Source organism: Takifugu flavidus, chromosome 7 (assembly GCF_003711565.1).
Source record: "Takifugu flavidus isolate HTHZ2018 chromosome 7, ASM371156v2, whole genome shotgun sequence".
In the NCBI taxonomy this organism is placed as follows: Eukaryota; Metazoa; Chordata; class Actinopteri; order Tetraodontiformes; family Tetraodontidae; genus Takifugu; species Takifugu flavidus.
This window is the reverse complement of record NC_079526.1, coordinates 10865535-10933947: the sequence shown is the minus strand read 5'-3', so window position 1 is coordinate 10933947 and position 68413 is coordinate 10865535. Positions and strand designations below refer to the sequence as shown.

Sequence of the window (68413 nt, the reverse complement as noted above, 5' to 3'; positions counted from 1 at the left end):
CCAAGTTATTCTCTGGTTTTATCGGCACCCAACACGTTGCATTCTCTGACTTATCAGGGGTCTGGAGACACCAATGCCCTGTCACAGTGTCTGTCAATCACTCTTGGTTTATTGAAAGAAGGCTAATGAGGCTTTTAAAGGGATTGTCAGGAAAAAAATAACTTGCCACACAAAACAAGTAACAAGGGATTTGTTTTTTCCCCTCACAAACACATTTTGTGTTTGTGTGCTTGTGTTTTGTTATCATCCGACTTTTCTGTAGCTCAGTTTCACACTATTTATATAAGCTTTGTTTTAAGGGCCTCTTTGCCACACAAGCTTCCAACATTCTCACAACAATCAGCTTTTTCCATGTGTTGCGCTCAAATTTCCGACACACTTTATGGTCACCCTTAATGACCTGATTATTTGTCTTCACATATCAAAAACAGATTTCAGCCCAACAAATTCTTTCCCTTGGAAGCCAAAGGGTGATTCCATTAAAGCTGCTTCTGAACTCAGTTGGGTTATTAAGAAAAGAAAAAAAAAGTGCTGGAATCAATTAAAACGTCCAACAGACTTCACACCGAGGGGAATTCACTTTGATGTAGCTACTTATCAAGAGTAACTTGTAAAACTCGCTCATTATTTATTGTGTTAAAATATCTGACGCTTATGTTGGACTATCAAAGTCTGAAAGCAACAGAATTTTCTGATGTTCTTCATTAAATTTAAAGCATATAAAGACAAATCAGATCAGAAATTATGCAATTTTCACGAATAGCATTCATTAACTCAATAAACAACACAGATTTGACAGATTTCAACACAGAACTCTGGTTAACAGAACAGACTAGCTAGCATGCTGGTAGCCGATGAAACCAAAATACTAACATGGCCATACACTGTATGTGTAACTGATTGGCAAACTGAGAGGATTTCATGAGAACAGCCATGCCCGGTGCATCAGAATGATACCCTCTGGAGCAAAAACTCTCATTATCAAATCAAATTATTTGCTAAGAGAGCGATCAACTAGAGCAGGGTGCCCATGTCACCATTTTTAAATTGGACAAGGCCGATACCAGGTGGAAAGATGAGGGGGGACAGTGCAGCAAGTTTCAAGGGCAAAGCAAGAAGTCTTAAGAAGTCACTCAGTTTCTGTTTGGAGCATTTTCTGCTCAGAGTAAGTGGAAAACACCAAGGGGCTTCAGTTATGGACACTTATTTTCAGATCTTGTGAGCACATTTTGGGGAAAACCCTTCCTGGACCCAATTTTTTTTAAAAACTGTCCATGAAGTAAACAATGTCAAACAGAGACCATTTGCAGTGGAACAACGGAATCCCCTGTTAAATGAGAAGTCCATGATAAATAAACACCAGGTAAGGGCCAAACATTGCACGAACGTGCCTGTGAAAAAAAACACTCTAAAATTTACACAACATGGAGCATTTGTGTGTGTTTTTGTGTGCACACCCACCACTGGAACATCTTAACACAGAACACTGGAAGCCTCTTACATGCCACCGGATCTGGATCTACATTCCTCCATTTATTCAAAGCATCATACCGGTTATAAGACGGGGTTGTTTTTAGGCACCAGCAGTGGAAACTCCAGCAACCCCCCCCTTCCTCAAGCACTTAATGAGAATAGAGGAGTTGCTGTTATTTAGGGGGCTCCTGGAAGGGTGCAGTGAGGTGAGGGAATCCCCAATGCTTTCAGCGAGAAAATACTTTCTAAGATGCTATTTTAAGGAAAGAATCCTTAAAGGCCAATTTACCAAACCTGGTAAAGTCATGGACAACGTTCTAAATGTTTGCATATTTTACAATTAGGGGTTGTGTGGATGGGCCCCCGAAGAAAGGAGCCATTCATAAGCACCAAGACCTACTGTAACCTACATCGGTGACGTGACAGGGCCCTAATAATTCTGCATCTTTCCCCAGCAGGAACCTGATATCTTTACATCACCTAGACATGTCATCACCTGTTAGGATCTATATCTAAAACACACATTAGCTGTAATTTAGTCTCCTTTTTCCAGTGTCATTAGTTAGATCATGTTCAGTCACGTTAGAAAGGTGGATGCTGAGGAGAAGAGGTAACAAAGAAAGTCTGGGTGTGATTATGAATGAGCTTTCAATTGACCTGTTACCTATGAATGAAACACAAACCGAAAAATATGGTATGTTCATTCCATATGGAGGGGAAATGGATTTCACATACGTGCCATGTTGGTTTAGGATATATCAGAAACTCCACCTGAGGGTCAAAAGTAACTGATGCACACTGCTAGGTATGAAGATGGACACTCTAAGGAAGGACGCAGTGTAATATTGCTTATTTATGCAGTTACGGTTGATAAAAAGTGTAAATTAGAAATACTTCTGATCCGGGGACTTAGATGACCTCGAGCTGAAAGAATTTCATGCAAAATCATTCGCTATGAAAAGATAACGCTACAGCAGTGTTTATTATTAGCTGTTGTGTAAATGTGGACTAAATTTTGGACTACGGTAATGTTCACAGAAGAAGTGTTAATTTAGAATTAATAGAATTAATTTAGATGACATTAATTACGTATTTGACAGCTCTTTTACCTACAGCTGTTGATAACATTACAAAGCTTGAAAGGAGATTTTGCTTGTGCTAGCAGCAGTGCTTGCTGCTCAAACAACAATACCTTACAACAAATGAGTTGGACAGCTCACAGAATGGCTGTTCCACTCATACAAAGGTTGTTTGTTTGATCCCAGGTGTCATGGGGCAGGAGTAATTTTTCTTTTAATATTTCTCCTTTTTGCATTAAAGTGTTTCCTTATTGTTCATTCATCCGTAGCGGTACCATGTTGTGAAAAACTGATGTTTTTCAGAAAGCTAACGTTTAGCTGGGAAGCTTGCTGGTTGAATCTATTTTCACATCAATGGGCAGAAATCAGGTTATAAATCAGAAATTTTCCATCTAATGCAAAAAAAAGAAAAGACAAAGACCAATTTTACACACTTCTTACATGAATTTTAAATTTTCTTTCCCCTCTACATTCACTCACCTAACTTGTAGTTCCTCAAAAATGGCAAACAGGAAGTGATAGGGTTCAAACCCATTTAAAGCCATTTAACGTAAATGAATCTCACAGTGTGAATCTATCCCTGGTCATCAGATTTAAACTGTTAAACTCAGGTTATTGATGTAATTTGTATGAGTTTGGGAGAAGTTTCTGATATACAAACTGGACTGGAAAAAGGTTTCCTGTTTTTCCTTTCTCCACCCCAAACTCAGCAACACATTTAAATCAGAGGATGTTTTACTATGTGTTCGATCACCATAGAGCTCACAAAACTCTAGCCATCTGTGATACGTTGTAAGCTGAACATCAGCAGCAGGTGGAGGACATTAAATCCTGAGACTCCGTTGAAGACCACGCAAGCCCAGGTCAAGCTCCGTTGTCATGGTGAAGAATAAAGATGCCACAAATGATTGTTTGTACATTTAAAAATCTGAACTCTGTTGCTATAAGTGATGCTCATCCTGTGTTAGTGTTTGTTTATAGTTTGGCAGTATTTATCTGGCTCACAACATACAGAATCAAAACAACCTTTTAAGCAGGTGCTTGTCAGTTCAAGGTGATGTATGGACGTATGGAAACATTCCCTGGGTGTTCCATAGAATTATGGCGCTTGTTTGTCTCCACTGGAGATGTGTTGTTTACTTTGGTGACATTTGTATAGGAAAGAGCTTTACTATGATGATCAAGAAGATCAAAAATGATGATCAAAAATCATTTTTGCCATGAGTCAGTCAATTTGGTCACGGAGCACGTGTCTAACTCCTGGCTGCAGCTTCATCCCAACGCTGGCCGACCTATGTAAGGACGTAGAGATGTGCTGTTTGGTTTTAAAGTGTCAAACACTGCCATGAATCCCCAGTTTCAACACTGGAAAGTAATTTTATGAAGGGTCGTAACTGCATGGAGGTGACTGTTGAGTTCAGGTGGAAAGAGAATTAAGTGAAGGTGACATGGAAGCTTGATGGGAAATTCTTCAAAGCTTCTTTTCAACATATTCCTGTGTCCTGCGGATGCTTTATTTGGTCTGACGAGGTTCTGGCATCACAAATGTGATGCCATGAAGCGTGATGAGCTGACCACTGTACCAGTCTCCTTTCTACTTGTGGTAATTAGATGCAAAAATGGAAGGCACACAGATCACACAGAGGCAGCCTGTTTTAGGATGAGTCATCACTAGCGGAGCCCATGGGGAACTCTCCAAGATTCAGCACTCATTTTCCTATCATATGCTCACCACTAACGGTCCGGTTTGTCTGAAGTCGTAAGTGGCTCAACATGCCCCTGATATTTTGGTGACTGAGGTCACATCCTTAAAGGAATTAAAGGCAAGAAGAGGCCCCTGACTCCGCGCTGAAGTTTCACTATTATGTGACCAAAGGCCACAGTTAAAAGTCTTTGCCAGAGATTGAGGCTAAAAAGAGACTCTGATAAAACAGTGTTGTTCAAAAGCTTTGTCTCCCTTAATAATATGAATGCATCTATACCAGGGCCTCAGTATGATAGGGTCCCTTTTCTACCCTGGTGCATCAACACAGCTTCCTCATCTCCTCTCATCTCTTCTCATCTCATCTCATCTCATCTTATCTCATCTCAGAGGGTGATTCAGTGCTGGTGAATTTTTGGTTTTTCATGCATCCTAAGCAAACATGGCACTAAAAGAAGTTTCCCTTTCAGCCCTTGTGAGTGTTTCTCTCTTAATACTTTTCAAAGCTTGGATATGGGATTACCGTGTCTTGTGAATGAGTCGTAAAAACGCTCTTTCGGTGCCTGCACTTCTCTGGCTGAATTAAAAATAAATATACTTGTTGATGTTCGCATTTATCCTCTGGGGATTTGTCACAAGACATCCCAGGCTTTCCTACATTTCCACCCATCTCATGGCTCCATGTGCGTACAGCAGACGCTAATTTAGTTGAATTACGCTCTAATTAGGGCTTCCTCCTCCTCCTCCTTCCCCAGAATGGTTGACAGTTGTATCTTGTTCCAAAGGTGCACACCATCATGCCCGTATGAGATCTCCCTTGTTTTTTTCTTTTTTAACTCAGGTAATTACTGCAATTAGACACATTGTACCGAATTACCTGCTGTCATTTAACTTAATCATATTACCTACGAGCACTATTTGAAAGAAGAGCCACTGAGTTTAGCGTCTCAGCCAATAAATGAACTCATACCAGCTGCTCAGCACATTTTGGTGCTGATGGTTTTAAAATACCTCTGCCGGTTTCTTGATTTATGATGGCATCATAGGTGGATTTATTGTACGCCGCATTGTATGTCACACTGACCGCCACAGGAAAAGAAAGATTGCTCAAATAGGTGATTTTTTTCCTATTCAGTCAGTTGCTCATTTCCTTTGATGAACTGCCTGTTGTGATGACAGCAGAGAAACACCAGCGGCTGTTTATTGTATTATATTTTATCTGTCAGTTTGTTTGTTCACTTATTGCTTTGTGCAAGCATACAGAAGTCCTACTCATTGACAATTGAGAGGAATTTATCTTTCAGTAGCAAGGAGTGTTTGTTCCTCTCTGACCATATTTAAAAATGACAAGTGTTAAAGAGCAGAAAACAAATGGAATTCAGACTTGAGCGCAACCCAGAGAGCTGCCCAGTAGAAATATAGGTCATAAACACGATTTACCAGTCAAGCTGCTGTGGAGCAGCTGACTAAGGCTGCAAGATATATGCCAGGCTACATTTGCAGCCTCTTTCCAAATTTGTCTAAACAGTAAACACCGAACACTGTGGAAAATCTTTGGACGTGATCGATAGCAGTGTCTCTTTCCATCCAACTGGTGAACACAATCAAAGGAAACTTCTGCTTAATTGCAGAAAAAGAATGTAATTAACTGCTCAATAGCTGCACATGTAGTTTAGTAATAGGGTGGCAGTCACCGTCCTTACAGCCGTAAATACTGCCTTGTGTTGGGATTTTAAATTTTCTCTTTAATGAACTATCCCTCTGCAAGTGGCTTCAAATGCCTTTGATCTATTCCACTTTTGATTTTCTTAAGCTTCGCTTCTTCTCCCCCTCACTCGTTGAAAGCGTTGCTGTGCAGGATTTTCACCTCAAAGACTGTGCAGGTTTCAATCACGTAGGTCCCTTTTCCCTGTGAGCGGCCCCGCTGCACGCTGGGTTTAGCGATAGCTCCATGCAATCCTCTCCACTGTTGAACACTAATTGTCTGAGAAGTGCAGAGTCAGTATCAAAACACAACTACTGTCAGCCTTTTGAACGGGCCCAGAGAAGTCTCTCATAACAGGTCGAGGTTCTGGGCCTGCTGCCAGCTCGGGAGGAGGGCAGTTTTGTTTCAGATCAGTCTTTAATCTCACTAGTAAAGAGCTGGGGAATTACCACGATCTAATGAGAAATGACCCAGCCAGCCCCTCTGTTTACCTTTTATTCCTTTTTTATCAAAAGTGTAATTTACTCTGAACTTTTGGCACTTGGCGCTCCTTAGCTCACAAGCACGTGTGTTTTCCTTGAGAGATCCTCTTTGGAAGGACGTCACCAAATAGCAGAATATTCTACATTTGTGATTTAGGATTCTGGGACCTCTTGGCGGTTCCCTTTCAGCAAACCTAGTTGAATCATCGACTTTTGGAGTGCATGTTACTCACAGTCTCCGATGAAAATGGGGGAAGGTATGGGAACAATTATCGAGTGTTTTTGTTTTTCTTATTTCAAAGTCTCGTTACTCACTATCACAACTCTTTGAAAAGCTCCGTCATTAAGGGGCTGAAGATTGTTGTAAGATTTCAACAATTCCCTCCACTACAGTTTAGCTCCATTCAGTTGAAATGTATTTATATATCATATGTTACATCAGGGATGTCTGTTGGTGCTTCACAGAAACACAGAGCCTGACCCCAACCCTGAAACTCCATTTTATCAGGAAGAAACCTTGAGCATAGGGAACTTTCCTGCTGATGGTTGGATGGAGATAGAAGTGGAGGGGGAGATAGGCCAGGGGGACGACTCAAGGGAAGGGAAGCAATACTGGCTGTGCAAAATAAGCAACATTCACCATATTGAATATGAGGGCATTTATTTTGACAGCAACAGCAACAGCAGCAGCAGCAACAGAGCAGCAGCAGCAAGAGTGCTCAGCTTATTTTGCAGGTCTATTAGCTACCACAACAGGACAGCTAAGGCTAAAACTGTAGGCATCATCTTGTCTAACAAGATCGATTGTTTTGAAACAGACAGGAAGTTTGAGGTGGATCCATCTCCACCCATTTCGAAAGAAACCCAATAAGCGGGCTGAAACACCAAACACCTCACGTCCATTTATTACCATTATCTAATTACTCCGTTATTGGATTATTTCAGTCATGTAAATGGGCCCACTGAATAAACTGTGGAATGATTAAATTAGGTCCAATAGTGTCAATATTAAGTTTGGGCTGGTGGGATAACGCCTCTACATTTAGTGTGCTAGTGAAGTTTCCTGTCCCCCAGATGTAACTGGTTGAAACTGGATGATGTAACAGCATCTCAATATGGGATACAACTGCTATTCTGCACAAAGAGACCAGTGTTAAATCCTGGCATGGTCCAATCCCCCCCACACCTACTGTTTTTGAACATTATCACACAATTATTCTGCTGCACATTATAACAGCCTTTGAAGCTAAAATGGATTCTCGTTAATTGTTGGAGGGGACGCAAATTGCAAGAATTAGTACGTCTCATCAATTTTAATTCCCAGTTGTTTGACATCCTTCTTTAAATGTGTCTTCAGACAGAAAAACAACGCTGCCGACTGACTGGCCGTGAATTGTGAGTATAACAATGTTTTAATAAGGGGGCAATTAATTCTTCTAATGTACTTAGTAGTATGTAAGGTTTTAAAAGCAATATAAGAATATCTAGCGTCGTTTTAGAATTTTGGCCATTAGCAATAGTCATTTCACTTACATATACTTAAAGCTTCTGCTGAAAATAAGTCTCTTCTGTTAGACATCGAATGGGGAAATAATATGATTTGTTAATCTGGCATGTCCCTTTTAACCACTTGTCATCACTTTATTGTGTCATGTTTTAAAATATGACCGACACACTTTTTTTTAACACTCAGCAGTGCCAGTTTTTATAAATGCTAAATCGTAAAGCATGCACAGAACCAGTTTTTGGATCCATGCGAGTGGAAATTCTAGAACCGTTCCAAACTTTACGAAGCAGAAATGAAACGTGGTTTTTGCTCCAGTCCGATACAAACGGGTCTCAGACTTTTTAGGTTGACAGCTGGCCATCGCTGTGATTCATTTTCAGAGCCATTCTGGGGTCACGGAGTCGACGCTGGATGTACCAGGGCTGGGTTTATTGACCATCATACCCACCACTGAATAAGCTGTGATAAAGTCCCAACCACAGACTCTCACACACTTCCTTTTTTAATGACTCAGGGTCACTGAAAGATGTGGCCCTCTCAGCGTTAAACTCCACTCGGGCTTGAAGCAAAAATAGAACATTAACCTTTCTTCCATTTATGCGGGGAAGGAAACAGGCTGTGTTCACCTAATGGCAAGTGCAGAGACTGTCGTCATGGGAATATGAACAGGGAATTTGTGTCACCATTCCCTTCCTGTTGGCCGGGCCAAGAGCAGGCCCTAAACCCCAAGATAAGAACTTTAAGCAGCTCGATTTTATTACTGCAGCCTAATGCAAAAACCAAAGCACTTCATAAGTTGGAACGGGGCTTGCTTGTGGTACCCAGGCAGCTAGCCATTTCTACTCTACCCATCACATAAACAGCAAGTGACAGGAACAGAAGCATTCCTGGAAGGGTCGCCCAGGGTGTCTTGGTCTGGTTTGCATTACGAACGCCTGCCATGTTTTGGCAGTTGATAACAACAAAGGAAAGATGAGACAAATATCAATTGGGCATTCCAAAACAAAGCAGGTCTATCCAAAGCGCCCGCACATCTCCAGGATCCAGAGTAAGTCAAGCGCTGGGTCGTCTCATAACGTTATCCGCTCTCGAAGTGCGACGCATCTTTAGCCACATTGGTAATTCTCATTAGTTACCAAGAATATAGCAAGAATCAGTGTTTCCGCTGGTAACATTTTAGCGTGGCAGACTGCCATGCCAAAATCTCTGCTGCCATAACAACCAGAAGAAAAATCACACAACACTTGCATGACTTACAGGAATAAAAAAAAAAAGCAAACACATAATCGCGCATTACCGAATGAGACGAGCCACCACAGGCCAGTTTGTGTTTCGTGTGTGGTCAGTTGCTAATGCTAATGTTGTGCAGAGGAGATGTTATTTAGGTAACTGTAGAGGTAGCATCGCTGTTTTCTGAATTAGCTTCTCAGGAGTTCAACTTGAGTAGCAACTGGGAATTTTGAACCTCAAGTGCAGTGAAACATCCAGTTAAGGGTGAGAATTGTACTGAGGCAGGAAACTGAGGTACGTGATGTGCAGACAGAAGGCTAAAGCACACAACAGTGACATTTAAAGCCAGATACACTGGTGTCGGTTGTTGGAGCTTGGGTGTTTTCTTGACCAGGCTATTTACCGGAGACCAGAAAATTTATTTCGCTTTCAAAGTGAGGTCACTTTTGGGACCTCTTTGCTGGTCCCCACAATTTTAAAGGGCTGGTTTTAACATTACCTTAAAACACTTGGTTTCTGAGGTAAAAACACTTGGTTAAAACACCTGATTTTAGGGTGAAGTTAGTGTAAGGATTAAACATTGAATTTATGGTGACAGTGTAAGGGTTAACACACTTATTTTAAGTTGAAGTTAAGGGTTGCAGCATTTAGTTTTACGGTGAAGCTAGTTTAAGTGTTAATACACAGTTTTAGGTTGAAGTTAGTGGAAGGGTTAAACACTTAATTTTAAGTTGACCTAAGTGTCAGAGTTAGGGTTAAACCTTTAGTAATGATGGTTCTTGGGTGGTATCATAACATGAAAGGTCTAGATTTGAATCCCCAGATGGGGGGCAGGGGCTTTTCTGTGTGGAGTTTACAGATTCTCACAGCATCTGCCTTGGGTCTCTCCACGGAAGGTACTCCAGCTTCCTCCCTAGGCCTAATGATGTGTATTTGGTGAATTGGTAGAGGCTACTTTAATTTACCCTTATGTGTAAATGTAATATAATTTCAATTTTATAAGAAGTAGCCACAAAAAAAAATCATTTGGAGACAAAAACAGTAATGTCAAGGATGACTAATCTGATTGTAAGAAGAAAATAAATTGAAAGCAATAATACAAATTGAGTGTGTCCCTATACCTTGTATTTCTGCATTAATTAGTCTCCAGAGGGTTGTCTTCCACTCTGTATGCTCAACATTATCAGACCTTGATTTTTGTGAGTTTTTAGAAGACTATGAAAGTTTCCAATCAGCATTTATTTCTGGACAACAGTGCAAAATGCAAATGAACACCCAGTAAAAAGAACCAGTCACAGCTGTCCTTGCTGGAGACTTTCTGTAACAAGTTCCAGAACCAAAATGGACACGTTCAATTTCATCTTTAATCACTGGTACCATTTTTTCTTCCATGTCACAGATCTGCCATGAATAATTGTACCAAACCTCAATATGTAAATGTCGCTCAAGAGCCAGAGAAGGAAACAAGTCTGTTGGTGATGGAGCCATCCTTTCTTAAAGATTAAAGCTATCTTTAATTCGCATTTCAACCATGGATTTAGAATTTAACAGACACATTTTAGGTTATTGATAATATTTATTTATTTACTGCACGAGTGTCCAGCAACAACTTTCTCTTTCACACTGTTTCTTGTGACTTCCTACGATTTACATTGACAGGTTTTTGATCTTAACGGAATAGGGCTGCTGCCAGTGAACTTCCCCTCTGTAAAATGGAAATCTGGATTAGGGATTGCAAGGGGGGTGTGTATGAGGGGATGCGGGATCCATGACGACTATGTCATGTCTCTAAGTCCCTGACGGGAGAATAAACTCCCTGAGCCAGCGCACACGTCTTCCAAACGGAAAAATCTGATCAGATGTTAAATTTTTATGGGTTGCATAATGACTATTTATCTTCATATTAATTTCTGATGCTGGAAGCAATCACATGTATGTATATACTGTGTGTTGTGTTGCAAATTGTTGCCCAAAGTAAGTGTTTTACTCAAAGTTGGCTCCTAAAAATGTGCAAATAAAGCAATGTGTTGTGCTTGATTTTCATATATTATTAATAATCATTTAAATACATGAAAGAATATATCGAATTACAATTGTTTTTCTGTCTCTATTGTTATTTCTTTTGTCTTAAGTCAGGAGAAAGACAAACTTATCATTTCTTTGTTTATATCAAGATTGTACATAATTAAATTGAATTTTTTTCTGTGTTACATATGCGTGCTGCTAAACGTTTGAATCTTTAAATATTCATGATCTTTGGAATGCAGCTGTGTTTGATTTTAATCTCTCTTCATGTAATGCTGGTCAGCTCCAACCAAGTAAAAGTGCAGCAAACAAAGGGAATCAGCATTCAGGTGTTGTAACAGCTAAATGTATTGGGAATTATCCAAATGAACATCATCAGTGAGGGGAAAAACCAAAACGCAATGAGCAAAGATTGAAGTGGTCGGCGACTGTTGCCCAGTGCGGTCTGCCGCATGTGTTTTAATACGGAGATCTGAGGTCGAGAACAGCACACCTGGGACGCAGCACACACACTGCTGGAGGAAGTGGTTCTCTGCCAAAGAAAGCAATAGAAAATTCCAGCTAATTCACCAGTCTGTCGAGACCCCACTCCAAACCCTTTTTTAAACTCCTTCCCTTGTAAAGGACAAAAACAATATCCCTAATTGTATAGTCTGAAATAGCAGGACAACGCAGAAGTAACATCTCGATGATATAGTTCCTGGCTTAGAACGAGCTGCCCGTGGCCAGACAAGTTACGCATATTGAGGGATGTTTTGTTTCACTCACACCACATATATTGAATCTTCAGTGGCATGGCTTTTAAAGTTCTGCTAAAACCATTTATTGCAATTGCCCAGCATAGTTGCAGCCTGTCAGGCTGAGGCATAAAACAGTTTCATTATTCCAGGCAAGTTTTCTCACAGTTTTCCATCTCTTGATTCACTTGCTCATGTTGTCACAATGCATTTAATTAGGGGTGAAATGGGAGATGGGGGCTCTTGCAGTTCTAGCATCCACCAGCAGGGGTGCTATAATCAAGGTCCTAAATTTAAAAAACACTCGGTTCACTAATTGGATCGAAACCCATTTCCATTGGTTACCTGCCACCATCAACATGTGCCCATTTATGACTTTTATTGTACTATTATTGAGGCAAAAAAGCAGTCCTAGTAGGAAATACTACCCTAGCTCATATTAAAAGACTGTAACAACCTATTTGGAGTAAATGGTACTCAACACCATCCAAGGACATTAAGAAAATGCATCAGCTCTTAAGTCAAAGTGTTATGTTTGCTTATAATTATGGTCACAACATAAGGTTTTTTAAAAAGCAGGATTCTACTGTGATTGCAAATAAAATAAATCAAATATATTCCAATGTCCTTCTTGTAATGTAAAGATTATAACTGTGTACTGTAACAGCAGAATAGGTTAAAGGAAACCATAATGTCTGAATTCGACATCAAATGGATGGTATGATGTGTTTTGCAAAGCCTCCATTTCTACTTTTCCAATATTCGGTGTCAAGCTGCGGGAGGATTGCCTCCAAGTAAATATTGGCTATTACGCTGCACTCGCGGGAAGTGGAGGAAAAACATTATGTTTCCATGGCTTATCTCAAAGAAAAAAAAAATACCACGGGCAGGTTATTGTGAGCTGCACCCTCCCCCTGATTCCATTAAAATATGTCATCATCAGACAGTTTCTGTCCTGAATGGATTCCACTTCAGCATGCAATAACTTTACTGTTTGGATTTTATAGACTGGATCTGCACAGGTCATTTGTTCTAATGACTCGTGCTTTGTTTTTATGGTTTGGTAGCTTTTGAAGCCTGTAATACTTTAGCGTGTCATGTCGTACTGTACTGCAAATGTGTACTTTTTTCCCCCCTGAGGTTTAGCCAATTTAACAGCATTTCAGCTTCAATTCTCCCTGCAAAACTCTGTAATGGAGAAAGTGTTGATGTGGACTTTATTTCTCCTCAAATGTGGTTTGGTGTGCCTGACAATTTGTATTACTTTGCAGTGTTTGACATGTAAACATGCGGACCAGCTTGTGCGACGGTTCAATGGCGACAATTAAACCGTCATGTGGAATGACTCTGGTTGCTTCAGGTTAACGTGGAAGCAGGAGTGCATTTTCTTAATGAAGTTTTGTTGTGCTGTGCCGGTAGATCTTGGTTTAAAAGCAAAATTGCATCACTATATGAAAACAGGGCTCTGTGTTTGATGAACTGACCTAACCACTGCAATCTGAGGAGGTGAAAATTAAATAATGCAAGGTGGAGCAGGGTGAGCGTTATCACAGCAGCCTATTGTTCCCCTCCTCCCCTCCATTGTTGGGGATTTTGATGTGTTATGATTTGGCGGGGCCCTTCCTGTCCTGTATCTTTTCAGGGAGGAAACCCTGATGATTCACTCTTACTCAGCCATCGGACGGTTGTGCTTCATCTCGAGAGCTCAAGTGCCCAATAATATATAGTAACTTGGTTACCACGTATCTAAATAAATATCAGCTTGAAGTCCAAAAATGTTGTAGCTTAAAATATCCCCCAAGTTGATGAATAGTCAGTAAGTACTTATTGTGTTTGAAACAATGTTGTTTCCACTCAAACTAATGACTTAGAATCCTTGAACTAAAGGGAAGAATCATCAAGTGTTTTTACTGTAGCGGAAGCTACCCAATTGTACTTTATTTAGCTCAGGAGTCAACTTATTACCAGAAATCACCCATTGACCAAGTACCAGTGGGACCATAATCCAAGAGGGTAGGTGACAGAGGTTGTATGTTTTATTGCAATATTGATATTTAGAGTTGTTGCAGGTACCGCAGCTTCATTTCAGTGTCATTTTAACCTTTGGTTAAGACGTTCCGGACTGAATTTAGCCTTGCCCAAATAACATCACGTCTGCTGCGACGGGTCCCCCACTGTGCTTCGTATTCATTTGTATGCACGGAAAAATTACAGCTTGATTTGCTGCCCATGGAAACGTCAGTCATTGTGGAATTGCTGTCGCCCCAACACCAATCTTGAGGCAACTGTGGAACAAATAGAATAAGCGAAGGAAAAAGACTGGCGAAGAAGGCAGAGGAAGACCAAGATAAAGCGAGAGTGGACTGTGTTCGCAACAGTGGTGACAAGAAAGCAAATATTACTCAGTAAAGGTTTCAAGATTGGTGCTTGTGGAACTTTAAAAGGAAAATTACGATTAATGTTACACCATCTAAAAATAAGCAGGTTACTGCTATACCAGACAGGGACATTAAAACTCTTAGATAAAGATAGGTGTCATCAACATAAGACATAATTTTTAGAATTAGAAGCACTTTAAATGAACATATTGAAGGTCCTTTTAGTCCAACCAGATCTCAATATGAATTAAGTTATATTTGGCTCTGTCATGGGGTCAAATCCCTTTCATCTATGCAGGGATCCCCTCCTGCCTTGTTGGTGGGTTGTAAAGGGGCTTGGGAAGGAAGGAGAGATGGCTGCAGCCCAGATCTGCTCCAAAAGCAACATCTGGAAACTGAAATAATGGAGTGGATATTTTGTGATATCACTGGTCTAGTCCGACCGTCTTCAACCCAAGATTGACTTTTAAATAATGTTCAAAATGAATGTGACTAATTATGCTGATAAGTGGAAAGACACACAAACAACCTGCACCGATGTTTCCCACCATCGCCGGAAACATGTCCATGTGTTTACGTGGGGGGGGGGTGAGCACGATTGCAGCTGAACACAGTTCTCCGAAGCACATTAGCACAGAGCGAACAGTGTACCAGGTTCCACAGAAGGAAACACAGCTGGGCAGAAACAGGTATGGAAAACCGGGCTGATAGAAAACAGAGACCTCTCAAGTGAACAACAAGGCGGGGGTGATGGGTGGGAACGGGTTCTGAAAGTACGGCCGGGGACCACCTCAGAAAAGCGGAAAGCTCCAAATATTCAAAGGTTTAAAAAAGACACATATGTGTGTCTCCCGACCCCAAAAAGGCATCACGTGCTATTTTTTGAGGACATGTGGACTCTGGAAAGGGCAGTGTTGAAACCCTGCTTTACACCAGAGATGCTTCCATAATAACTTATGTGGATTACCGGTTAAACTTTAAACCAGATGCTATGAATGCATGTGAAAATAAAATTACATGTCTTCCTTTCAATATATTATAAGGTCTTTTCTGCCATAACCATATGAAACCAAAGTGCAACTACACATTTCTTGTTTACACACATATGGTAGCAATTAGGCTCATGCCAATCGGACTAGCTCCTTGTGGCTAGACATTGTGGTAGTCACACCAGCTTCACTTAAGTCGTGTTGCCAAGAATGGTTAGTGTCACTGCGTCTTCGTCGAACTGTTGCTGAAGCTGCCGGCTAAAGCCGCGTGACGGTCAAATTAGTCTAATATCATTGTCTGAGTAACACTTTCCAAAGATGCTGAGAGCCGTTGATATTTTCCTCGCTGTCCCTTCAGCTGTCTAAAGGTTGTGGTTCACCGAGGTGGGTGGGGCCAGAGAGTTTGATTTCTTTGTGACAGGGAATGAGTCAAGTGAAGTAATACAGGCTGGCATGTTCATCCGAGGGTGCAGTGGCTGAAAGTGTCCGAAAAATTTCTCGAAACCCCGCAGATGTTTGTAGTGCCCCTCTACAAACTGAAACACCATGGATACATATCTGCTTCATCCAAAAACTTTTGGGTTTAATGGTAAAATCCATCAGACGACAGTTTCCAAAGGCGGCACGATGGATGCATTTAAGATTAACAAGACATTTGACAACTAGAGACTTAGAAAATGTTTTACACTTATTTCCATTCCACGAGGAGCTTTATGTTTTATTATGACACAGTACAGGCCGGTTTCTGAGGAAAGACGGTAGGGCTGCTCATGAACTGCACCGCTCCGTCATTCGAACTCGCTGCAGTTAAAGAATATTCCATGATTTAGTTTGTGTCTTTCAGCCTCACAGGCCATCTTTTGGATCTGTTACATATGTTTATACATTTGGCTCTTCCAAGATAAAATCCTGATTTCCAGTGTGTGGGGTAACACTGCTGCTTTTAATGGATGAATCCATCCCAGAACAGATTTTACCATTCCTAACTATTGAATTTGGATTAAGTAGCAACTGGGAATTCATTATTTAAAATTTTAGAAAAAAAGAATTGAAATCCTCCCATTTGTTAGATTACAAAGGTGCACATGTTTAAACAGTTGAAAAAAGAAGAATGAAATCAAAAATGACGACTGGAGATTAATTTTCTTTTGCTGCGGTTTGTGCTTGCTGGACTCAGTTGTCCTCAGGGTGTTTCTTCCTCCTGGAAGCGTCACTATTAGGTTTCCATCCCTTAATTTAGTTCAAATCAACATCCCCACCCGGAACAAATGGTCTTACCTCGGATGACTCTGAAAACAGAACACACAGGATGAATTCGGGTTTCAAACTGTGTTTCCTCTGACCTCTGAAAGCTCCCCAAAAAGCCTCTCCTCGCTGAGAAATTCAACAGATCAAAGGTGCATGAAAGCTTCAGATGTTTTCCTTTGCTCTGTCTTTCCTATACAATCAACCAATCGACCATGTTTAGCTGAAAGTCGGCAAAACGTGCAAAATAATAACATGCTGGGCACAAGAGCACAGGAAGGCTGCCGGCTGACACAGCCACGGTCCCCCAAAATATTTACTATCATTAGTGATGTTTCTAGAGGGAACTTTAAAGGGAATTTGATATCAGTGGTTCATATCTTATGAATTAGATTAACATTTATGTTTGATCGGTAGATTATTTTCACTGAACAGATGGAACAGTAGAAGGATGAGTTGAAAAATATTTCTCTGAATCTTGCATAATCTCATATCAGAGCCAAAGCAGGTGGGAACAAATGCTCATTTGGCCTATAGAGAGGTGACATTAAAGGACTGACAAACCCAACAAAGATCTATTCTCACAGCCGAGAAGTGACTGAGCACATGTGACGGGGCTGCAGGAGGTGACGATTCACTTCCAGGCAATGACAGGACAGGACAGGAACTAGACTGTTGAAGTAGGAAGCTGAATAATGTTCTGGGTAAAGGGGCAGAAGGGCAGGCAACTACATGGGAAAGGGAACAGGAACACTTGAAGAACGTGGCTAATTGCCAAGAGCAGTTTGGCAGAGCTCGGCTGACACAGCGCTTCATTCCTGCAGAGGGATTTCAACCAGACGTGCTCTCCCTGTGGCTCGTGTGCACGTGAGAGTGTCTGCAGATCCAACTAGACACCATTATGAGACGTCTGCATTATAAACTCCATAACACCCAAAGGAAAACAGACAAAACAAGCCATGTAAGACACACAACACACCCCGACACTGTGCTCGTGGTCATGTAGTATGTTTGCCTATTGCTAACAGCAAGTCACTATAAAGTGATGTGGCTGATTTGTCTGTGAGGTAATGTAAGCTAAAATTAGCTCAGAAGGAAAAGCAATGTCGTCATTAAACTGCCTAATGGCTAATTACATTCTAATTACATCCTAAGGAAAGGAGGGTGTCAAATTAATGCTCTTTCCTAGCTAGTTCCCTGACAACTGATGCCAATAATTTGGGATTAAGCTCCTCCCACATCTGAGGGTCTTAAAAAGGAAAGACGTATTGGCTTAAAACCACCCACTCATCATCGACCCTAAGGTTTCACTTCAGTTCCACAAGTATATTACTTATTTAGAGCACGTAATAATGAGTCTTCAGGGTGGCAGTTTGGTTTAGTGGTTAATGTGACCAGCCCATCATGTAAAGGACAAGAGTTCAATTGCAGTAACAGCTGTACATTCTGGCAGAAAATCTCCAGGAAAAGTCTGACAAAAACGACTCCAGTCGGTCATTCAACAAACTATAGCTCCTGTCAGTCCGCTGAAAATACAGAACATGTGTAAGTGTTTCACTCATTGAGAATTCATGGTCCCACAAACAATTGGAACCCAAAGGGGAGGGATTCAAATGAATTTTTTAATCAAAATTAATAGCCCGTAATTGTGAACTGGTTGTTCTATCAAGAAGACTCTTGACAGGAGGTTGATGTGTTTTATTTAAGCTGTGGAACAAATCTGGCGTTATCAGGCCGGATCAACCAGAGAAATCTCTATTGTTGATTAGTACTAGAAGCTGAAGTGCTTTACTGAAGCCAAAACTCCCTCCTGAAGCGTTTGCAAATGACTTTATGTTGGCCAATTGGTCCATCTTGGGTGTTTTGTATTCAAACATCCCATTCAAGGCAAATAAGTAGCTCATCACATCTTGATTGAATTGGTTCACACAGACGACGTCCAAAATAAAATGAACGATTCTGCATTATAGCGTAAATTTAGACAGCCCTAACTTTTGAAACACAATCTCTGTGATTATGTTCTGACTCCATGGAGAGCCCAAATGTAACCATGATCCCAGCTTGAATTTGAGAGATGCTCCTGACAAGATGTGTATGTGATCTGTATGAGTTTATTGTGTGCTCGCCTCAAAATTACCCTGAAACTATGTTTTCACAACTGCAGTTGAAGACTTATGACCTAGATTTTTGCTACAAACTGTCACTAATTTCTAAAATTACAAATACTTGAACTCATTTATTGACTAAAAAGACTCTGCAAGTCACTGGATCAGTGTCTTCTTGCTTTTAGCCAACAGAGTAACCACTCCACTACAGTCTGACCTCAGCTCATAATGACTTACAGGAATGATGATTAAAAATTTATTCATTGCTTTCAGTTGGTAATTAGTTTATTAGCACATCAATGACCTACTTTGGTGATTCTGCATTTACGTCACACTGAAATGACACCACATATACTGTAGAAAATCCTTTCATTATAGATCTGGAGGACTATATCTTCCACCATGTTAACTCTGGTGCTTGTGGCCAAAAAGACACAAAAAAAGTCAAAAGATGTGAAATTCCAGACTAGATTAAAGGGCTTGGAGCAACGCAATAGATGCACCCCAGAAAATGTGGTTAAAAATGGTTTTTAAAAAAAGCCATATTGATATTTACCTGATATCACCACACCTGCAAAACTCAGGAATCCCACCTGCAAGTAGGAAAGAATAGAAGGAATAGAAAAGAACACTTCCTGGTTCATGGAGGATAAAGCTTTTCGGATAACCCAAGTGTCACAGTTAATTTTGCTTTTTAAAATAAAAAGAAATCATGATTTTATCCCAAAGATTGGCTGCCAGTAAAAAGAAGCTGATAATCCTGTTCATAAATGGTCTGAAGGATGTAGGGATGGCAAATGTGAGGTGGCCGTGCACAGCCGTTAATCTTCCTTATTTTGTCTCCGTTGTACAATCAAAAACAATCATGGTCAGGCTTGTCTTTGAGGATTGCTGGAAAGAACACACAGCCAGTGGAAAAGTCACTCTGCATAGCAACAGGCATTTTCAAATCAAGCCTATTTATGAAATAGCAGCCAGTTGAATATAAACAGGCAAATAAACACTATGAACCACTACTAAGAACAGGAGTAAACCTACCACATTACAGTTACAGCTGTCATACAGCGCAGGAGTCCCTGGCAGCGCAGTGTGTTGTAGCTAGTTAGCGCAGGGTGGAAACTTGTTCCTCATCCTCACTACGGTAGCCAGTTTCACAGCCTTTCCATGGGAACTCCGTGCTTGTGCACCCCAGCTGTCGGAATGGAGCCAATAGATGCTGGATTTGAAAGTGGGTTAGGGTGAGCCTTCATTAAGCTGGTGATCCTAGCATGGCGGTAAACCTCTGTGTGCTTCACTCCTTCCTACTGTAAAACCTGGTTTAGGCATCAGGCGGAGGCAGTGACACACCCCTGCCCCTCCCTGGCTAAATGGTTCATCTCCAACGTGATACTCATCTCCAACGAGATGCTTTTAATCCAATGCCGATGATATCCTACTTCCATCTGATCGTTTCCTTTCAAAATAAAACAAAAATCACATGATCTTTTCATCTGGACGTATGAAATTATACATGAACAGCTTCTTCAGAATGTAGCTGACTCATATAGATGCCCATATTATCATTTATTTCTGTTTAAATCCATCTGGTGCGTTCAGATAGTGCTGTAATCCGATGGCAGATGCTGAAAGATGATTGTGTTACTATACTGTACGTGCATGTAAACACGTCAGCTCAACTGGAATCAAACTTTCAAAGGTCGTGTTATCACACCGAGATACTGCGAGTGAAGCTCAGACTCCTGGAATGAGATGAGATGTTCTGCACATGTACTGGAGCTACGTGCCAAGCTCTCACCGGGAAGTGGGATGACAAAAACGTAAAGGGAGGAACTTTAACTGAAGAAACCAAGTGATCGGGGCAAAAACTGGAGGTTGTTTTCAGACATAACTTGGCTAATCTGTTAGCTCACTATTGACCACTGGGGCCTGTGATGAGGCCTGGTGTTAACAAGCTGAAAGTGTGCAAATCTGCACCTGTCATGGTGGAGGCAGCAGGATTTTAACAATAACTCAATTACACTCGTGTGCACGTGTACTGGGACAAAGACAATTGTCCATTTAAACAACTTATGTATCCAAACCCATCAATCCTTCAGTATTATACCAGCTATTTTCAGGTCCCTGCAGTCCAAAAAGATGCAATTATCTGGTCCGTGATGTAATATGATTATGAGACTTTGAGGAGGTGTCCATAGAGGACTGCAGACCTCTACCCAAAACTGCCTTTGACCTATTTGACCTTGAAAGAACTATAGACCCAAAAAGAGCTTTTGCTTCATTTATTCAGACCATTGACGGTATTTAACGGGAGTTTAAAACAGTGCTCGACGCTGCTTGATGGCCCCCAGAGCTGGTTTGTAATTTGGCGAGTCAGCCCTCGCCCACAGTACTTGGGTTACTGTCTCCGACCCCCCTGCCCCTTTAGGCTCAGCTGTGGAGGCATAATTGGTGAAAAGAGATCTTTATTGAATTAGCCCCTCACATTAACCGCCGTCATGCTACAAAGGTTGGGTGCATCCGTATGGACGCAGGGTAAACAAGACTAAACTTTTCGTCCACAAAACTGTGCACAATTAAATCCGAGCAAGCGTAGCTTTGAATGCAAATCTGTTGCATTCATCGAGGCGAACGCTCCTCTGATTTGCAAACACTCCATACACACAAGTACGAACATATACTGCAGCCTAAATATGAGAGGTCTGTATTTTATTTGCTGTCGACTTGTTCATTGTAGACATACTGTATGTGGCCCTTGCGCAGGTCCACCTAACTTGACGTCAGAAATTGCCCACTAGAAAGGAGGCACATGGGACTCAGAAGGGAAGATTATGTTGAAATTGCCCACCAACACATCCACTTGGTTTATAACATTTGGATTTCACGTGCTACCTCTTGGAAGCTTCCTCCAGCTTGATGTCACTCAGATGCAGAGGAAGAACTTATTGGCATGTCTGATATGAATACCAATAAGATAAATGGAGACATGGGATGAGGAAAATGGAACAAAGCATAAGCAAAAGTGACAACAACCCAGAGTTCTTTCCTTGATGATAAAGAGGAGAACTGATGTTGATGACATGCAGCCAGGAGCATTTACACTGCTGGAGATAGTGAAAGCGAAACCATTCAGCCCCAGCTTGTACAGTTATCCCCTCTTCAACATGTGATTCGAGCACTTCAGATGCAGCCAAAGGACTTGAACAAAGGATTGAATGTGGACTTTAGGTGAAGCTAAGGGTATGCGAAGAACCAAAGTGGAAATCTCATTGGAATAAAAGTCCACAGAAGACAAGCTTCTGCTACATGTCAAGGACCTCGGAGCACTCTGTGTGAAAACCATTAAAATTCCCCACACAATAAAACTGTTATTTATAGGACTGTGGCAGCCTTGTAGACTCACAAAGAGGAGAGAATCCAAGTCACTCAGTCATCTCATAGACTCTGATTGCTATGGATACTCGTAACACACGTCCTCTCTGGTCTGCACGGCTTCCTGATGCTAAGCAGTTCAGGTTCTTTTCAATTAGACAGGTCAGAAATTTTTCAGGGGGGGGGGGGGAGAAATGTGAGAAGAGGGGAACAAAGGGACAAAAGGAAAGAGGTACTTTCAGTGACCCAACTGATGTCATCGGGAATAGCGTGCAATACTATTAAAGTGTCCAAAAAAGACACGTTGCTGACACAGCACTCGCCGCATTGAGAAGGAATGTGCCTCCAACACCGGCATTTCCACACACAATCAATGTCGTCATAAATAACACATTTATGATTAAATTCTTTTTATATAGTGTTTTAATTCTCGTTCCTGTTTTTTGAGGCGATAAGGTCAGCCCCAAACACCAGCGCAAAGTATTAAAAAAGAAGCCAAAATCTGCCATTAAACAGAATTAAAGTTACAGAGAACATACTGAAAATGTCAATAAAATGTGTTTTTAGTTGCCAGAATCACTCCCTGATGAAATGTTATCACATACCAGGGATACAATGAAACTGTCTCCGCTGCTCAGGAGGACAGTCCTGCTGCTGGCCTGGCTGGACTTCAGAGCAAAACTCAACCGTCAAATATTTGAATTCTTGTATGCGACCACTCAGGATGCAGTTCAAGCCATCTAAATATTTATACTCTGCTTTTTTTTTATACAGTTGATTTCTTTATCAGGTAGCTGTAGATTCCAGCGCAGGTTCTCCATCTGTGGGCTGACTGTAGCGGAAAACCAATCTGTTCCCGTTGGTGTTTTTTTTTTATTTTTAATGAAGCACATTTGTGTTTCTTCCATTGTGAAACACCTGTTTTCAAAAGCGTCAGAGAATCTACGGTGGCTGCCAGGGAACAAAATGGATGTTTTCCATCACTGCATCCACGAGTTTGTGCGTTTTTTTTTCCAATCTTGAGGGTTGTTCTTGCAGCAGTGTTTAGAAATTAGAGTTTGAAATGCAGCTTTGAAGCTTCAAAAGTGAGAGTCGACACGCATAAGTACCAAAGTTTGTTTTTCTGTTGTGGGCTACTGTAAAAATGGCACCAGACCATGACATTGACATCTATATTTAATCAAGGAAAGTGTTTTTTAATCTTAAATTGTCAATGCACAAGGTCCCAAAACAAATGTGTAATTAATCACCACATTTTAATGTGACTGCTTCATTTCTCCACCCTTTACTTGATTGTACAAACTCTTATCAGGATATAGCATGTAAACCCAAATGGATGCTGCTGAATCCAAACCCAGATCATCCGTATGTCAGGTTAAAATTCTACACCCAGGCCTTAAATCTTCCAGGCTGTAATTCTTTAGCCCTGCAGAGGACCGCATCACGCCTCACATCAGGAGTTTGGTGTGTCTGAGCAGTTTTCCTCTCATCCTGATGGACCCAGTTCATCAACCAGGTCGTAAAACCTGGTTCTCCTCGCATTTAATCCTTTCACTCCATCAGTAGAGTTAAGGAAAATGATCACAGCTTTTTCTCGCAGGTTACATGAGGTCTTTGGGTTGCTTTGAGTGTGTCTGGTTGCTTTTTCCCCCCTTGTTCCTGTACAAAAGTGAGAAATTGTTCAAGGATTGAGACTCGCCGTGGCTGAACGGAAGGAGCAGAAGACCAATAAATCGAAGTGAATGGAATACGAGGCCACGGTGCCATTCGTATGTGAACAAAGAAAAGAAAAAATTCAGTCACAAGCCAAGTTTTGGAGATAATGATACAGCTAATACATCTCACACAAAACAGATGATTATGAAGCTGAAATCCACCTTTTTATGAGTGGGTGGGAAGTAATGAGAGGCATCTGGAAGTTTAAGGATTAAGCAGCTCTTATTGATCCTTTTTAAATGTGGTCCTGCTGAGAGAATGGTGGAACAGAAGTGGCTGACATAAATGTTCATCCGGGTCTCTGAACAATGCAGAGCAAAACGGGAGGATCCAGCTGGATCCTTCACTGAGAGCAGCAGCGCATCTCCTCAGAATGGGTTTGATGCAGTCAACCCATGGCTCTGAGGTGTGTTCGCTTCTCGCCACAGCAAATACTGCCACTCTGTGTTCCAAAATAAATGGTGCTGCTTAAAAAAAGCAACTGAAAAAAGAAGGGGAAAAATCTGCTTCGGAATCATTCCACACTGTAAAAAATGCTGCGGCCGTCATTACAGTCATAGACACCCTCGCAATTTAACTCATTTTTATTTCTTTTTTATTAAAGGAACATTTAAAGTGGTACAATACGTCCCAGAAGATGACAAACAACCGTTGCTTTAGTTCTAATAGAACATGAAAGTCAAGCTGGGCTGGAAGGTGACACTGGTGTCCAACAGCTGATGACTCGGCTGATTCTCTTATGTCAAACATCAAAATGGCTGACGTTTTACGTTTAGACGCACCTTCTGTTTGTGTTGGTTCTGGACTCATTGCCATTCCTCATTGATGCTGCTTGTCTGTGCTGATGTTATTCCGTGGCAGCAGGGGAGGGCTGCTTCCACCCCAATAAAGGCTTTTCATGGAAGGCTGTGGAGTGACAGAGAGCTATTTAAGGTTTGACTGTAAAATGCAGCACTTACATAATCATCAATGTTTACAGGGAAATGTATTAAATATTTCTATAGTGTCTGTCCTGTATATTTTTGCATTTGTGGGAATGGACCTTAACTCTTCACACTTGACATATAAGTTAGTGTGTCAGGTGATGCTCTGCTGTATGCCTTCGTTTATCATCGGTTTAACATCTTTAAGAGATGATCCCATGACTATAGATCATGATACAATATGCCATAGAGTAGCTAGATTGGATTTAATTTACATGAAACATAGAAGGGGGTGTGTGTTTACTGTATAAACCATTTCATTTATTGACATGATTGAATGTCTTTGGTTTTTATGGAGATGATCTTAGCTTAATAAATGACGATCGCGGTGAAATTTAACTTTGCGCATTTGGATCAGCAGTATGCATCCCATCCAGACAATAACATCCTCATTATAATAAAAAAAGAGGCTCTAAGGTGAATGTGAAGTATCTCTGTCATAATTTGTAAATTAAAACAACTATAGAGCTATTAGACTTGAAGATGTGATCCTGGCAGCCCGACGCTCTGCGTAAAATCAAGGAAACCGCGTCGTGCGTAACTTGAACTTGCCATTCAGGTCGTGGGTGTTAGCGTGACAGATGGGATTAGATGCTCATTAAACGTGTTTAATAACTGACAAACTGACAATCGGTGATACTTGATCACAGAGGGCATCACCGTTCGGAAATAGAGTTTGTCTCCATCCAACGGTAGGCTACATTTTGGATCCCTGCTGTTAGTAAAAATAGGTGTCGCTCTCTGCCAGCAAACGCACAGACCGACTTGTTGAGATGTCTCGCAGGGCAGACCGCTGGCTGGTTTGAGGTCACGTCTCTGCCAAAGTCGCTCTTCGGCTCTTAAAGTGCGTCTTTGAAACTCGCCTTTGATTTCAGTCGCTGCGTCTCAGCCAGAGGGTTAAAAGTTTGAAAAACGAAGTGCACATTTTGCTGCTCATTGCCTATCTAATTTCCTCAAAAGCCCCGACGACCGCTTTTATCATTTAATTAATCCCTGGCGTAACGTGCGCTGAGGCAGGTAGAGAAAACAGGGAGTTGGCGCGGAAGCATGGAGCATTACGCAGGTTGGCATGACATCACCAGGGGCTGGCTATAAAGCGCAGAGGACTAATGCGCAGAGTTAGAGGGGCACTTGAGGAGCTTTGGAGTAGAGGACGGACTGAAGCTTCTTATGTTTGATAGTTGATTGGCTGCTCCGGTTCATCGTTGAGGAATCCTGAAAGAGTTCCAGAGGTGTCAAGATGAACTTGTCGTATTTAGTAGCGTGTGGACTTATGATCACTCTGCTTTCAGTAAGGATGGGAGCAAAACCTTTATCTCAAGCGCAGCAGAAGGTAAGAAGAACACGTGAATCTCTATTCGTGAGACGGGTGCGGTGTTTATTGATGCACTTTTACAGAAGATGAACCTAGTCATGGACAGCTCAGTGGCGCAGCAATGAGTTTTTTCTCTTTTTATACGTAATGTAAAACATTTTAGGAAAAACATTTCCTTTATTGGAAAGAAAACGTGCTCTAACGGTGTCATGATTGCTGTTTTTGTCGGTGTTTTTGTTGTTTTTTGCAAGAAAAATTGAGCATCTACAGTCAGAAATCCCACAATATAAATCATGATAAAATGCATTTTAACCCAACAGGCCGAAATAAAAAGCGGATGAATTAATTTACAAGCGCCAAAAATAAACCAAGACAAATTGACTGCGCCTGTGCGTAAAGTCACAATTACGCACAGACTGTAGTCTGGACTAATTGGCTGAACACCGCTAGATTTCAGGCACTTTAAACAAAGAGTTTTAGGTGTACACTCAGACTGACAGGAGTCCGTGTTCAGAGCAGTGCTGAGCTTCAGGCACCTGCCAGAACCCCCAAGAGTTGGGACTGTGTTTTTAATAGCACAATCTCACGGACATTCTCTGCAAACGACTTTGATTAGGCGGGGCTACCATCCATCACAACGCAATGCAATTATACAATTTTTCCTCCTGGTCAATGCACAATGTGCACGAAAACGTTGTTGCAAGTTGAGCTGTCGACTTGAGATCGAGTGTTACGCGAGCTTAAGTTCGAAGGCGCAGGAAAATATAGGTTCTACCCAAAGCATTTCTCTGCGCACCGTATTTACCTTGGACGCGTTTATCGGGACTTATTTTGTCCAATCTCTGTTTCAGTCTTTTAGAAGTTTGCTGGGCGAGGAGTTGGCGGAGTTTCTAGAGTCGGAGGAGAAGGAGAGGAGGCTGGACGCTGTGCGCTCTCGTTTGCGGTTACTGCGAGATTTACGCATGGACACCCGGGCCAGGGGTGTGTGGGCTCGTCTCCTTAACGACCAGCCCGTACCCAGGAAACACAAAACCGGGATCAAGAAAGGGGGATCGTCACGGAGTGGCTGCTTCGGACACAAGATGGACAGGATAGGGACCATAAGCGGCATGGGTTGCTAGGATTGGAGCGGCGCTCCGATGGTAAGTTCTTCAGTAGTGTGAGGTTGTGCTCTGCACACAGAAAGACTACAGCATGTCTAAGACTAAATTCACAGACTTGTAGATATAATTGGAGTTTTGTGTAAGAAATCCAAACAAGCTCTTTGTCTGTACTGCCTTCGTGTAATATCATAAACCTTGACCTATCAAGTAGCGTCCCTTCCTCTAAGATGACCCTTCTTAATACAACAGGAAAGCCCACCTATAAAATGGTGGTGTATGGAAACATTTAGGAAGCTGCATTCATGCACATCACTATGTGAATGATTGCATCTGCTTCTCTGAAGTCACAAATGGGGACAGGGCGATATGGAGGAGCGAAGGCAGGCTATAAACATGTGGCATCCCAGGGTGGACAGTGTTATTGGGAATGCTGTGGCTTTTTCAACTGAGTGGTTATTAACAAAAACAACAAGGACTAAATTAAGTACCGAGGAACCTCAGTGACGCACAATTAGTCCTCAGGCTTGAGGGCTCTTTGTGGTTGGGGTTAGCTGTGAAACGTACATGGAGGAGTGTTTTTTTGTGTGACTAACTGGTGAGTTTGATCAAGCGTGTGTTTCTCATCAACCAACACGCCTCTTTCCTGTCACATAAAGTAAATGGTAGTGTGACACATGCAGTGAAGCGGAACTCAAAAGTCATGCAAACTAGCTTTGCAATATCAAAACTGAGGATTTTCCATGAAATTGTGTGAACTAATTTGAACCTGGATGCTTGTTCTTACCTCATTCTCCTCATCTCCCTTGTGCTCCAGGTCTTTGGACGAAGGGTTCGGACAACACTTTCAGTTTGTTCTCACCCGAGGAAAAGAAGAAAAAAGAAACAGTGACAGATTTTCGGTACGAAAGTCACCACGACCAGCATATATAAAAAATAAAAATAAAAACAGAGACAATGCTACAAATCCTTCCTATAAATATATAGATATGCAGCTATAACGTGTATAAGATACAACAGATACACACATACTAAAAAGATTGTGGACAATGGTGTAAAAACCACAAACCGCAAAGCTGTATATTGTTGCTGCTGCTGTACATTCATGTACTTCATGTTCCCTTGCATAAATGTATTTATGTTTAAGAAAAAACTATTTATATGTTTATAAAAAAGAGATATTTATAAATATGAGTTTTATTTATGTAACATTTTTGAAATGGATGCAAACTGCAGGTCAATTCTGTTTGTAACATTTTTTCCCCTTTTGTTTCAAATAGTTGTAAATGTAAAAAAAAAAAAAACATTAAAAAACATTCCATGTGCACTTTGCATGTATTCTCCTATGTTTTATCTATCAATTAATTTGTCACACATTATTTAACATTTTCTGGGGGTTAAAAGGGCACGGGCCCAGCTTCTCACCGCTGAGATAGGCTCCAACATGAGGGAAGAGCTGTCAAAGGTGGATGGATGGAAAGCAGGTGATCTGAGTGCAGACGTGCACTTAAGGCCTCTCACAGATAAAGATGCTCTGATGGCCAATATGTGTCTGTCATACCATGAGAAAATGCGGCTTGTCATAGTATACTAGACACTAGACTAGACACTAGACTAGTTTTCTGGGGGAAAGGCTCTAGATATGATTTAGCATGAGTATTTTAGATGTATGGAAACATCTCAGAACAAACACACAAGATAGCAATAATTTGCTGAGTTGCAATAATATGTACTCACACTAGATGGCGGAATGGAGCTGGGAGAACACAAATACACCTGTTGCAGAAGCTGTGGAGGCTGGAACATGTGACATCTCAGATATGTTGGCATAGGTGTGATAGTCAGGTCAAACAGAGAAATATGAGCTATTGGCGGGTTTTTCCCACCTGAACATGAAGGTTCATGGTCAAATGTCATCTGCAAAAATGTGCTAGAAGAGTGATGGATGGGTTGTAGTCTCCTCTCCTTTCCTCCCCTCCCCTTCTCTTCTCTCCTCTCCTCTCCTCTCTTCTCTTCTCTCTCCTCTCCTCTCTCCTCTCCTCTCCTCTCCTCTCCTCTCCTCTCCTCTCCTCTCCTCTCCTCCCTCTCCTCTCCTCTCCCCTCCTCTCCTCTCCCCTCTCCACCTCTCCTCTCCTCTCCTCTCCTCTCCTCTCCTCTCCTCTCCTCCTCCCTCTCCTCTCCTCCTCTCCTCTCCTTTCCTCCCCTCCCCTCCCCTCCTCTCCTCTCTCCTCTCCTCTCCTCTCCTCTCCTCTCCTCTCCTCTCCTCCTTTCCTCTCCCCTCTCCACCTCTCCTCTCCTCTCCTCCCCTCTCCCCTCCTCTCTCCTCTCCTCTCCTCTCCTCTCCCCTCCTCTCTTCTCTTCTCCTCTCCTCTCGTCTACTCCTCTCCTCTCGTCTACTCCTCTCCTCTCTCCCCTCCTCTCCTCTCCTCTCCTCCTCTCCTCCTCTCTCCTCTCCTCTCCTCTCCCTCTCCCCTCTCCTCTCCTCTCCTCTACTGCTCTCCCCTCCTCTCTCTCCTCTCCTCTCCCCCTCTCCCCTCCTCTCTCTCTCCTCTCCTCTCCTCTCCCCTCCTCTCCTCTCCTCTTCTAATGTCTTCCAACCTCGTCGACCTCTTACCATTATTGAATTTTCAACATGAATGAATAGAGCCACTATTCACTTAATCTAATGATGGAAAGTTCAGATTTGGTAGCTCTAAATATCAACAGATTGACTGTGTAGCTTTTTTCTTGCATTGCACAAGATGCAAAACAATAATTTTAATAAGTAGCCCAGGTAATTCCGCTTATGTATTTCCATGCGTGCATTAAGGACATCCAACAGACAGAGGAGCAGGCGTGCACAGTGTGGGAAACTTCTCATTCTATCAGCATTTAAAGGGCAAACACAACACCATCAACAGATATCGACCAGAAACACCTGACACACACACACACACACACACACACACACACACACACACTGAAGGTGAAATGAGAACATGGTTCAACATACAGTATATTCTAATTAAGAAGTGAGGAGAGGAGTCAGCCCGCAGAGCCTGGTGGTAGGGAGGCATTTAAAACGCAATGCTGCCTCTGTGTGGTGCGGAAAGGATATTACTCAAATATGCGGTGACTTTGTTAACTCCTCGTAATTCTTTTATTTAGACTGTGTCTGCTATAACAACCCTCAGCCTGCTCCTCTCCGACCTCACCAGCTCCCCAGCTTTAGAAAATATAAGTTCATATACAACAGGCGACGCTGGGATGAGGCGAATTCCATTAAAGTGCGTGCGCTGTCAACTGTTGCAGGTCTCTCAAATACAAATGAGACAGGAAGAAAGACAATCCATGACTGAATGAAGTGACTGGAGTTTCAGCAGTCCTCAACATGCACTACCTCTGCATCTTCACCGTGGCGCTGGTGCGGTGTTGGTTTTATACTTGGCTTTCCAGCAAAGCCCCGCAAACTGTTGCGCTCCACTGGCAGATGTTGCTGCGTGCTCTGGACTGCAGTCTGGAGGCGCGTCACCTGTCCACTCATGGTCAGTCAGGCTGGCACACTTTCGTGTCAAATGTATCTACTTATCTAGCGTTTGAGCAGTGAGTGTCGCAACAAAGGCACTAAAGAAGAAAGAAAACCCGAGACATGGCCTCAGTTAAAGCTGTAATAACATAGCGAAACGTGTTTTGATCAAAAATAAAGTGGATTAATTGACCATTTTTAAACTATGACAGACTGGTGAAGCTGTGCGTAAAGTTACACTCGGATTAATCCGGAGTAATTCTGGAACTGCAGCCGGATAAAGGGTTCTATAAGATGCAAAAATGCAATATAAAGATCCAGCCCTTCAAATTTAAATGATATACTTCCATTCCTAACTTTATAGTGCGAAAAGGAACCATGCTTGCATTAACGACTGGAGAAACGCGCACCCCTGGTTTGATGAGATGCTTTATTAATAATATGCTATTTGATTCTAATGTATCATGAATAAACTGCGAGCAGTAATCCGGCACCGTGGCCAGCCTGGTTGTATAGCGCTGCACTTTCATATTCAGACTTTAGGACATCTGCGCCCACGTTTGTGTTGACAAAACGCACCTTTGGACCACTGGATGAATAAAACCGAAGGCTCCTCTACGGCTAATTCACAGGAGCTGGAACGCTCTGGTTGTCGTGTGGCACCGACAGACATATTGCTTCAGTCATACCGGCCACAGGTTGTTCATGGTTGCACATGTGTGGGAACCACGTGGCTGGTGAACAGCTGCTGGGGTGTCGAAAAAGGGGACATTGTGCAGAGTGGGTGACCGCGTAAAATCCTAGTCTTGAATTAGTCAAAATCATATATTTGTTGAAATTAAAATGCCTGGGTGAATGGCAAGCAAGGGGACTGGTCACACGCTGCCGTCATCTCATGTATTCATTAATTCGGTTTATGTGTTCCACATCTCCGGTGTGTGGAGGCGAAGCGCGGTCACGATGAAAACTCAGCTGCTTGTGATTGGTGGAAACGGCCGTGTGGGCGGGCCAACGCGAACGCGCAGAGCAGGAGAGTTACGAGTGTGTCTCAGGCTTATCTGTCTTTCCTGTCCAATGTCCCGTCGACTAGGTTGAGCCACGTGTGTGTGTGTTAGAAATTTAGTCAGTCGTCCCAAAACGTCCAGTTTCTTGTGTTTCATTGAAACACAGAGCAGCACAATGGTGAAGCTAGCAAAGGTAAGAGCAGAGGTCGTGATTTCGCGAGCTTTTTCTGCTGTAACGTTCAATCGTTTATGCTGTGTGCGTGCACGAGGCCTTTTGCGCAAAGTTGCTGCGAATCGGCAAAATAAAATAGATTTACGGTTGCGATGGTATGGAACATTTTACAACGGGAAGCACGTTAGTTACGCGGTCGATTGGCGGTGCCCTCGCAGCGTTGCGTGTACGAGGGACAGTCTTATAGCAACGTTCTTCGTTACAGTCCTCCATGTTTGCTTTCAGGGTTTCCGGCCTGCTAACGAAAACCGGACGATTCAAAATGGCATTCGTGCGCGTTCTCGTTGTTACGACGGGGTCCGAGCTACGCACTAGAAATAAAAATGTTTAAGATTCTCACAACATCGTGTCAGTGAAAAATGTGTTCGGCCTAAGAATATTGAACGGGTTAGTCAGTGTAAGCTCTTAGTCTTAATGTCTTACTGCGACGCCTGTTAGCATTAGCATTGGGGTTAAGGATGCACATGCATGGTTGGAGCCTGTTCGGGGCCTTATTAACGTTGCTGTTTTGTTGCTTCCCACTGATAGCGCCACCACTTAAAACTCAAAATAGCGTATTAACATGTTTCCGTAACATCATTAGTTTGGCACATGTTGGATTTGTTCAAGCTCTAATTAGCCGACATGCTAACTGCTCGGCCTCTCGCTCCACGTGGGTTGTACGTTTGCGTTGAGTGACACACGAGGTGGACCCCAAAACTGATTAGTCCGATCCGCCCCTACACTGTTTTCTTCGTAATATTATTCAATTAAACTGAGTTAATGTGTAACTTGGTTAATATTTTTCGTTTTTCTACGTTTTCTGACGCTTTACAATATTAAATGTCGACTAATGCATTAAAAGTAGCATGTAGAATAACCCCCCCCCTCCCCCCCCCCCCCCCCCCCCCCCCAAAAAGTACTTAAATGTTTGATCAATGTACTTATTATGTTTTTTTAATTTTATTCCCATGTAGGGAGCAAATAAGCAAGCAACTCAGAAGAAAAAGGCACCTCCTCCTCCAAAAGAAGTGGAGGAAGAATCCAGTGAAGAAGAATCCAGTGAAGATGAAGAGGTAATATTCGCATTCAGACTCCTTTGGGCAGTCACATCTGTGGACAAGTAACTAAAATATGGTTTGATTTTATGTTTATGTTGTAGACTCCTCCTCCTCCTCCTAAGGCTGTGAAAAAAGCAGCACCAGCGAAAAAAACCCCAGTTAAAAATGGAGTTGGTGCCAAAAAAGCTGAGAGTGAGGATGATGGTGAGTGGCTTCCTCACTTTATACAATGTGACCTGCAACCGTGCTTTCAGTTGTGTTGTAGTTGGTGCTTTGATCACTAGGGGGGGTAGTTCTGTCATGACACACTACAGTGCCTACCGCAGGTTTAGATGTGATCTAAACAGTTGTACATTATAAAGATTTAGACCAATAGAATGACTGTTGTAGAGTGGGTTAAACTTGCTACTTGGTGGCAAAATACTGTACTGAGCAAGTCTTTCCCTCAAAATTCCACAGAAGAGGAGTCTGAAGAGGAGGCCCCCCCACCGAAAAAGACTCCTGCAAAAGCAACACCTGCTAAATCTAAGAAAGCCCCCGCAAAAGCTGAGGAGTCTGACGATGAGGAAGACGATGAGGATGGTAAGATCACTTTTGACACCTTGTTTGCTGCAGGAAGTTGGTATGTATGTTACTGTCGGTTCCATCTTCATCGGCAAACTTTGTCACCTGACCAGAAGAGTCTGAAGAAGAGGCTCCACCACCCAAGAAAGCAGCCAAACCTGCAGCTAAGCCTGCTGCGAAGGCAGCTGCAAAGCCAGTAGCAAAGGGCAAACCTGCCAAAGAGGAGTCTGAGGATGATGAAGATGAAGAGGATGACGATGAAGAGGATGATGAAGGTGGTGAGGCTAACTTATTTTGGCATTCTTGGCAGTTGTTGCACAAAGTGACTGCCAAAGGTTTGCCATGTAAATGATGATCTCTTAGGGACTTAATACTGATTCCGTATGATGTCATGAACAGATCTGATGCTGGTTAAGAGCTGGTGGTGAGAAGGTCGGTTGTTGCCGGAGTTCCTTATGAACCCTTTTTCTTTTCTTCAGAGGAAGAGATGGACACCACTCCTGCTCCAGCCACAAAGGCCAAGAAGGCAGGCATGGTGAAGGCCAAAGAAGAGTCGGAGGAGGAAGATGACGAGGAAGATGATGATGAGGAGGAGGATGATGACGACGAGGAGGAGGAAGAAGAGGAGGGTGGGTTTTGTTGATTAAACATCTTATTGATGTCTGCTTGTCTTGCACAATATACAATTTTCTGGATTATTCTAGTGTATTAAGTTTGGCTCTGTTTTTGTTTCCAGAAACCTCCAAACCTGCAGCTAAGAGGAAAGCAGAGGCCAAGAAAGAAACGCCGCCCGCAAAAAAGGCGAAGGCTGACGGTGAAGGTGGGAACTGTGCTGAGCTGTCGTGATTGACTGGCTTTGGTTTTAACTGGTTAAAATGCATCAACGCGTTGCTTTTGCTTTCTCAGGATTTTCACTGTTTGTCGGAAACCTGAACTCCAACAAGGACTTTGACGAAATAAAAACAACACTGAGGAAGTTCTTCTCCAAGAATGATCTCGAGATTGCAGATATCCGGTTAGGCAACTCCAGGTAGAGTCTTTTATCGAGGTTTTGATGTGTCGATTCCCTCTTTGCATCAGTTTTGCACCATTAAACCATTCTTGTGTCCCTTTGTCCCACAGGAAGTTCGGCTATGTCGACTTTTCATCTGAGGAGGACATGCAGAAGGCCATGGAGCTGAACGGCAAGAAGGTGATGGGTATGGAGCTGAAGCTGGACATGCCGCGCAGCAAAGAAACCACACAGGAGGACAAGAAAGGTAAAGCCCTCCCCCCCATGGGGCAAAGATTCTGGAAATGACCCCCAAACCCTCTATTTCTTGGCATGCATGAGTTGTTCAGTACTCAGGCGTGTAATGTACGGAGGAAAATGAAGTGCAGTGCTATGTCTTCGGTGCCGGTGCGTTTTCAGGTCTGCCGGTTCTATCCTCAATCACTGTGACATTATTTGACTGTGAGGACTTTGCCTCTGTGTTTTCTGACCGCTCAAAACTAATCGTCCGCGCTTCTTTTTGTCCACCAGAGAGGGACACAAGGACTCTGTTCGTGAAAAACCTGCCATACTCCGCGACAGCGGATGATCTCAAGGAAGTCTTTGAAGATGCGGTTGATATCAGAGTACCTCAAGGCCAGAATGGCAGCAACAGGGGGTAAGAACACATCGAGGTGCCATGACGAAACGTGCATTTACCGGCAGGGTTTCAGGGTGCACACACGGTTGTCTGGTTCATTGACATTTAGACACATTTCTTTTGTCCTGACAGCATTGCTTACATCGAGTTCAAAAGTGAGGCTGAGGCAGAGAAGATGCTGGAGGAGGCCCAGGGAGCTGACGTCCAGGGGCGTTCCATCATGGTGGACTTTGTTGGAGAAAAGAGCCAGAAAGGGGCCAAGGTGTCAGGTAATCAAATCACTCAACCATTATTGTCCTTGTAGTGTTTCAGCCTCATCTCATCAGTCTTCTGCTCTCTCCTGCAGCATCAGGGGCAGCGAGTAAAACACTGATCGTGAACAACCTGGCATTTAGTGCTACAGAGGATGTCCTACAGTCCACGTTTGAGAAGGCCACTTCCATCAGGATTCCACAGAGAGATGGTAGACCTAAAGGGTGAGTCCTGCACTGCACCTTCTCACAAGCTCCTCTTCCGTCTCACCCGCGGGTCTGCATGGATTCACGCAAGGAGCGCGATGCCAGGTGGGCCCCCCATTTCTAAATCTGCGTCTGCCTCAACAGGTTTGCTTTTGTGGAGTTTGAGACCGTGGCCGATGCCACCGACGCGCTAGAAAACTTCAACAACACAGATATCGAGGGACGCTCGATCCGGCTGGAGTACAGCCAAAACAGCGGCAGGGGAGACGGCGGCAGAGGAAATGCTGGTAGGCGTTAAAGTCCAAACACTGGCGTTCTAGCCAAACTGGCTTTATAATGGGACCAGATATGATGAAATCTTGTCATCCAGAAACCCTGTGAGGACTCAAAGAGATAGTCAAGTCCTGATCTGTCCCGATTCAGCACATCACTTGTTTGTCATCATACCAGTGAATGTAGTTCTGAAAGTGTTCTTCCTGCCACCAGGTCCAACCAAAACACTGTTCGTCAAGGGTCTGTCTGAGGACACAACAGATCACAGCTTAAAGGAGGCATTTGATGGGGCTGTAGCAGCCAGAATAGTCACTGACAAAGATACCGGCTCCTCCAAAGGGTGAGTTTCTCCGGTCAGGTCTTGACGCTGCCGGCTCTTCTCATGAGCACCACTCTGTCTATCGGTGACAGTGAATGGATTCGCAAGAGAAGTAGAGCAAACTGACATTTACACTGGCGCTTTCCTCAGTGGAAGGTGCCCATGTCTAATGTGAAACATTTAACAGAACCGTTGGTGGGCGGGGTCTGGGTTCTCGGGGTTCATCTCCTGACGTTTTGTCTGGTTTTGGTTCTACTTGTTTAGGTTTGGCTTTGTTGATTTCGACAATGAAGCAGACTGCAAGGCCGCCAAAGAGGCCATGGATGACGGCGAGATCGACGGCAGCAAGGTGACCTTGGATTACGCCAAGCCCAAGGGTGACGGCGGCTTCCGCGGTGGCCGTGGCGGCTTCGGGGGACGGGGTGGTGGCTTCGGAGGACGTGGGGGAGGCTTTGGCGGAAGAGGCGGTGGCTTTGGTGGACGCGGTGGTGGCTTCGGCGGGCGTGGCGGCGGCGGCAGGGGACGTGGAGGTCCTCGTGGAGGTGGGCGTGGGCGTGGCGGTTTCGGAGGTAATTAAGGTCTCTTTTTTTTTTCTTTAAAGATATTTTCATGTTCTCTGGCCCTCAGGGTGAGTAAGAAATGACTTTTTATATATATATCTTTCTGTTCTCATTTTAGGTGGCAGAGGTGGTGGCGGATTTGGCGTCAAACCCCAGGGAAAGAAGATCAAGTTCGACGACTAAACCTTTAGTCTATTTTACTTTTTCAATGGACTCTGGTTTCATCACTTTTCAGAGCTTTTGGACATTCCAGAAAGCATCGTGGATTATATATTTAACTGTTAATGGGCGTTTTTGCCCTTTATTTAGCCTCCATTATACCTCCCCTCCCCATGTGTGCCAGGCAGGTACTTTTGACCCTCAAAGTGCTATTTATTAGTACTGAATGTCCCTAATGCAAATCTGCACCTGTTGCCCACATTAGCTCGAATGTTTTGTTTTTTTTTCTTTCCAGGAAGTGAAATGAAATGGGTCTGACAAATGTTTGCTGTGAAGATTCTGCTCGGCTTTGTCAGATACATTGTGTAAATGTAAACAGTTTGTATGATTTACTTTTACCTTTTGTAAAAAAACAAAAAAAAACAAACCACACACCTGTATCCATGTTTGTTTTTATTTTGTTTAGTTTTGCGTTAGGTGCCATGTTTTACTGTAATGTGCAAAGCATATTTTGATAGATTTAAGTCCATGCTCTGCAGTTGGGTATTAAATGTGGCAAAGAAGTTTCTGTCGTGTTGGACGGGGCTGGGAGGGGGGCACAATCAATGCAGGGTCGCAGTGGATGATCCTGTTATGTATGTAACAAAATGTTTGTAGTGCGCTGACTAATCTTTTGCCATCTGGAAACCGAGATTTTCACAGGATTAAATAAAATCTTGTAGGTAGTGATTTTTAAACGTCTGTCCTTGTGCAGTCTGAATCATAGTGTAATAGTTCACTCTTCCTCTGCCGTCCGCTAGGGGGCAGTCTCTGCGTAATAATGGAGGGGCTGAGCGCTTTTACGCGTGGGGGAAGTTTTCTTCGGTTTAACTGGAAATATTTCAAAATCCATCACTCCAATATTGGCCCTAAAAGTGTTTATATTTAATATAAATGTTGACATTCAAATCTCGGACGATGGCATCTACCCACGAGTGGCAGGTAGTGTGGCACCCACATGATCAGAGAACATGAGCTGCCAAGCAGGTTTTAATCTGGTGTTGGCAGACCTGATTTATTGTCGTCCTGTGGTTTTGGTGGATGAACGGGGATCTTTGTGGCGACGCTTTAGAGGAGACACACTGCTGAATAGCCCCATTTAAAGTATTTTCTTCCCTCACCCCCCACCTTGAACAGCGACAGAGGTCGTCCTTGCTTCCCTCTGGTGTTATGGCAGCTGTCTTGACTGGCCTCAGTTCCATCGGTCTCATCGGAGCCCCGCTGGTTTTCCCTTTATTGATAATCCCGAGGCAGAATTATATGAATATGAAGTCGATGCATCACTTCGGAGGCTTCTTTTGAGGCCCTCAGGAGGATATGCTGTACGAGCACATAAACACACAAAAAGGTGAGGTCTCAGGAGGTACATTCAGAATGAGAAGCGCAAGTTTTCATCCCCACATTTTAAGAAATTAAGGATGCAAAATGCATCGGTTTGCTGGTGCAACATGGGGCAGGGTGGGTGTTCTTATTTTACCATCACCGCACCTTGAGAATTGTGAGACAATGCATTAAAATGCGTACTGGAGCTTTCTTGAGGACAAGAACAATGAGAGGAAGGAATATTCTCTCCTTTTAAGTCCCAGCAACAGGTTGGATCTGGTCAGCAACAATGGAGAGGCCTTTGAGGAAACTAGAGGGATGGTGTGAAAGTTGTCTGACCCAACAAGAAATGAAGCATCAAAGGCTTTCACCAGTCAGTGTTGGCAAATTCAAGCATCCTCCTCTCTGCAGGCTCGTCTGGGACCTGCACACTTGCACACTAACCTAAGATGACAGGAAACCCAGTGGTAAGCGCTTCCTCCTTAAAGTCCCCCTTTCCGAGGAGGTGGTGGTTAGAAAAGCAGGTGACAAAGCCAAACCTTTTGGGGAACTACAAAATGTTATGCCTCATGAGCTGAGCACAGGGCATGTAAGGGAGAGTTTAGACTGGGGTGGGGCAGTGCAGCAGATGCTCAGAAGCACAAACTTGCGCTGGCTCTGTAATAGTCGCCTGTTCATGTGGAGCATGTGTTTCCTGAAACTCAGCTTTTACTTTCACCAATAAAATGACTAAACAGCCCAATGCTGTTACATGGCGGTTTGTGGTTTTCTGACTTTGTCTTTCTCACTTCTTGATTTATTTATAATGTTTGAACTTTAAAAAGGGACATTTTGCAATGAGATGACATTTTGTTCTTAAAAAGGGGTACCGTGTTACCCTATTTAAGCCATATTATTTCCTATCTATGTTTCCTCTTCCTATTCCAGCTTTGTCTGGTGACTGGCATTAAACAGCCGGTACATTGTGTTCCAACAAACAGCATCAAAAGAAAAGAAATCTCTTTAAGCTGTGATTCAGTGCTGGCGAGTGTGCCCCTCGTGAAATACAATACAGAGAAGATCCAGTGTCTGGACAGCTTGAACGGCCTTTGTCCAGAGGTGCATTGTGCACAACAACGGGAGGGAATTCATCTTGTTCTGTGGTGACCTCTTTTGTCGTTCCGGGCCAGCTCGCCGATGAAGACATTGTGGGGAGCTTTGACTGGCAGTATTTCCCCCTGGCTCAAAAGACACACAATATTTGACGGTACAGTCGGCATAAACACCGTGAAACTTGACACTGAGTGCTGAGAAGTGGATTTTTTTTTTCGTTTGCTTATTTTTTGAGAAAGCGGTCCAGTCTGTGGGAATAACACCCACACCACCGGAAGACATTAATAGAACCTCCGCTGTCCCCAAAAGGATGTTCTGTATCGACCTTGTGTTCAAATATCGGAATAATGGAAGTTATTTCTTTAGAATCGCGATATCCAATATCTCCGTGTAAACACTGGACACTATTGTTCGGTGACTTCAACCGCTTCGAAAAGATGTTCGACGCCGATAAAGCCGACACAAAAATAGCTGATGCGGGACAGCTTTTCAAAACAATGTCAAGATGTTTATTTACAAATTACATTGTCTGTACATGTTGATTATTTTACATATATTTACACACAAAATCACCACCCACTATTAGGATTATAGAATATTCCTTTAATGTCCTCATCCAAGGCCTCACGTGGAATAACCGCCAGCACGCCGCCGCCTGTTTTGGCGGGAAATAAATTAATGTTATCGTACCAGAAATAATCTCAGTTCACAGTGTCATTGTTACGTCTCTACCGAAATTAACATCAAGTATGTCAGCACATTCACAAATGTACACAGAACAAGGGTTGACATCTTTAAAGGTGTCTTGATTTCACGCTCAAAAAGAAACAAGAAGAGTGCAATGGCCTCTACGATATCAAAAAGTGTCGATTTGTTGATTCTTTTTTTCCCCAATTTACTGAGGTAGAGTGTTATTCATTTTCCTTCTCGGCTTTAACCTATTTCTGCAACATTCTGTAAGTGTCTCACGCTAAAACGTTCTCAAAACCAGCTGTATCCTCCATTTTTAGAGGTCACACTAAATTGTTTGTATGCTGCGAGTTCTCGGCCTCACGGCCTCTTTAATCGCCGACAACTGCAATAGTGTCTATGTACGTGTTGGTGGAAAATCGGGTCTAAATACACACTAGAACAGTGGTCCAACCTGGTTGAATCCCACCTGGTCAAGTGACTTTTCCTGTAACTGAAACCTGTCGGCCTGACAGCGATGGTGCCGGCGCTAATGCCGACACCATGTTAAAGGGTGATGGTTGACCAGATATGACCAGGCGATCGAGCCGCTCACTTAGGTTTTTGGTCAAGTCAGAAGAACAACAAAAGCTTTTCTTCCAGAACCTCTTTAAACATTTCAATGTCTTTAGTGTTAGCATGGGCTGCTCTGGGAGCCATTTTTACCCAGCCATCTTCCACAGAGTCACAAATTAGTCCAGGTAACTTTGGGTTGGTGGGAAAACTCCACATAGAGGAAATTGTAGGACCATGCAAGTATGCCGAAACTATGTTATCCAAAAGGGGAATAACTCGTAGAACCTGTTGCTTACAGTCCTTCTGGTAAAGGGGAATTTTCCAGAAACTTTTACGCTTGTGATCCAAACTTGTATCCACACAGGTTCTGCCCTCCGTGTAGTTGCTGTCCTTATTTCCCCGTCAAGCTATAGAATCTCCACTTTCTGTGAGCAGACGAGGTCGCTGTTGACGACATTCCACATGTGCACGAGGTCTGGCGGGAGCAGCCGGTGCACGACAATCATGCTCCTGAAGAAACAGGGTTCTCTGTTCAGCCTGCTCTCTTTGTTTTTCACCAAGCCAAACGTCTTAAAGGCCATGTGTTTTACGGGGACGACCTCCAGGACCTCCAGACACATGCCCAAATACACATCGTCGATGGGGTAGAGATCCATGCTCTTCGCCACCCAGTGCAGTCTGCGTGCCAGTGACGCATCCATGATGAACCCTCCTCCACCAGCATATGGTGGGTAGTAGGTCTTGTTGTACAGAGTCTCAGGGATGTAGTATTTACTTTCCTTTTTGCGAATGGGTTTAGCCTTAAAAATTACGTCCCCCACAAACAAGTTCTTACCGTGGTCGCCTAGTGCCAGGAACTCGATCATGTTGCTGACGCTGACGTAGATGTCGTCGTCCCCCTTGAAGATGTAGCGGACGCTGTGGCAGTGCACGTGGAACCACTTGAGGAAGTGAGTTTCTTTGAGCGTCAGGTTGAAGAAGGTGTCCTCGAAATCCCACTGGAGAATATCCCCATATATCTGGTTCTCGAACTCCACCAGCTTCTGATGGTGCTGTCTTTCCTCCTGATTAGCCGATTGGCCGAGGAGGAAAAGAGTCCTGACCCGTTTGCCATCGACCATCTGCTCTTTGCCCCAGGTTTTCCGGATGGCCTCCCTGCGGTCGTACTGAGTGGCCACAGATTTTATCACCATGAGGAGAAACACGTCCCCTTTGCACTTCTCTGGATGGTTGATGAGCATCGGGAAGTGACGACAGTGCTGATAGAGCACAAACCTCTTGAAATTCTGCTCAAGACTCGCAAACCAGTCGTGACTCGACAGGTTGGCGTTTGCAGAGCAGTTAGAACCCTCCACACTCCAGGTGCCGGGGGCGTCCTCGGTAATTCTGAAAAGTTCGGAAGGCCTGACTTTATGCAATGGCTGCTTTTTGTCACTCTTCCAAAAGTCTTTGGCTGTGGGATCGGATCCGGACTCCCCCCCCACAGTCGCTCGAGGCTCTCCTCTCTCCAGGTCGTCCATACGAATGTGCCTCTCCAGTTCAAAAGAAGCCCCCATGTTGATGCTCCCTCTCTGGACTACAGTCAGCGCCACCACAGCCAGGAGGAACATGGCAGCCACCATCTTGTAGATTCTCCTGCGATCTCGGTTGTTCATCCTGCGAGGAGACAGTCACGAAAACACACCATCAACACATTTTTACAGAAAGAATGAGGATGTAGCAAAGATTAAAGTTCAAGTAGTGCCTGTGCGCCATCGCACGCTACCAGACCAGAGAGGGAGGCAAACCACAACGGCGATCATCAGTTACATTTTGAAAATACACATGGATCAATCTGAGGTGAGACAGATTACAGATGCCTGTGAATGTGGACATTTGTAGGAGGACGACTAATTGGCTCCAGCTTTCCAGCAGGCTGCACACTGCAGAGTGCACATACAAAAACTGCAGAGCGAGGCAGACTCACCACTATGTTGATCACACAGGCATGAACGGCTTTAACTTGGTGTAGGAGCGTTTGTAGAGACGCTACAGAATAAAGGTTTTTGAGTGGCTTCAAGCTGTCCTGGAGTCAATATTAACAAAGTATTACCTCCCGTGTTCAGGTAATTTTCAGCCAGTATGTCGCAGAATGTCATATATTACCAAAGTTTATGAGTTTTTAATCAACTTGTGAGCCGATTAAGACCCCGGGGCCGTGTCCTAACTCCCGTGTGGACCCTTGCGCCCACAGCGCAGAGGTCTGATCCGTGCGCAGCCAGAGGCACTGTTGAAACTGTTTCCCGGGCTATTGATGACTCTCTTCAGAGCAGACAAGTGTCTCGGGTCCCAACATTTCTAATATCTCTCTGAATGGCGCGTTCGCTATTTTAAAAAAAGAGAAATAATGACGAACTTCCCAAAGTTTCTTCAAAACCAACACATGCATACAAACACAAAAAGATGAAACTTACATCTTTGGGCGCGGGGGTCTATTCTTGGGGTGACCTGCGACGGTTAGTAGAACGGCTTCTCTCCAGGCGACCGCTGATGGACTCGGGATGGTCTACAAGCGGATGCAGATGTGCGCCGCGTGTTTGAAGACTTTAGAGCACTGCCCTTCTTTCGCCCTCACTCACACGTTCACACACGCGCGCGCGCACACACACACACCGTAGTACAGCTTTGCAGACCTTCCGCGGTGACGTCGCTTCTTGACGCACTGGATGTGCGTAAAGGGCGCGCCCGTCGGGCTCGACTTCAAGAACATTTTCTATTGTCTTTTTACCAGTAAAGCACACCTCAGGGGCCTAACCGAGCTTAGTACCATTCAGCTGATGTTTGGTCTCCGTGGCTCTACCATGTGCACATATCTGAGCAGCACCAACAATTACGCACGCTTGTAAATTGTGCAACGCGCACCTGCTGCTTCTCGAAGGCTGCGCGGTTAAACGTGGCTCACTAGACGGTTTGACGTGCCAGATGCAATGAAGCTAACACGCGTATAAAAAATATTTAAAAGCAGATTCGTTTGTAGAAGAACTGCAGTTTTGGTGATTTTAAAAGCAAGACTAAAAAAAAGGAAGTCAGGCTAAGCGAGACAAGAAAGCACAAATGTGTTGTTTATATGTATCTAATAGCTATATCTTTTTTATACGTGGATTGTCAATATTAATGTGATGCCTTTTTGTCTGGCCAGCTTTTTGGATTTATCGGTGCTGAAAGGCTGAGAATTCTAGGTTTAGGGCTAAAGAGAACTGTGGGGAAAGAAGCAGAGCAGAAGAAAGACCTGGAAAGATAAGATAGTAGTGCATCTAAGAGTTATTGTGACTAAAATGTGAATTTAATTCTGATGAATATGGAGAGTTCTGCACAAACACACTCTTTTGTCCCATTCTGGGCAAAGGAAAGAACAACAAAACATCCCTTGGTACCTCCAAACAGGAATTTTTTGGATCGAAACACAGCTGTGATCAGAAAATATCTCCTTCCTCTCCTTTTCTACCCATTTCCTGGATTCAGCCAACCATCCTTCTCAGGCCCATGTGCATCCTGTTGCCTGTCGGAGCTGTTTTTTCCCATTTTCAGAGCTCCCCCTCCTACACACACACACTCTCTCTCTCTCTCTCTCTCTCTCTCTCTCTCTCACACACACACACACACACACACACACACACACACACACACACACTTCAGAAGCCAAGCCAAGGAAATGTGATTGCAGTCAACACAGCGATTCATTGTCATGTGAGAGGACCTGACCTCTGCAGTCTCCTTTCTCTTCTCTACTTGGAGCAATAAAACAATAATGGTGCTTTCAAGTCACATCAAGGATAACTGATAACTGTGATGACTGTCCCATGTTGGAACCATATATGCAGCGAAAGGACCATCACCTGATGATGTTATACTGGCAGTGCAATGCATCATCTTAAATACAACCACAGTCAGGATTTTCAGATCGTTAATGTGGCAAAAACAATAATAATTACAAAAGCACTTGGAGAGCACAGACCTCTACCAAGCAATTTTAAAGAATCCTGATCCAGATGCATATATATTATACATATAGGATTAATCCGGATAGCGACATATTAAAATGTCACCAGTTCTTAAACACAGTTAACTAAGAATTGGATTATATGCTCAAGGAAACTGAGACAGCAAGTGAATTATTCACTGCCAGTCTGATAGGTTACGTGCATTTACAAGTGTATCTTATGGAATACTTTTACCCTTTAGCACAATGATGTAGAATGAGGAAATGGTGAGCTGGAGAGACATTATGGACTCAGACGTGGGCTAAAGTTTAAAGCCTCTGCCCCTGCCAGCTCCATTATCAATCATTATATATTATAATAATCCAAAGATCAACCTTAACTGCAATTAATTGTTGCTGTGTGCAACAAAATAACTAGAGAGATAAAAGCTCCCTGGTGGCATCTGCTTTTTAAACTGCTGCAGATGTCAGCTGTGGCAGAGATTTCTCAGTTGTCTCCTTCCTGTTTGCCAGGCAGACCGGAATTTACTACCACGAAGCACACTAACCAGTGGTTTGGGTTTGTTCCTTCAGTGCACACAAGGAACTGGAGGAGCATTCAGTGTAAAGGTTAACAGAGCGTTGGTGACAACAGTTCCAGGAAGGTCAGGATCCTAAAAGTGCACTTTCACTATTCTCTGTTGCAATTGCCGGGACACAGATTTATTTGAAATACACCAGAAACCCGGCCTTCTTGTCAATATGTAACCATGTTTTTATTGACACGTCCTCTTCGTTACCCAACGGATGGGTGATGGGAAAACGGTTGCTATGTACACGGCAATAGGGACCAAAGGTTCAGAGAGAGAAGCAGGAAAGAAGAAGCTGAGGAGTTGGATATGCGGCTCCTTTTTTCTTTTTTAATCACGACTGCCTGGTAAACACATCTGGAATGGGAAGGGGGGTGCCAGTGACCTCTAGCAAAACATCGTTATTAAAGTGGTTATAGTTGCAATTGATTGACTATATATTGACGAGCAACCTAAAATCAAAAGGTAAAGACCACCACTCCAGTGTTGTCACAGTCATTTATCTGGAAGTAAATCCAACAAAGGAGAATTTTTTGTAAAAGGGAAAAAAGGAGAGTGAGGGATTAAAAAGAAAATGCACCCTAATCTCAGCTCTGAACCCCCCCGAGTCAGCGCTTGCACTTTTGTTTTGATAGCAAGCGGCGCCTTCCTCTCCGTTGCCATTACAGCTGGAGAGAGCAAGCGTGATGCTGACCCCGGGGTTACGCGGACACCTGGCTGTGAGTGCGTCAGTCTTTCATGTGCGGCCGGTTTCCTCATATTGTGCTGGTTGCTTACTAGCAGCGTTTGCAGTCCAAACTGCTGAGTGTGTCATCTTCTGAGGATTTTTTTGTGGTGGGGGGACGTGAGAGATGTGTCCAGTTAAAGCAACTTGTAGTTCGACAAGGGCTTTTGTGTGTATTTAGCCATGACCGGGTCCCGAATGGTGCATCCTTTATGAAAGCTATTTAATACTGGTAAATAAAAGAGATTAAACGGTCTGAATAACAGCAGACTGGTAACCTGGTAAAGGGAGGTCAAACCAAATGGGACACAGCATAGTTGATGCCATATATTTATTTAAATGCACATAAATGCACTGAAGCTACACGCAAAAAGCAGCAGAGCTGGCGTGATATACAATCAATAGTGTTTTTTTTTTTAATTTTAGAAATTGTAATTGTATAGGTGTTGAGATTCCAGACGTGCCTTCCGGATCACCGTTTGCTGAGGAATGGTTGTAACCGGAGCAGACTGATGATCGTTTCCCTAACGTTCAAGAATTTAGAGCACTCAAAGGATAAAGTACACAGAATTTAACAGGCATGCTGGAATGAGTATACACAGTACATAACTTAAAAGACATTTGTAATAAAAACTTTTTACGATAAAAAAAATGTCCTTCATTGTTTTGTTTTTTTAAATAAATTATGAAAAAAGGGTCAAACAGGTCTTTGCGGAGTTTGCCATTGTTTACATATAAATTAGCACAAATCAACAGGCTTCAGCAAATATTCAGATTCGGGGACATTTCCAACCTCTTCAGTCCTGCTCCTGTCATGACAGCTGGAGCGACGTGTTTAAGCCGGTATGTGTCGCCAACCTTATCAGCCGACGTCCCGCCCGCCGCTGAATTCAAGGTTATGCATAAATTGTGCCGCGCGTGTTGTGTGAAACCTGGCAACAGGTTGGATTTGTCTCTGACCTCACGTTACAAAAGTTCTGGACTGGAGCGGAAGGAGGAGGAGAATGTGCCACCACAATCCTCCACATTGTTTAGAGCCCTCCTCGTCCTCCTCCTCCGGCTGATGCTTAATAATCTCTGTTGCAATGACCCTGATCACAACCTGAGGGGATGATGTTACAGGAAGCACAAGAAACACCCCTGTGAGGGGGGGGTCGGGGGTCCATGTTGACAGACCATCTCTTCACCGCCTCTGTGAATAGCTGCCTGAAAGGAAACACGAAAGAAGAAACGAGAGGTGGGTCAGCTGGGGGTGTAAATACATTTGTTTAATATGAATAAATGAACATAAATGAAGTCATTATGATGTCCACAGATGTCTTCCACATCAGGACATGTGGACGTTTCTTACTTGCTGAGGTGTGCACACAACGTGAGCTCACATTTCACAGTTCATCCTGCCATGACTAAAAATACAAGTACATGTTTTGGAAAAGTACGTTTGTGGCTCTCGGATATGATGGATTTCCAGTTTAGAAGCGATCCCTCCAGCATGGCAGTTGTTTGACAAACTAATCTACTTCCTCCACTTTATCTGACACAATGGGGATCTCTCAACGTGCGCTGTCAGGTAGTGAAAAACGCAGCCTTTCCGTTGGCCGGGTAGGTGGTCGGCTAAAAAAAAAAGAAGCATTTTCCATCCATTCTTCAGCCAGGAGATCATCTCTGTCACTCACAACGCACGTTTCCTAAAAGCAGGCCTGAAAGTGAACCTATTCCAACATGTTCTGGAGCTGCCTAAGTCCAACAAGCAGGAATATTTCAGAACAATAAAGCTTGAAAGTCTGCAGAAGCTGAGGGAGAACAAAGAGCTAGCAGTTGGAAGCAACAATTGATTTGTGAATGTATGTGAATAAGCCTTGAAGCTGCAGTTAGTCGCTCCATGGTGAGCTGGTGTCTGACATTTGCCAGAGCAATAAAAGGAGAGACAGACAGATGTATTATCAACATCTAACATCTCTCAGCTGCAGTTTCAAATGATGTCAGTGGACTGTGTGTGAGATATGAGGACACGGGTGTGCTGCAGTGTGCGTTAGCGCGTCCCCTAACATGTTTCACCTTGTCACATTCCACCTGGCTCCAGATTTTGGCTTGAACTGTTAAGTTTTAGGGTTAGTTTATTCAGCGGAAGAGCTGGAGGTAACTTCTGTATCCAATCTAATAAAGAAGCATCAGTGAGCGTGTGCTGATTTTATCTCTGGAGTAAAGAGCAGAGCAGCCACTGATCAGCCCATATTTCTTCTAATGTCTCGGGCTTTTAACATTAAGATGGAGGGCATGGGGATATGTGGTTCTGGTGGAGAGTTCTGGTGAATTATGCTGTATTGTTAAACAAAAGAAACAGCAACCAGAAAAAGTTTCCCATATTCAGAAGATGTTTTTGAATTTGGGACTCGATGCACTATATTGTTGCCTAATATAAAATGAAAAAGGAACCGGTAAAGTACAACACAAACAGCTTATTTACAACACATCAGGAGGTAAACAGGTGAGAGCGCAAAGAGGTAGAACTGAAATGATGGTTGATATCCTGGCTGCTTCACAGTTGTTTTGTCATACTTAATTCTATAAAATGTTTCTGTTTTTCTGCTCACATCTCAGCAATTTCAGAGTATTTCCCTGAAAACATGAAAATATGCTTACTTGTACTCGAGTGTCCTCCTTCTGAGGAGCTCGTGGAGCCCGGCCGGCTGCTCCGATGTGGCTCTGACGGGGAAAACCGGGGGGATGGGCTCAGGCCTCGAGCGTCTCCCCTGTCGGCAGTCGTGAGAGGCGTACGGATGATCATGTCGCGACTTACAAATGCAGAGATGCCATCAACACTAACAAAAGAAGGGAAAAGAGTATGAAGCATTAAAAATGATACAGAGAGTTGATCCCTCATCGTGTTGACTCATGAAAACTCTGCTGTGCAGCACAACTGCCTTTGGGAAGACTTTTCTGGGAGACTGAGACGACTCCATTCACCTAATACCCAAACATGGTCAATGTCCTTATCAGAGAGCAGCCAAATGATCCACATCCTGAGGAGCAACTCTACACCATAACAGAGGGGTGGGCTTCATTCCACTCACAAATAATCTTCTATAAAACTCAGAGTTTCCTATTCTTCTTTTATGCTTGAAGACTAAAAAAACCCAAAGTGTGTGGTCTCAATAAATGACCTCGTTCTGCTCAGATTCACCTGCTCACCTATTGTCCTCTCCTGAATGCTGCTTCGAGTTAAAAAAACAAAACAAAAAAAAAAGCTAAAATGAAGCTGCTGATATCAGTAGTGTGTGAACATTTTGTGCTCCTGGAAGACGCAGTAGAACAGATAACACAAGAGGCTTCTGGGACCCATTACTCAGGCTTCAGGAGTCAAGTTCCCCTGGGATTTCAAAGGACAATCAGTGCGAGTTGGATTGAATGGGCCTCTTTGTGGGCACTGCTCTTTTAAACGCATGTCACAGACTCGCAGAGCAGCTTGGAGATGCTGAGTCACTGGTCGGCACGACTCACGGCCCCGAGCCAGGGCTGTCTCCACAGACACGCTTTCACACTGGCCGGTATGTTCGCTCCCCTCTGCACACGTGCTGCAGTCTGGTCAATATCCCACTCAATACTCAATAGTCTTCAGTTGTTGTAAGAGAATATTGGACAAAGGCACCAGTGCAAGGTTTGTGTCAAGCACCTTTCAAAGTTGCGGTATCCATTACGCTCGGCGCTGGCTCGGCTGCCACAGCGTGTAGGAGGTCGAGAGTCGTATCTGGAAAGAGGAACATTTCCTCCCTCGGTCTTTGGTTTACTTGAAAGGTATTCCCTGTCCTTGTTACCCTCGTCTTCTCGACAGCCAGACTGATAATTCCTGTAAATGACGCAAAGTGAATTCACACCTCTCACCACAAACACTTTCTATTCACACTTTCAAATTGCATTGGTATTTTAAAAAGATACAAGAAACAAGAGCAAGAAATTGAATAACACTTGATAGTCCCTTGTTCACTCAAAATTGTTATTTCCCTTCATGTCTGCAGTGTATTTCAGTATGATGTGGTTTTGTTTCAGTCCCGTCCGGCTGCTGCTTGATCTTGTATGAACAAGCGAGGCAGGCAAACTTCATGGCACCAACATTGTTCAGGGGTTTAATACACAAGGTGGAGAAATCAAAAACATCTAACACAATATGACATTGTGGACGTGGGCATGTAACCCACGTTCCATGGACGTTCCTCTGAGAGCTCGGTGTGACCGGACGTTGCAAAGTCTCGTCAACGTCTGGCTGCGGCAGAGGGGTCGACTTCCTCCTCCACTTTGTCACGTTGGTCATAATCTGGGGAATCAAACAAAGTACCCCATATAAAATAGTTCCGAAAGGCAAACCTCTCCGTTGCAGGGCTGTATTTCTCTTTCCTTTTTGTGCTTCCCTGACAGGTTAAAAAACACATGGTCTTTCTTGTGGACCATGAACACATATCCAACAACAGCATAAAAGGTATGTATACATACTGCTTCAAGTAAAGGTCAGTGTTTAATTAGCATAGGGTAAGTGAGAGTCACATGTTTGCTCTTACACCCAGGTACTCAGTCGTCAGCAGACTCTCCCCAGAGAGCTCTCTTGGTTCTGGCTGAAGGGTTTCATCTGTGTCAGCGTATGTATCCATTAAATCCTCCTGTCACAAAACAGTAACTCAGGTGAGATTCATCCAAGTTGTTTAAGATAAAGGTCACGATTCATCAGTACTTTCCATCATACTATAACTACTGCATACGTCAGTGACCTTTCATATCAGCACCATGGTATCTGCAGGTGAAACCACAGTGTTGTCTCTCTCCCCAGCTGGTATTCTCAGCTCCAAACATCATGGTCTCTGGATGGTGATGTGGCAGTGGTAACCACACCACAATCCATCTGGTCCATGATCTCCAGCTTTGCTACTTGCTATTCCAGTGCTGTCCCTAACCTTTACCAAGGAGGTTTATTCCTAATTTCCTCATTCCATGTGTGTCAGAAATAACTTAGGGATGAATGAACTCAAGAGCTGGTGTTTTTTTGCAATCAAATATCTCCATGATGGAGTCATACATCTAAAACACACCATTACAAAGTCTGACTGAAATGTGTTAAAAAAAACCCTCAGAGATTTTGACCATTTCAAATTCAAACACACCTCTTATCTCGATAACCCACTTTCCCACAGATATACAGTAATACCTGCCAGATCCAAACCCCTCCCGAAACGCACGTAAGCTCGCACGCACACACAGGTGGGACTCACCAATTATCTGTGTCATCGTGAGATCTACATGTTTGGAACAGGTGTCAAATTCATGGTTTTGTTACCCGCTACCTCTCCTCTTGCTCTCATTCTTCGTTTATCTTATTTGATGATCTGTGTTTGTGTTTACAGCCTTATACACAACTACCCGTGGTAATTATTTTCACATGGTTATGTAACATGATCCGTAAAACAATCTTTGTCTAGTAATTTCAGGACTTACAGCATACTCCTCTTCTACTTCATTATCTGACTCTGGTCCTTGCACTTGAGCTGCATCAGGGGAGGCAAAAATCAACACAAGCAAGCAGATAATGAGGAATAAGAAGTATTCCTAAAAGTCTTCTGTACAGCAGGAAAGATGTGTATACAATAAAGGTGTCATAAAAGGGAATTTGAGTTTACTGACCTGAGTTGAGCTGATCGATGATGAACTTGATCTGTCTGTTGTGGTGGGGGTTCCTGTCCTTGCTGTAGCAGCAGAGAATCTCCTCGACACTCTGGGGAAAAAGAGTTTTCTGTGATTTTTGGCCAGTGACAATAAAGAAACTCATTAGAGCGACTCCGGCCGTCAATTGGTGGAAAGGTGAGCGTAATAGCTGGTGACAAAATGTTGGTAAAGATGTTTACGCAGACAAATCTTTATCAATTCACCGCAAACGTGACGTTCACAAAATGAAGATATAGATATAATACAGCAAAGCATTTTCATCAACCTTGACAGTTGCTTGACCGTCATTTTTACTATTTTTATCAGCGCTGAGACAATGTTTATCACACAGGATGGACCCAGGCCCATATTTCTCTTTTCCCCTCCTGTACAAGCTGCATCAGTCATGACAAACCAGATGAATATTTTTGGCTGGAGCCAAAACAAAGAGTGTCTGTTTCCTCCATGCAGGTGAAGTTGTTTTTGTCATCTCACCATTTCTTTGGCTTCCTGTCTCACGGAGGGAATATACAGGATATTGTACAGGGCTCCATTGACATACGGCCATATCTGAGGACAAAGTCACACAAACATGGGAATAATAAGTGGGCTCTGTCCAGCACATCATATTAGTAGACAGCTTGACAAGTGCAGGCAGTTGTGTGAGACACCTGGTGGTTCTCGTGTCCGAGGAGATCAGTAAGGACCTTCAGCACATGCTTGGCGTTCTCCGCACACTTCCATTTCCCTGTGTAAAACAGCAGTCAGTATGACTGGACCAAACTAAAACACACACACACACACACACACACACACACACACACACACACACACACATATCCTGCCTGTACCTTTTGTCCTTAGACACAAGTTCATAAGCAGAGCTGTAGAATATATGAGGGTGTTGTCATTGAGGAAGTCTGAGTGCTGCAGCTCATCCACCAACCAGCTGATCAGATCATCTTCTATCATGGCAGTTTGCTGACTCCTCCTGTCACAAAATGAATTACCTTTAGCATTTTTTTCTATTCTTCACATGCCTATTAAGACCACATAAAATCACAGTGATGATTCCAGAACAAACAAAGCAATTATAAAAGAATACTGAGTAACTGAAATAGAAGGACCACAGGAAGTTGACCTGAGGCTGAGTTTCTGCAGGGCCATAAGCACAATCTCTCTCGTTGGGGAGTCTTTTTCCTCTGTCTTGAGTGTGTCTGTCAGTAGTTTCAGAAGAATGGGGATTTGGGAGAGGTATGCTCGACCTGGAAGTGTCAACACAACATGGATGTGTGATGAAACTGCCATGACTACTTCAAATACCGTCCACTATTGTCAGTTTCTTAAAGAAAGAAAACAAACTATATCAGGGCTATTGTTCAACTATAAAGTAGTATGTTTTCCATATTACGTAGACGCAATGTTAATACACAAAGAAATAACAATGTCTAACCATCAGTGACAGAGTTACCTTCTGCAAGGGAAGCAAATGCGTTGATGAGACGAGCCATGTTATGGCGAATGATCTCATTGTCTGATGCCATCAGATGAAGCACCGTTTTCTATGAAAGAGTTCAAATAAAGTTTTAACATTTCTCAGGGATTTAGATTGTAAGAGAAGTGAAGCCCTCAATGGAACAAAGAGAAGTTCATCAACAATTACCCTGAATTAAATCCAGAATCAAATCCTTTTGAGAGGACAAAGAATCGGAATGCTGGCTGACATTAAAATTGTACCCTTGCTGAAAAACACTAAACCTTTTGTGAAGACTATAATTTAAAGAAGGATTTATTTTTCCACTAGGAATGTGGCTCTTTACAGTGTCATAAAGAGGAGAGCTACAACATTGTGGTAAATACAAAGACATGGGGCTCAGGTGTGAAGATCATTTACGCTTCTAGTAAAACAGCAAAAGCACAGAAGCCTCTTGTTAAAAGCTCCATCAAGGAAGAGTAAAAACGCACCCTATGATGCAAACAATGGAGTGTCAGCTTTAACTGATCAGGGCTTCGATTACAGTGCTGTTTCCACGAAACCTCAATTTATTTTTAAAAATAAGTATAACAAATTGAATTGCTGTTTAATGACTTTCTGCCAACAGTAAATCTGAATCAACTAGCAGACAAGGCTGCAGCCGTATGATCCCACCTGTTTAGCACTGTGACACTCCAGCAGATCATTGTTGATGTAAGCTTGAAGCACCGTGTCTCTTTGTTCTCCAGGAAGTGAACGAGTGAGTCTCTAAAAAAATAATTAGCCCAGACAACTTGTAAGTATAAGAAATAGAGAAAGTAAGGTGGCAGGAATATAAAGACACACCCAACGCAACGCTTGAAGAAGCAGGGACTTGAGTCTGTCTCGGCCTTCGATCAAGTCCTTCTTCACCTTCTCATAGTCCAGGGAAGGCAGCATGGGAACCTCCTTAGATCTACTGAGATCAAAACAAGGACTGAAGACAGATATGGACCGTTCTTAATCATGACACTGGAAAACTGAAGACTTACTGTGATGTAATGGACGCTCGCAGCATTGAGGATGCCTGTAAAGCAGATTAACAACAACAAAACATATTTAACATAAATTTAGGCTCAGTATGGAAAATGGCACCCACTTGGTTGGTCTTTTGTCGTGCTTGTAGTACAGTTAGTGGGTGCAGATGAGTGGATAACCTTTCCTTTTGGACATGCAAATGTCATGCTGGTGAGACATGCTCAATCCCTACTGGTAGTAGAGTGCAGTTTTGGAAGCATTGCCCATGCAGTTAGTAGGTCATTGTAATTCTGCTCTCTCGTCTGACAGAGTGCAGGTTTGTATGAACCAACCATGCATTTGTTAGATCTGTGGCCTTCATATTATATTGTTTTTGAGGTTTTGAAAAGGGCTTTGGCTGGAGATTCCAGGCTCCTTCAGCAGGAGCTGTGTGAGATCTTTGCTTTGGTGTGTAAAAAATCTCCAATGCTACAATCAAACTGCTTTGGAAACATCAGGGAATTCAAATTAGTGTTTTCAATTTTTGATTTCCTAGTAATTTAAGACGCTTTGTTCCTCCTGTTTCAGCTGCACAAAGACAGACATTCAAAGTAAAGTTGTATGAGGATCTCATGTCTAGTTACGCTTTACAGAGTTCAACTCAACTGGAGAGTTTATATTGAGTCTAAAACGCACATCCACACCCACATCTGCAGCATGAACTGCCTCATACAACTCCACTTGGGAACAGTAGAGAAATAAAGAAGTGGGTGCAAGCTCAAGAGGTAAAGATGAAAAATGAAACTTACATAGCCATCATCATAGGGACTTATAGTGTAATATCCCTTTTTGGACAAGAGCATGGTGCACAAAAAACAAAGCACACAGAGAAGGTTGATCAACTCAGGACAGAGAGAAGCAAGATGTTGCAGAGTCCAGCATCACTATGAATGTCACTGACAGCAAGTGTGATTCTTCAGGTTTGTAAGGCCTGTTCCTACAGGTTTCCATTTCAAATGTCTTTTATGACACTATGAATGTGGCCCATGTCTCAACACTTTCAGATTTTGTCAACAATGGATGGGTTTGTTAGTGAATTTGTTGTAGTGGGTGAGGAGAGAAGAGAAAGATGCTCACAGTGCCAGGCCTGGTGAAGTCAGTGCTCTGCCTCATCTGGCTGCTGAACAGCTGCACGTACACGCTCTGTATGTACTCAGGAGAGATCTGTAAATGCACAGCAGGCCCAGAGCTTTGATACACAAATAATCTAAGAATGGGTGTAAGAATATGGAAAAGAAGGACAATTCGTTCTACATGTATAATGTCAGGGAGCGGAAACACTGTTTGAAACCCACCGTCTTTCCGCTGATGGTGGCTTCCAGAGCATCAACCAGCTCTGCTGTGGTTTCTGTCAGGTTGCAGTAGTCGGCCTGCATCTTTTGAAACCTCTGCACATAATCAGCATTGCGGCGTTCTGATTCCATGAGCTGAAGTTGTAACTGCTGTAAAACCTCTGTGCAGATACACAAACACACAAGATGATGCCTGTAAAAAATCCCGATTGATGATGATTGATGATTCCAGATAAACGGTAGATGTTTCATAACCAGCAGTGCAATGGTTATAAGTTCCTATAGGGGGAAATAGGCCCTGGATTGAACATTTTCCTAACTCGCTGAAAGGTTAGAAATCTGACAGTATGATTATTTTAAAGCTTAATTATTAAACAGATTACTCTATATAAAAGGTAATGGTTAACTATTATGAATATCTGAATGGTTTTATGATGTTTTAAGATGAAATAAAGAAAATCTGATAGATATACAGTACACTGACGAAAGAAGGATCATTATTTAAGGGATAATTACCATTTGTACTCTGTCCTGCCTCCTTCTGAATGATACCTGTTAAAGAATATGCAGTAGTACTTAAGTGCAAACATTTGTGTTGCATATGTTTCCGTGTCTCTTTGTCCTCCTCAAAAGCTACGTTATTTGCAAAAGGGTGAAAGCATATAAGACAAACACAAATTGTTTGACACATCCTGTTTGCCTTTGTAAAATCCCCAAAGAAACCATTTGTTTGAGATTACCATATTCTCTTTTGTCCCGTTAAGAGATTTGAGTTCTGACATGTGATCAATGAAAGGCGTTTTAACATGAGAGCGATGAAGCGTTTTGGGTGGGTAAACCAACCTTTCAGTGGATAAGATGTGAGCAGCCAGAGCCATCTGCAATGACATGTTCTCTCAGTGTCATATTAGTTTTATAACCTTTTCCTTTGTGTTCACACAACAATGTAATTTGCTCCTGGTCTGCCCAGCTGGTATATGTTTATTGAGAAGCTGAACTGGGTTTCCAGTAAAAGCAACACCATTTGTTTCACAATTTGTCGGAATTTCAAGAGTTTGCATGAGTCATTCAAGCATGTGCAGTCTCATATGTATGTAAATGAAGGAGGATGTGTTTAGGCATATAAATATATTTAAATCATGAAAACAGTGCGAATAATTATTTGCAGGAATATTTTACTTTTTAGATTGAAATATGCATCACAAAATAATGATAAATCTCACCCCTCTTTATTATCATTGCTCTCTTGATTTAGTTGTGTTTGCCCAACAACTGATTTTCAGTTGCAGTCGAGACATTTGTGACCATTGGTGAGTCTACAAAGTGGTTTTCTGGTTCTGAACACTGTCATTTGCAATCCAAAAGGAATTTTGTGGGACAACACCCAAACAATCAAAAGGTTGATTTAAAAGGTAGAAAGGGAGTACCGGTATATCAAAGACTTGGAAAACACACTTCTAATGTCGGCCTGTGTCATTTGTAATTACTTATGTGCAAAGGTCACAATATAAAGGATACATATAAATTCAGGAGCCTTGGAGTGTTGGATGGCTTCAGTGTTGCTGACAGGAACTGTTTAAGTTTATCTTTCAACTGCAAAGCCCAGGAATCCTACACGAAGGTCAGGTTCATGAGAAAAACTGTCAGGAACAATGCAAATATAATAAACTGTGACATTCAATGAGACAAAGTGCCAGACCTGGAAAAGGGTTTTGAAGGAAGGGTGGATGCTCGGATTGGAAATGAAAGGCAAAGCATAGTAAGGCAGGAACTTTGTGTGCTGGCTCAGGACTGTGCCACGAGTCTCCAGGTATTGCTTGAATGAGTGCCTCCTCTCTTCCAGTTCAGCCTGGTCCTGGACAGGCATTATGCATTTGCCAGCAAATAGGTTTATTAGTCATCAAAAAACTCTCAGCAAAGCTTGTTATGTAAAAACTGTCTTCACTTTTAAAAAAATAGGACAGCAGTTACTTAAACCATCACCCTTGCGTGCGTGTCACCATGACTATGACACTTTGTCAATACTGGAGAGGATTATTTACCAAAAGAGAAAGCACAACAACCCAAAGGATAAATGCCTTTAGCACCGCTTAGTGGTGATTCGCGTAAATAACACATAATGTTCTAAAGTCAACGGGATTGTAAGAAATAACCTAAAAACGCAGGGCTACAAAATCAAATACATGCATTAAAATAGTGAAGAGATCGATGTCCATACGTATGTGGCAAGATGACTCCTCCATGGATAGATGGTGAAGTGAATGTGGAGGTCAAACTCCAAGCTCAAAGCCTCAGCGTCTGTATCCATGACCTCAGGCGGGATACTGTCTGCCCACAGTTCATAGAAGACTTTGTGGTCTCCATCATCAAAACACTCAATGAAGTTCTTCTACAAAAGTGTGAATAAGGGGGAATAAGTTGATAATCAAGAACTGACAATAAAAGGTTCTCAGAATGCAACCCAAATATGTAAAATTAAATTATTAAAATTAATTGTGACATCCATCATAAATTGCTGCTCAGCCTTATCAAACATTATTAGGTGTCCAAAACAAACTGGATCCAAAGGGCATTATTTACCTGAATGGTGTGAGACTTTGAGTCTCTGAAAGCACTTCCCTGAGGTTTTGAAACAAGCTTTCCTTTGTTCTTGCACTCTTTTTCAAAAATGTGAACGGTCTCATCAAACTCCTCAAACTTAAGATACTAACACAAACACAAGACAAGCTACGTGGTTAACTTTTGCAGAAAAAGCACAATTGTAAATTGTAATTTTTTAAAAAGTTTTTTTAAGAGAATGCATTTTAAAATTGAATTTACCTCCTTTATCATCCCAAGAATATTGGCCTCAGCGGCCAAAATATCTCCCATTGTGGTTGCCTCCCTGGCACTCATTTGAATGCATTCAATCTGAAAAAACAAAGTTTTTGGTTTTTATATTAAGTGTGGCTCCAGTACTCCAATATAGTGATGACAGTTCAAGCTATTATCAGTAAGTAAATTTCAGCTCATTTAAGACTAATTATGTCTTCCAACTTTCTGCAAAGAAAGCCATTTATGATATCGGCACCTATATAAGCTTGAATTACTCAGAATCAGTAGAGCTTCCATTACAACAGCATTTAACTGCAGGCATAGCAATAAAAGCAATCAGCTGGACATCCATAGAAATAATGTTTATTGATGCCACGTTAGACTTATTCACAAAAATTGTTTGCTATGATAAAAAGAAATTCGGGTGTTTGATTCTCTAAATGGTTTTAATTTATAAGGCTTAGGTAGTAGTTATGGAAAAGCACGTTTAAATACCAATTGTTTCTACGTCATTAGCTCTATGATAAACCACGCTACATCAACAACAAGCTACAGCTCATAAATACCTGCCCTTTAAAGTTATCGAAAACTGCTATTGTGGTTTTAAAATGTTGTCATTATAGCATTCAATTGATATTTAGGGTAGTTTAACTGTGGCAAGCGCATAACCAAATAACCTACCAATGCTAACAAACAAGCTAACTTAGTGAGAGAAATTTAATTTGGTTTATATTTTCTTACCTTATTCAAGCATGATATAGCTTGTGAAATCAGTGTACATCTCTCTGTCGTGTTCGTTCGGAATTTAAACGTTTACCCTCGTTTTACGGCGAGATTTAAACCCGTCGGTCCACTCATATTAAACAACTAACCATTAGTTAGCAACCAAAGGACGCTGTAACACCTTAGCAACCACACGGTTGGGAATGAAGACCGAAAAGTGGTGCTAAGTGTCGTAAAGAAATGCTTTGGCGCGTCGTTAACTTTGGCAAATTATTTTTGTTTTTTCCATTCACCTCGTATTAAATCAACATATTTAGAGAGACACGTTACAAAGTTAGATTCTAAATTTATTCCTCAATATTTTGAAATCAATGCAGCAGAAACATTTTTGTGGATCTGTCCTTTAGACCTCAGATTGTTTAATGACGCGTTTTCATTTTCGGCCGGAAGCAGTTTTGCTGTCAAAGGTTAAGCACGTTGTTCCTGGCGGTTTAGTCCATTTCTTTAGTAAAGAATAATGTTTTGTTTCTGTTAGCTATATAAAAGAATTCATTCAAAATTCCATAAACGGAACCCGTAAGCGAGACCCTTGTGTGTGCACGGTACAAAACAAAAAAACAAATCCCGTTTGAGGTATGGCAGCATTTGATTTGGATACAAGCTAAAGTTAGCGGCTAGCCTGACTACTGAATTTATTGTTGTGAGAGAATCGTTTGTAAAGATAATTAACGTATCACATAAAAATGTTGATTTTAAAAAATAAATAAATTATAGTCTAGGTTTAGGTGAATACAATGTGATCTTAACTCTGCAACGATTGTTTAGGCTAGTGATAAAACAGAACACGCCGCCTACCCAGCAATATTTTCTTTGCAAAATAACCTCATTAATTGAAATAAATAAACCGTTTATTTCTTCGTAGCTAAGTGTTTTGTTTTTTTAAACTGATGTTTGGCTGCAAATCACACATTCCCTACAGTTAGTTGAATCCATTTGAATGGAGTCAGAATGTTAGTTTTTCATGTCACTTTTTTGTTTTACCTTTTAAACTCATCCTTTCGCCCATCTCCAAGGTCTTAGAGGAAGTCAAGGATGGCTGGAATTCTGTTTGAGGATATCTTCGATGTAAAAGATATCGATCCTGATGGCAAAAAGTTTGACAGAGGTGTGTTGAATGAAAAATATACATTTAGCTAGCAGTTAAATGCATTTTTTCCTAATCGCCTCTCACTTGATAGTTGGGATGATTAATAATGGGGGAAAAAATGGTACCATATTACAATTATACATAATCTCAATTATAATATGTATGGACAATATTCTGCCAAGCCAAAGGTCTTTCCTTTTATATATTCATTTAGTGCGCACAAACTGTGGCATTTAGGTTAGTCATTTCTTTTACATTAACTAAATGTCAGTTGATTTCCCCCACCAGTGTCTCGTCTACATTGTGAAAGTGAATCCTTTAAGATGGACCTCATCTTGGACGTAAATATTCAGATATATCCAGTTGATCTCGGTAGGCTACCTCTTATTTGTGTACATTTCTTAAGATGAAACTTATCTTAATTTGCAGTTAATAACATCTTATATATTGTATTTAATATATTTAGGTTTCCTTCTTGGTGATAAATTATTGGAACAAAGAAACCCTCCATGAATTAAGTTATTTATTAGTGTTCTATTGATTAAGGTGATAAATTCAGACTGGTAATTGCCAGCACATTATATGAAGATGGAACGCCTGATGATGGAGAGTACAACCCTACAGATGATCGACCATCGAGGTGAACCATCTTTTTACATAATGACATTTGTGGAATGATTCAAGCAAGTAACTTTATGCTTGTCTTTCTGCTGTTCACGTTTCCAGAGCTGACCAGTTTGATTATGTGATGTATGGGAAGGTTTACAAGATAGAGGGCGATGAGACGTCCACAGAAGCAGCCACCCGTCTGTGAGTAACTAGCGGAATACAGTATGCAACCACAGAATGCATTAGCTGGGATTTTCCTGACAGCTGTTATGCGTCTTTTTCATTTTAGCTCTGCTTACATTTCTTACGGCGGCCTCCTCATGAGGCTGCAGGGTGATGCCAACAACCTTCACGGTTTCGAGGTGGACTCCAGAGTCTACCTTCTCATGAAGAAACTGGCCTTCTAAGCCCCAACTCTACTCACCCAACGCTTGACCTTCTGATGGGAAAACTTTTGACCACAAGTCTGCAGTAAACTGCCACAGCTCATACAGGATACATGGCTGATTAAAAACGTTTAGTTTTTCCAGCCTTTTGAGGAAATGGACTACTGTAAATAAATATTTTTTTAAACACTCCTTTTCAATTTTGTATTTCTTTAAGTATTAAAATGGTACTTAAAATAACAGGTTTTCTTTAAAATTTTTGAGATTAAGGATTTAAAAAAAAAAAAAAAAGTCTAAAAGCAACAACCCAAAGAAACATAAGTCATCATTTGCAGCACAAAAAAACTTCTCACAGCGTGGAAATTGCTTTCACTCAGCATTCTTCAGGCTGAAACTCACTTTCTTGGATTGCAGCAAGCTGCAGCTGGTTGCTTGGTGCAAACTTGAATTACAGTCTATCAGATAGCTTCTGTGGGCAACCCAGATTTACTGGAATGTAATGAATGTCACAGGATGGGCAGGAACTCTCCAAATGACTTGTAGACAAATGACATAGTTTGCATGAACAGCCTGTATTCCAAAATATCAATCACTAGGTCAATGGTGGCAGAAAAACTTGTTACAGTGCTGATTTATAGCTTGTGATGTTTGTAATGTAATGTGTCAGCAGCTCCTACAATATGTAAACAGTTTCAAAATTGGGTTTCTGGACTCTAGAAAAGAATAAATTATATCTTAATAAAAGAAAAATAGTTCCAGGGCTGCACTTCACTGCTTAAGCTTGTTATTTAAATTCAATTTTTTTTTTTATTTTTTTTTTTTACTTCAAGTATAAAAGAATAGGAACCTTTGCTTTTTATAGAACATTATTTGTGATTGGAATGAAGCCCATCTGTCTGTTATGGTGTAGATTTGCTCCTCAGGATGTGGATCATTTGGCTGCCCTCTCATAAGGACATTTACCATGTTTGGATATTAGGTGAATGGAGTCGTCTCAGTCTCCCAGAAAAGTCTTCGTGACTTGATCCCCCGTTCTCCTACAAATGGGGACAGAGGAGACGCTGGAGGCCCAAGCTCCTCATCCCAAATTGCCCCGTCAGAGCCACAACAGAGCAGCCAGCAGGACCGCACGAGCCCGTCAGTAGGAAGAGCGTCGAATACAAGTACACTCACTGATGCTTCTTCATTACCACCAGAGGGCAGCAGAAGGCACATCAGCAGAAGGATGAGCATCCAGGTGGGTGTTGATCATCCAGGCGTCCTGTATTGAAATGAAGCAAGATATATTTGGCTTGAAATGCAAGTTTTAGAGTAGGTTTATTAAGTGGAAGAGCTAGAGGTAACTCCTGTATCCAATCTAATGAAGAAGCATCAGTGGGTTGACCTTTCACCCCCTCGGCAGATATTTTGCATCTTCATTTCAGCTCTGCTTACGTTTCTTACATCGGGCTCCTCATGAGGCTGCGGGGTGATCCCAACAACCTTCAGAGCTTCAAGGTCGGCTCTAATCACACCATGTGTGATGGGAAAACATTTGGCCTATAAAGTCTGGAGTAAACTGCCACAGCGCATTTTTCCAGCCTTTTGAGGAATTTCAATTTTTATATTTGCTTATTATAATTGCTCATTTTTATATTTGCTTAAAATAAGAAATTGTCTTATTTGAGATAAGGATGAACAAGAAAACTAGTTCTAGAACCAACAACCTGAAGAAACATTTAAATAGGCTGGAATTTGTAGCAGAAAAATGTCTCCCAGCTTGTAGAAATTGCTTTCAGAGGCTGAAACTCACTTTATCGGATTGCAGCAAGCTACAACTGGATGCTCGTTACAAAATTGAATTACTGCCTACCAGGCAGCTTCTTTGTGCAACCCAGATTTAATGGATTTAATGAATGTCACAGGATGGCAAGGAACTCTCCAAACAAATGACATAGTTTGCACAAACAGCCTGTATTCCAAAGGTGGGGCAAAAATATCAATCACTACAAGTTAATGGTCACAGAACAACTTGGGTTCCAGTGATGATTTACAGCTTGCAATGTTTGGAATGTGTCAGTAGCTCCTGTAAATAAATTCAAAATTGAGTTTCTGGACTCTACAAGAGAAATGGAGAATTTATAGCTTAAGTAGTGATGAATAGTACGAGCGCAGCACCTCACATCTATTTTCACTGGACTGACCTGACATTTACTCAATTCATCAATAGATTCACTAAGAAAGACAGTTGCAAAAAGTCCTGAAAGGTTTTATAATTTGTTGTCATTGATTTGCATCGACTGATAAACCTGCTTTTTGTTGACACAATTTTGAAGAATGCTTAAAATGATGTCCTGAATGCTCTTTAACACATATAACAGGAACACATTAAGGAAAATCCCATTTTTCTGATCTGTTTTTCATACCATTCAAATTTCAATTCTTTTAAAAATTGTGATTTAAAATTTAATCTCCGACGGTAGAAAAAAAAGTATAACAAGTTGCTGCAGTTTCATCTACAAAAATGTTCCATATAATACATTTTGGCCTTGTATATTCTATGAATAGCAATAAAAGTCGTGAATCTCACAGACACGTTTTACTCCCAAAGGTGAGCATCGCTTCCAGGAAGTGACGTCACCCAGAGGCGCTGCGCATCTCCCAGTCGTGTGAAATCTGAAAACAGGTTAGAGGTTCCAGTCCCGCATACCTTGGCAGGGAGTTCTCTGGGCAGACCTGCTCACGCACACTGGCTGCGGGGAGCTGGAAAATCACTGGGGGTATTTCGAACCTGTCGCGGTTTGGTGTCGCGTCCGCGCGGTCCGTTTTAATTGGAGACGCCGCAGTCGAGATTATGTCAGCGTTCCGCAGAGGATCCCGGCTGGACGTGTGCGCGCAAGAACCATGAAGTTCGTCTCCAGTTTAGACGTGAACGAAGGACGATTGGAGCGAAATGGATGATCAGAAGAAGAGAAAGCTGACGTTCTTTACCATCGGTCTGATTTTTCTGCTAAGCGGCGTGGAATATGGTGAGATTTAATTAGAGTAAAGGTCGTCGTGTTCAGCATTGACTTCTATGTGAAGCTGTAGCCACCAGTGGGTCACAGACCAAATAAAGGCAGAGTTTTCCTCATTGTCATCACACAACTCACCGATTTAGTGATTGGTGATGGTTAGTTTGGATCAATTAATCCCTCCAAACCCTGATTACTGAAAAATGAGATTTTAAAGCAGGACAGACACTTTTAAAGAGCACAGTCTCTTCTTGGAAGTGAACTCAGGTGATTGAGTTAAAATATATGAGCAGGGGGAAAAAATCTAATATCATTCACATGATATCATTTACTTCCCCTTTTTAAAATGTGTGTCTTAATTTGAGACACTGAAGGCTTCATTGAAAAGCTCTTCTGCTGGGACCCTAAATGAACTATTGTTTAGTGCAGCTCAGTCAGACAGACATTTTAAAGACTTGTCCATTCACATTTTGACTGACTTGTTCAGCGACATGGTTTCATTTTTTAGGATGAAAAAGATAGAATTGGCAAAAAATCACAAAAATTGATGGTTATTATGTATTTATGCAATGTTGCTCTTTTGTTGTTGAAAGGAATGTTACTTATTTCATAGGTATTTTAACGACATTAGAAAAGTACCTTTAATCATCAAGTCATCAATGAGATCTGCAATATTAAGTTACAGATTTGAACTCGAAACCAAAAAGACTGGTTTTCTTTATCCATCTACAGTTGGTTGGTGCTGATAAGATGCTGTCTTACACCTGAATCAAATAGTTCTCTCAGTGACAGTTATTTAATCCTTTAACTAAACAAGTGTATGACTGTTTTTTATTTAATTTAGATAAGGCCAAATAAGTCACGTTTACCAAACTGCCTGAGAAATAAACCTTCTAGCAATCTTGGAAGCTGCTCTGTTGCTTCACTCAACAGATACAGCAACCTCACTTTCTACTCAGTGTTGCACACTCACCACCAGATGGCAGCAGAAAGCACATCAGAACAAGGATGAGCATCTTTGTCTAAACTAATATTCTTCTGTGTTCCAGCTGTAATATTGCCTACAGTATGGAGGTACTTGCAGACTTTAGAGGCTCCTCCCTACTTTCTGGGATTAGCCCTGTCAGCATTCAGCTTTAGTGGCCTCCTATCCGGACCAATTTTTGGCCACTGGTCCGACAGAACCAGGACTACCAAGAAGATCATTTTATTTGCCAACCTTTTTGAAATACTAGGTAAGACTCTGGTCTTAAAAGGTGTGTTTTGTATTTGTGTAGAATAAGTAGTCATGTCTCCTTTTTTTTTTGCTCTGCAGGTAATTTCATGTACTTTATGGGCTTCTCCAAGTGGCTTTTGCTGTCAAGCAGGTTGGTGGCAGGTGAGTTGGTGATATTAAGAAAGGTTTTCAATTGTAAATGCAAGCAAAGTGTTCCTCTTGTGCAACACTGGAAAGTCTGATGGTGACTCAACAGAGTAGAAAGGTGCATTTGTCCCCTATCTCCAGTGTTGTCACCGGTTTAGTTGCCGTGAATCGTGACTCATGTGAACAAAAACCTGACTTTTCTGACAATTCTGGTTGATATTGTAAATTAGTGTGGATAATAATAGCAAATGTTGAAAATTCTGCTTGTTCTGACAGTATGACCAAGGTTTACAAAATAGAGTGACGGAAAAAAGTCTCACATTCACTCTGTTTTAATCTCATTGTATGACTGCTGGAACTGAGCCCTATTTGTCTTTCCTGCAGGCATTGGCACGGGTGCGGGCTCGTCCATCTTTGGCTTCTTGACCAGAAGCACTGCCCCCGAGGACCGGGCCACTGTATTTGCTGCTGTGATGGCATGTCGACAAGCTGGCCTTCTGATTGGTGCGTGCTCTGCTGATTTCTGTTGACTAATCCTTCCTGTAAACCTTTTGTGTGTAATATTTGTCAAACTAGTCAAAAGATGTGTCCACATGAAAGTTTCTCTTTGCTGCCCTCTAGTGGCACATTCCAAACACGTTTTAGGAATTCTGAATTAAAGTTGGTCAAAATATTTATCTACTCTTCATCACAGGACCAGCATTTAACATCTTTTTAAGGCTGTGTGACTTCCACCTTGGTCCCTTTGTGGTCAATAAATATACGGCACCAGGGGTGAGGAATAAAATATCTTTGGTGTGATGATGTTTCAGGTTTTCGAGGCCTTTTCCTTGTCCAGATAATACTCTCCTTTCCCCTTGGCAGCTGTTCATGTGCGTGCTGTGGTTTCTCCTTCAACTGGTCGTGATCTTCCTGTACTGGGACCTTCCGCTTCAAGAGAGTGCAAAGGTCAAAGAGAGGGTTCTGCACGGTGGCACAGATGCTGAGGACGGCAAAGGCCGAGAAGAAGAAGAAGAAGAAGACACTGACGAGGAAAAGCCGCTGATCACCTCCCAGGAGCTGGTGGGCTCCTATGGCTCTGTTGTACCAGCCAACAGCCAGACGGCCTTAAACGCATCGTTGAATCACACCTCCCCGCCCTCCCCAAAGCCACAAGTCTCCTATACATCTTCCGGTCCTGGTTTCTTCTCATCGCGAGGTGGGTGGGCGACAGCCACGTGGCCTCATAATTTTACACTTCTCTAAATTCAAGATTAAACCTAAAGTGTCTGACTGTCTGTAGAGTTCCTGAGAGAGGAGGTGATCGTGCTTCTGGCTGCCCAGTTCATCACACTCTTCAATCAGACGGCACTGGAGGTTCAGTCGAGACGCAGATATGTAACCGTCACGCCTGATGTCACGCACGCCGTCTGTTAATGGTTCCGTGCTGTTATCTCCTCTCCAGACTATGGTGACTCCGCTCACCCAGAAGTTCTTTGGATACGGGGAGCTGGAGAACAGCATCATGTACTGCCTCTGCGGCATAGAGGTGATCGCCGGCTTCCTGTTTGTGCGCTGGCTGAGCCGCCGCGTGGCCGAGCGGGTCGTGCTGGCCATTGGCTTGGCAATCTGTAACGTCTCTGGCATCTGGTGCCTCATCTTCATGGCTAAGCCTTTAGGTTTGAGTCTCATGCTTTGGTTGGCTCTAACTGGTTGCATCCATATAAATATGTTGGCATGTTGGATACTTGATTGATTTTTCTGCTTTCGTTTGTGCAGGTGACTTCACGTGGATGCTGACTGAGTTCATCATCGGAGTGTTTCTGCAGGTTTTGGGCTTGCCGTTTGTGGCGGTGGCACAGGTCTCGCTCTTCTCCAAGGTCACTGCGGAGAAAACACAAGGTGAGGATGGGAAGTGCCCGGCCCGGATCCGGCTCACCCAGGCATCGCGGATACGTGCGACCATCCTAAATGCACTTTATGCCGACAAAGCTGTCACGCATTCATTTGCAGGTCTCAGTCAGGGAGTGCGACGCTCTGTGGGAGGACTGGCGACCATCCTGGGCCCTCTCTGGGCCGGAGGTCTGACGGATAACCTGTACATCATGATGGGGGTGATGATGGCTCTGCTGGCACTACTAATGGTATTTAACAGAAATAAGCCGTTTGATTGCAGGGTGAGAGAATCGGGTTAAAACAGGCAGCTTCTCCTCAAGTGGCGGCATGGTTCTGCGTGTTTGGTGTCTCCTCAAAATAAATTTGTGTTTTCATTGTTTTATTGATGGATTTTTTTTAGTAACATTCACTCATCTGGTTTAAAATATTTCTCATTAAAAAAAATTAATTTCACCTAATTCACCTTCATTAAAAGGTGTGCTCAAACAATGATTGATTTATCGTCACACCTTCCAGCCTTTTCACCACTTCATAACTCAGATCATTTCCCTGCTACCAGAGGAGGGCCATAAAAACACTTTTTGGAGGAGTTGTGATGTTACCAATGTTGTTAGTACTCAAACTGTCTTCTACAGATAATGCTGGCTTTCTCATATAACCGCCTGGTTGCTCCAGCAACAGAAGAGCACGTGGACAATTCGGACAACAGTAGTTTATCCTGACGTCCAAGGCCTCAAAAGCGAGAAGTAGGTATATGTTTTCTTATTTTTTAACTATAATATTTATATTTCATTAAATACAGCACGGGATAAATTTTTATAGTAAGAGATTCCCCGTCCTTCTTCGGTACGGCTGCAGCTTCATCGTGGGCCGATCAAGCTGCTACCACAGTGCACGTCTATGTTTCCCATGGAAACATACAATCCAGAGAAAACCCTCCATGTGCGTGCTGAGGATCCCAAATCTCTCCGTGCTTCCATGGTCGGCATCCTGCATTGAATAGAAGCAAGACATGACTCCTAAAGACAGAAGTTTAAGAATATCTAATGAGCAAATGCATATTTATTATGTAAAATACACTACGTATTAAAGGGTGGTCAAAAATACTAACACTATATGGCTGAGTACTTTTTTTTT

At 42.5% G+C, this 68413-nt stretch overlaps 6 protein-coding genes, 1 long non-coding RNA gene and 1 other non-coding gene across 24 annotated transcripts; 5 read left to right on the top strand and 3 right to left on the bottom strand.

Annotated features, from left to right (window-relative positions):
• The first annotated feature begins 25840 nt into the window (after positions 1–25840).
• On the top strand, positions 25841–28472 carry nppc (natriuretic peptide C). The gene is made up of 3 exons (XM_057038085.1): positions 25841–26058; positions 26892–27182; positions 27958–28472. The coding sequence occupies exons 1-2, from the start codon at positions 25966–25968 to the stop codon at positions 27159–27161; spliced, it is 363 nt and encodes a 120-aa protein (XP_056894065.1). The 5' UTR covers positions 25841–25965; the 3' UTR covers positions 27162–27182; positions 27958–28472.
• Positions 28473–31644: 3172 nt separating this feature from the next.
• On the top strand, positions 31645–37626 carry ncl (nucleolin). 7 transcript variants are annotated; one of them, XM_057038227.1, is made up of 16 exons: positions 31645–31842; positions 32838–32936; positions 33023–33125; positions 33381–33503; positions 33602–33760; positions 33965–34114; positions 34222–34305; positions 34392–34515; positions 34608–34744; positions 35008–35134; positions 35249–35385; positions 35463–35592; positions 35719–35861; positions 36061–36187; positions 36431–36735; positions 36845–37626. In XM_057038227.1, the coding sequence occupies exons 1-16, from the start codon at positions 31825–31827 to the stop codon at positions 36907–36909; spliced, it is 2031 nt and encodes a 676-aa protein (XP_056894207.1). In that variant the 5' UTR covers positions 31645–31824; the 3' UTR covers positions 36910–37626. The 7 variants fall into 7 exon arrangements, with proteins under 7 accessions (XP_056894207.1, XP_056894206.1, XP_056894205.1 ...); XM_057038226.1 differs by having other exon boundaries at positions 33602–33763; XM_057038225.1 differs by having other exon boundaries at positions 33599–33760.
• Positions 34795–34931, top strand: LOC130529380 (small nucleolar RNA SNORA57). Its single transcript, XR_008951574.1, has one exon. It is a non-coding gene; the product is annotated as a small nucleolar RNA SNORA57 (small nucleolar RNA).
• A 2199-nt stretch (positions 37627–39825) lies between the features above and the next one.
• On the bottom strand, positions 39826–43231 carry b3gnt7 (UDP-GlcNAc:betaGal beta-1,3-N-acetylglucosaminyltransferase 7). 3 transcript variants are annotated; one of them, XM_057038234.1, is made up of 4 exons: positions 43038–43231; positions 42730–42948; positions 42551–42649; positions 39826–42240 (listed from the first exon to the last, which is right to left on the bottom strand). In XM_057038234.1, exon 4 carries the CDS (start codon positions 42237–42239, stop codon positions 40992–40994), a length of 1248 nt encoding a protein of 415 aa, XP_056894214.1. In that variant the 5' UTR covers position 42240; positions 42551–42649; positions 42730–42948; positions 43038–43231; the 3' UTR covers positions 39826–40991. The 3 variants fall into 3 exon arrangements, with proteins under 3 accessions (XP_056894214.1, XP_056894212.1, XP_056894211.1); XM_057038232.1 differs by lacking the exon at positions 42551–42649 and having other exon boundaries at positions 43038–43230; XM_057038231.1 differs by lacking the exons at positions 42551–42649; positions 42730–42948 and having other exon boundaries at positions 43038–43222.
• A 2939-nt stretch (positions 43232–46170) lies between these two features.
• LOC130528595 (lisH domain-containing protein ARMC9) lies at positions 46171–60026 on the bottom strand. 5 transcript variants are annotated; one of them, XM_057038155.1, is made up of 25 exons: positions 59945–60026; positions 58187–58276; positions 57947–58072; positions 57585–57755; positions 57066–57221; positions 56885–56977; positions 55883–55907; positions 55370–55527; positions 55152–55238; positions 54824–54859; positions 54050–54084; positions 53865–53976; positions 53694–53786; positions 53016–53106; positions 52686–52809; positions 52396–52535; positions 52216–52292; positions 52040–52114; positions 51524–51614; positions 51338–51387; positions 50410–50508; positions 50053–50168; positions 49530–49703; positions 48500–48678; positions 46171–47062 (listed from the first exon to the last, which is right to left on the bottom strand). In XM_057038155.1, exons 2-25 carry the CDS (start codon positions 58259–58261, stop codon positions 47040–47042), a joined length of 2406 nt encoding a protein of 801 aa, XP_056894135.1. In that variant the 5' UTR covers positions 58262–58276; positions 59945–60026; the 3' UTR covers positions 46171–47039. The 5 variants fall into 5 exon arrangements, with proteins under 5 accessions (XP_056894135.1, XP_056894134.1, XP_056894136.1 ...); XM_057038154.1 differs by lacking the exon at positions 59945–60026 and adding an exon at positions 58922–59105; XM_057038156.1 differs by lacking the exon at positions 59945–60026 and adding an exon at positions 58922–59105 and having other exon boundaries at positions 53865–53973.
• polr2h (RNA polymerase II, I and III subunit H) lies at positions 59349–61237 on the top strand. The gene is made up of 6 exons (XM_057038164.1): positions 59349–59536; positions 59977–60068; positions 60339–60422; positions 60597–60690; positions 60777–60860; positions 60949–61237. The coding sequence occupies exons 2-6, from the start codon at positions 59996–59998 to the stop codon at positions 61064–61066; spliced, it is 453 nt and encodes a 150-aa protein (XP_056894144.1). The 5' UTR covers positions 59349–59536; positions 59977–59995; the 3' UTR covers positions 61067–61237.
• On the bottom strand, positions 60559–63728 carry LOC130528598 (uncharacterized). Of its 2 annotated transcripts, XR_008951337.1 has the most exons (3): positions 63615–63728; positions 62219–62306; positions 60559–62082 (listed from the first exon to the last, which is right to left on the bottom strand). It is a non-coding gene; the product is annotated as an uncharacterized LOC130528598 (long non-coding RNA). The 2 variants fall into 2 exon arrangements; XR_008951336.1 differs by having other exon boundaries at positions 60559–62306.
• Positions 63720–68386, top strand: mfsd8l1 (major facilitator superfamily domain containing 8-like 1). 4 transcript variants are annotated; one of them, XM_057038160.1, is made up of 12 exons: positions 63720–64053; positions 65088–65273; positions 65354–65416; positions 65786–65905; positions 66096–66175; positions 66266–66599; positions 66684–66757; positions 66846–67059; positions 67160–67282; positions 67394–67524; positions 67912–68020; positions 68135–68386. In XM_057038160.1, exons 1-11 carry the CDS (start codon positions 63978–63980, stop codon positions 67996–67998), a joined length of 1488 nt encoding a protein of 495 aa, XP_056894140.1. In that variant the 5' UTR covers positions 63720–63977; the 3' UTR covers positions 67999–68020; positions 68135–68386. The 4 variants fall into 4 exon arrangements, with proteins under 4 accessions (XP_056894140.1, XP_056894141.1, XP_056894143.1 ...); XM_057038161.1 differs by having other exon boundaries at positions 68099–68386; XM_057038163.1 differs by having other exon boundaries at positions 67912–68026.
• Positions 68387–68413: the final 27 nt, after the last annotated feature.

What these genes read in the sequence shown, in the direction of transcription:
- nppc (XM_057038085.1), top strand. Translation starts at nt 25,966, where the DNA reads ATGAACTTGTCGTATTTAGTAGCGTGTGGACTTATGATCACTCTGCTT. An exon ending in TATCTCAAGCGCAGCAGAAG is followed by an intron (nt 26,059 to 26,891) that starts GTAAGAAGAACA and finishes TCTCTGTTTCAG; the next exon opens with TCTTTTAGAAGTTTGCTGGG.
- ncl (XM_057038224.1), top strand. An exon ending in AGCTGAGAGTGAGGATGATG is followed by an intron (nt 33,126 to 33,380) that starts GTGAGTGGCTTC and finishes AAAATTCCACAG; the next exon opens with AAGAGGAGTCTGAAGAGGAG. An exon ending in GGCGAAGGCTGACGGTGAAG is followed by an intron (nt 34,306 to 34,391) that starts GTGGGAACTGTG and finishes TTGCTTTCTCAG; the next exon opens with GATTTTCACTGTTTGTCGGA.
- LOC130528595 (XM_057038155.1), bottom strand. Translation starts at nt 58,261, where the DNA reads ATGAGTGCCAGGGAGGCAACCACAATGGGAGATATTTTGGCCGCTGAG. An exon ending in CGAGCGTCCATTACATCACA is followed by an intron (nt 53,977 to 54,049) that starts GTAAGTCTTCAG and finishes TTTTGATCTCAG; the next exon opens with TAGATCTAAGGAGGTTCCCA. An exon ending in AGGAGGACACTCGAGTACAA is followed by an intron (nt 47,063 to 48,499) that starts GTAAGCATATTT and finishes GTTTCCTTTCAG; the next exon opens with GCAGCTATTCACAGAGGCGG.
- polr2h (XM_057038164.1), top strand. Translation starts at nt 59,996, where the DNA reads ATGGCTGGAATTCTGTTTGAGGATATCTTCGATGTAAAAGATATCGAT. An exon ending in ACAGATGATCGACCATCGAG is followed by an intron (nt 60,691 to 60,776) that starts GTGAACCATCTT and finishes TCACGTTTCCAG; the next exon opens with AGCTGACCAGTTTGATTATG. An exon ending in ACAGAAGCAGCCACCCGTCT is followed by an intron (nt 60,861 to 60,948) that starts GTGAGTAACTAG and finishes TTTTCATTTTAG; the next exon opens with CTCTGCTTACATTTCTTACG.
- mfsd8l1 (XM_057038160.1), top strand. Translation starts at nt 63,978, where the DNA reads ATGGATGATCAGAAGAAGAGAAAGCTGACGTTCTTTACCATCGGTCTG. An exon ending in GTCAAGCAGGTTGGTGGCAG is followed by an intron (nt 65,417 to 65,785) that starts GTGAGTTGGTGA and finishes TCTTTCCTGCAG; the next exon opens with GCATTGGCACGGGTGCGGGC. An exon ending in TGGTTTCTTCTCATCGCGAG is followed by an intron (nt 66,600 to 66,683) that starts GTGGGTGGGCGA and finishes GACTGTCTGTAG; the next exon opens with AGTTCCTGAGAGAGGAGGTG.